This window comes from Mobula birostris, chromosome 7 (assembly GCF_030028105.1).
Source record: "Mobula birostris isolate sMobBir1 chromosome 7, sMobBir1.hap1, whole genome shotgun sequence".
NCBI classification, from domain to species: domain Eukaryota; kingdom Metazoa; phylum Chordata; class Chondrichthyes; order Myliobatiformes; family Myliobatidae; genus Mobula; species Mobula birostris.
Window position 1 is genome coordinate 104,241,160 of NC_092376.1, and position 72,089 is coordinate 104,313,248.

At 40.3% G+C, this 72,089-nt stretch overlaps 1 protein-coding gene across 1 annotated transcript; it reads left to right on the plus strand.

Moving 5' to 3' along the window:
• Positions 1 to 2,561: 2,561 nt before the first annotated feature.
• On the plus strand, positions 2,562 to 58,517 carry LOC140200949 (transcription factor SOX-30-like). Its single transcript, XM_072264594.1, has 8 exons — positions 2,562 to 2,688; positions 8,105 to 8,217; positions 9,686 to 9,940; positions 20,724 to 21,138; positions 37,148 to 37,387; positions 44,593 to 44,781; positions 51,775 to 52,273; positions 58,142 to 58,517. Exons 1-8 carry the CDS (start codon positions 2,562 to 2,564, stop codon positions 58,515 to 58,517), a joined length of 2,214 nt encoding a protein of 737 aa, XP_072120695.1.
• Positions 58,518 to 72,089: the final 13,572 nt, after the last annotated feature.

Sequence of the window (72,089 nt, forward strand, 5' to 3'; positions counted from 1 at the left end):
ACCCTTAGGAATGTAAGTTAAGTCTACGATACATTTATTTGACATTTGACATTTCCCGTGCTAACATGGAAGACAATTAATATTTATAATGTATAGGTAATATTGAAACTACAGCATTAGGTCAAACTACGGCGTCAGAAGCATGTGGTATTCACATCTTTTTAGGAAGCCCATTGTCAAATAGAAGTCTGGGTGGCCAAAGTCATTTAAGTGTAAACAAATCATCCACCCAAAAAAACTCACTCTAACATGGAGTGTTCAGAAATCTGATCGAGGAGAAAAAATTGCTTTTAAAACATTAAGCATAGGTCTTCAGGCTCCTATAACTCTTCCTCAAAGGTACTAACTCAAAGAGAAAATGTTGCAGATGATGGAGTTTAACATTGCATGTCGCCTTCTTGAGGTACTGCCTCTTGAGGATGTGCTTGATAGCAGGGAAGATTCTGCTGTGATGGATCTGGCTGAGTCGACAACCCTCTGTAGCCTCTCGCAATCCTGTACATTAAAGGCTCCATACCAGGTTGTGCTGCAACCAGTCAGAATGCTCTCCACTGTACAGTACATCTGCTAGCATCAATACCTGGTATAGAGACTGCAAGGTGCAGGATCAAAAGAGGCCACAGAGGGTTGTAGACTTGGCCTGCTCCATGGGCACAACCTTCCCCACCCATCTAGGACAGGGGAGTGGTAGGGGAGCAGAAACAAAATTGTAGCACCCCAACAGGATCTGGCCTGGCCAAACCACTTGTGTTACTGCTGTGGCAGGGGCTCACGTACACCAGACCAATGCAGGCTTTAAAGTTGAAACTTGAAGAAAATGCAACAAAATAGGACATAGAAAGAGCATGGTGGGCAGACAAAAATAAATGGACGATGCAGTAAAGTGAAAAAGATAAAAGGTCAAGTTGCAATTTCAAAAAGCTGATATAACTGCATGCTGTTGATGAAAAATCTGAAAATGATAAGAGTGACACAGGAATGAGTAGCCTTGAGATTTACAGTGTGAAAATTAATGAGACAAGAGATATGGCTTAAATCAGAAGTGAACAGCAAATTAATTAAGATGGAGTTGGACATTGGTTTGGCTGTTTCAGTCATTCCACAAAATGAGTTTGAATGAAATTTCAAAGATACTGAACTGAAACCTGCAGATATCCAACTAACTGCTTACACTTGAGAAAGGATAACTCCTGGTGGAATTGATACTTGTATCAGTGAAAGACAACAACCAACATGTATGTCGTAACAACAGGAGGACCAGCATTGTGAGGACGCAATTGGCTGAGGCAACTACAGCCTGATTGCAGATCCATTCCCCAATTGCATGCCGCATCCCCTGCAATACAGTCAACTAATAGCAAATTAAGAAAGGTACTGGATGATGCCACGGTAGTGTTCAAGGATGGCTTTGGAAAATTCAAATTATATCAAGGCTAAAAGTGTTAAATAAAAATACAACACACAAGTTTTGCAAAGCCCATCCAGTTCCTTACATGTCTATGACAAAATAGCTAGTAAACTAGACTACAGGGGGGCTGAAGGAATTCTTTCCAAGGTTTAGTGGAGCCCATGGGCAAGTCCAGTGGTCCTAGTAGCCAATAAAAATGGGTCTGTCAGGATCTATGATTTAAGGTCGCCATCAACCCAGTACAGAAAGTAGATCAATATCCTCTGCCCAGGATAGCTAGGCAGGGAGGAGTGTTGTGTATTTAATATTTCAGTTTCACGTTTTTCTTTCAATTAGTTTTATGTTTTTGGAGTTACAAAACATGACAGAATCGATTAAGGTTTTGAAAGAAAAGTAGATGTGCACTAAGGGAAGCAACTTTCAGACCTACTGGAAAAGGGAATGAACGAACTGCTGAACAAATAATGGGCTAAGTTCGAGTTTAATTATCATTCAACCATACATGAATACAGCAAAATGAAACAGTGTTACTTTGGGGCCAAGGTGCAAAACACATTACCACCAGTCATACACAGCACAAGGCACATATAGCACATATAATAATAATAATGGCTCTGTCTGTCTAAGTAGACAATGGATGCGCCCGGTTTAGGACTTATTTGGGTGTGGAACAGCGTCGGCTGTGGCTGAATAAGCCGATTCTTGAGCGGCAGTCCTTGGCACGGCTGCTGCACGCGAAGGCTGATGGCTGTGGCTGGGGAGTCACTGCCGCAGCTTTCCTTCTCTCTCTTCTGTCCGACCACAGTCGAGTTGGTTTTTCCTCTGCATTGGTAATGCCCGTACGTACAGCCTGTCGCCAGGTGCAGTGATCTGCAGCTGTCTCTTCCCAAGTGTCCACCCTGATGTCAGCAGACTTCAGGTCGTGTTTACAAACGTCCCTGTAATGCAGCCGTGGGCGCCCTACGGGCCGGGACCCTGCGGTGAGTTCTCCGTATAGGATGTCCTTGGGGATGTGGCCATCCTGCATGCGGTGGACGTGGCCAAGTCAGCGCAGTCGTCGCTGTGTGAGAAGGACATACATGCTTAGCATGCTGGCCGGGTCCAGGACGTCCTTGTTTGGCACGCGGTCTTTCCAGGAAATGCCCAGGATCCGATGCAGGCACCGCAGTTGGAAGCTGTTGAGGCGGTGCTCTTGGCGTGCGCAGGTTGTCCAACTCCCGCTGCCGTAGAGAAGAGTATTCAGTACGCAGGCTCTGAACACTGCAATCTTGGTGGCTGTGGTGAGCTTCTTGTTTTTCCACACTCTCTGACAGCTTGGCCATAGCAGCAGCGGCTTTCCCTATTCACCTGTTGAGCTCTAAATCAAGGGACAGGTTGCTGGAGACTGTCGATCTTAGGTAGGTGAATTCATCTACCGTTTGCAGGGTGTGGTTGCCGATGCTGATGCTGGGGGCTTCGCTGATGTCCTGGCCCATGATCTCTGTCTTTTTCAGACTGATGGTGAGGCCAAACTCTTGGCAAGCATGTGCCAGGGAACTGACTAGCCTCTGGAGACCAGACTGTGTGTGTGACGTCAGGGCGGTATCATCAGCGAAGAGTATCTCTCGGATCAGGACCTAATGCACTTTGGTCTTTGCTCTGAGGTGTGCAAGGTTGAAGAGCTTGCCGTCGGACCTAGCATGTATGTACACCCCGTCATCAGATGTCCTAAAAGCGTACAATAGTACGAGGGAGAAGAAGATCCCGAAGAGCGTCGGGGCAAGGACACAACCCTGCTTCACTTCGCTTTGGATGGAGAAGGGTTCTGAGGATTACTCATGGAATTGTACTGTCCCCTGCATGCCGTCATGGAAAGAGGCGATGAGATTCAGCAGCTTTGAAGGGCATCCGATCTTCTTCAGGAGTACGAGGAGGCCTCTTCTGCTAACCAGGTCGAAAGCACATATAAGATAACAGTAAAATACAGTCACACAAAAAAGTATAAAGTCCCTGAGTCCATGGATGTTGCAGTAGACTGTAATGGAACACTGTAGCTTGTCTTCTGCTGAGCGCACAATGGAAATCAGCACCACACCTCGCTCCTGGACAACTGCAAACAGATGACATTGTGGCTTGAGGCCTAATTCTCACTACGAATGAGGCCATGCAGCTCCCCTGCTGCCTGCACAATACAAGGCACACATAGAACATATAAGATAGCAGCAAAACAGAATCACACGCAAAAAAAATCCAAGTCCCCAAGTCCATGAATGTTGCAGCAGTCTGCAGTCAAATTAAGCTTGTCTAATGCGAATGAATGCTGGAGGCAGCACCTACACCTCTGGCACCGATTCCGATGCTTCTCCGTTGGATGGTTGCAAACAGGCAACACTAGCTTGAGGCCTAGACTTTGCTATGACTGAGGCCACGCAGGTTCCCCGCCATCTGCACCCACCATTCGCCAATAAACCAGCAACAGGACTTGTAATGTTCCATATTACCAATGACCAACAGGGTCCTGCGATCAAAAGAAACGCAACTAAGACAAGTCACTCGCTATTAGTCCACATACTGTCTTTGTGCACCAACTCTAATGCCTGTGTAGAGGGAGCAGCACAGTCTGCACTAAGTCCAGCTCCACATTTTTTGTTCCACAAGCTTCCATTATTTATAAGTCATTATGGTACTTTATCAATTGGCTTTTGAATGTTCATACAGTGCATGAAGAAAATTTTGTGCTTAAGCAAGCTCACTGCCTCTTGGCTTAATGTGCGTTTGCAACTGTATTTTCTGGATGTGTCAATTGACATTTATATTTGAACTGATGTCCACAAGAAGTTAAGTTTCATCCTTCTGCTGACTCAGCGAAAGTTTGCCAATTTCTGTTACTGCTCTATAGAAATAATTTGTAGTTTTGTAAAGTATTCAGTTCCACTTTCCAGGTTCTATAATTTTAACATAGAAGCAGAATTCCTTCTAAGTTATTACATTATTAAAATGTCATTGTAATGATCATTCAACAATGTTTAAGTCAAACAAATTTTTCAAGTGTTGTAGAGCATATTTACCACAATAAAGTAAATATATACTTAAGCAATTTGTTGGACAATTACAAAGACGGAGAACATTTACCAAGAAAATCATTCCCAGTGGATGATGCTAAAGAAGTTATATAATGTCACCAGCATGCTGTAACTATACAGCTATTCATTTCATTCACCAAAGTAATTAGTAGAATACTGAAGATGTTTTATATTCAGATGGTTGAGTCCAAGAACATATTGATTGAAAGAGTGTGCCCATTCTCTCGCAGACCCCATTATTGATATCTACCAAGAAAAATAGTTTCTTCACCTTCTCCCATCACAAATTTATAACCTCAATTAAGCATCCCTCAGCCTACACTTAACAATATTTGTCTATCCTGTCTTTCCTAACTGCTAAAATCTTCTCATCCTTGCAACATCTTTGTAACGTTTTTCTTACCTTTTCTAAAGTTAGTTCCTCCCAATAGCCAAACTAGAATACTTTGCTGTGCTTTATCTGTCCTTTAGACAATTCAGACCAGTATCAGGTTTATTATCACTGATGTATGTCATGAAATTTGTTGTTTTGTTGCAGCATTACAGTGCAAGTCATAAAATTAATAGATAGAGTCATTCATTCATTATGTGCTGTGTCATATGACAAGGGAGATCATGGTCTTGGCAAATTGTACAGAAGGGGCCTTCTTCTGGGGAATGCCTTTATAAGATGGGTGAACCCTGGCCATTAACAATACTCTTCAGAGATTGTCTGCATAACCATGACTTGTGATATGCACCAGTTGCTCATACGACCATTCTCCACCTGCTCCCATAGCTTCATGTAACCCTGGTCACGGGGCTAAGCTGTGCTGCACCTTTGACCAAGGGTGACCTGCAGGCTAGCGGAGGGAAAGGGTGCCTTACACCTCTTTTGGTAGAGCTGTATCTCCAGACTGCCACCCTGGATGGATAGATAGAGCACAAGAGGGATAGCGAGGTAGTGTTCATGGACTATTCAAATACCTGATGGCAGAAGTGAAGATGTTGTTCCTAAAACATGAATGTAGATCAATTGTAATGGGATATTATTGAATGATGAGGTATCTATGAAAAGCTTTATCAAAATTTTATCGCACATTAAGGTAAAAAATCTGAATAAGGTGCTAAGTTAAAATGGTAAGCCATTTGCAACTTGTGGCTAAGCTTGCACACTAAATACTCAACAAAATGACTGCCTATATGCTTAGTTTCTCTGGTGCATAAGAAATTGCATTGTAATCAGGAAATTCACACATCTAAGTTGAAAAAAAGATAATTTTTTTCAACTGGAAACCTTTTTTAAAATCATGCATTGTGGGAAAGAAAGGACAGATAAAAAATCTTAATTTGTAGAAACTAGAAGGAATATTAGGAAGTGTTAATGTGAAGCTGATATCCATAATCATCCTCAACAGAAGATTGTAAGGTGAAGATATCGTACTGGCTGAACAGTTGAAGACAATGGTGCCTACACACCTAACTGGTTGGACATTTGAAGACAATGCATACATATATGAAATATACAAACTCTTTTGGCTTAGGAAGTATAAAATCAGCAATCCTGACAATAATGGGGAGGGGCAGCGATTCATCGGGTGGGTATGTCACTACTTTCGCAGGCATGTGGGAATTGTCTTTTAAACATGATAGTGACTCATCTGGATTGAATTCATGATAAAGGAGCAATTGACTAATCATAGCAATTAATTTCTATTAGCTTATCCACAAGATACTGAGAAATAAAATGAGGAAAACCCCTGTTATGGAGAGTTTGGAGAACCATGTCAAAAGTCTTTTAATTTCCAAGTGTGTTACACTTAACATAGCATGTCTTAAATTATTCATTACTAATTTATTCCAAAATGTTAATTTCTGCAGGAAACCCATATTATTTGCATTTTCCATGTATAAACTTAGATTTAGTTTATTAAACTAGTAATGATTTGGATGTCATCAGTTGTTTCAAGATGTTTAAATAAAACTTCTTGGAGCAATTATGTGAGCTGGTGCTATGCTCCACCACATTCTTTGTTTTTCAAAGACCTCTAAGTTTGTGTGTCACATCTGTATCATAAATCATGTTATTTATGAAATCCTACAGTTTGTCTTTTGCAAAGGCGGTAACACAGTGTTGTTTTTAGGATTTGTGCATCTGTACTCCAATCTGTTTTCTGCTTTACTTCTTTTAACCTCTTATTACATTCTTATTAAATACATAGTATGTGGCTTTCAGTTATTCCCACTAAATGTGACACTTGTCTATATTGAAATTGATTTGCACATCTGCATTGATGTAATTTACCTCATTTATTTTATGCAGCATGTATTGTCATCTGCAATTTTTTTTAAGTCTGTAGCTCCAAATCATTAATGTAAATTTGTCTATATAAAACAGCATTTCCCATCAATTATTGGTCTAATTAAGTACATTAAGTTTTTTGTTCTGTAATGAATTTGCATTAACGTTATGCATCCAGCAGTTTTGTTAATGCCACTAACTCCAATGTTGAGCCTTTTGATGCATTAACTTGTTTCAGCAATGCCAGTTGGAGATTTAACATAGCTGATATTGCAAATTATGAAAATATGTGCTGCTTTTTTCTAATGTACACATTGCTGTCTATTTTGCAAATTAATAAAATGTCTCATTGCAACCTCAGCAAATTAGCTCCCATTAGTTTAAGGGTAAGGGTTGTATTCAATTAGGTTTGGTAATGTTACAGCTTCTATGACATTATCTGGCATATACACTTATAGACAATAGGTGCAGGAGTAGGCCATTCAGCCCTTTGAGCCAGCACTGCCATTCACTGTGATCATGGCTGATCATCTACAATCAGTACCCTTTTCCTGCCTTCTCCCCATATTCCTTGACTCCGCTATCTTTAAGAGCTCTATCTAACTCTTTATTAAAAAAATCCAGAGAATTGGCCTCCACTGCCTTCTGAGGCAGAGCATTCCACAGAACCATAACACTCTGTGTGAAAAAGTTTTTCCTCAACTCCGTTCTAAATAGTCTACCCCCTATTCTTAAACTGTGGCCTCTGGTTCTGGACTCCCTCAACAATGGGAACATGTTTCCTGCCTCTAGCATGTCCAATCCCTTCATAATCTTACATGTTTCAATCAGATCCCCTCTCATCCTTCTAAATTCCAGTGTATACAAGCCCAGTTGCTCCAATCTTTCAACATATGACAGTCCCGCCATCCCGGGAAATAACCTCGTGAACCTACGCTGCGCTCCCTCAATAGCTAGAAAGTCCTTCCTCAAATTTGGAGACCAAAACTGTTATACTTATAGTTACAAAAATCTAATTTTTGCTATCCACTCTGCTAATACTGGCAGAGGAATTTACTCAACCAACACACATCAAAGTTGCTGGTGAACGCAGCAGGCCAGGCAGCATCTCTAGGAAGAGGTGCATTCGACATTTCAGGCTGAGACCCTTCGTCAGGACGGAGGAATTTACTGCCTAGATTTTATACATATGATCCAATGAATTCTTTGTACATTGTTACAGTATTATATTTTTCTGAATACATTTTTAATTACAGAAAAATAGTACAATGTATTGTGTTGAAAAAGCATGTTTTATTCTCTTAGGTATATTCTAAAATACCATTAAATGTGAATACTTATGTACGTTTGTAGTATTACTAAAGGATCAAAGAGAAAAACCTGTAATCACACATCCTATAAGTAATCTCTGGATTGAAAGCAAGTATGACATGGACATCAGGAAAAAGATGGAAGGAAACGGGAACGTACAGCTCAAGATGGCGCTGATAAGTGACTCTGCATGTAGCTCCGAATGGAAGCATCAAATATTCCTGTTTAGGACTGCTACAGCAGAAATCCACAGTCATGGGTACTTCAGTAAGCAGCATAATTTTAAGACACAAAAAAATCTATCAATTCTCAAAATTAGCAGATGCTGGAGGACTGCAGATTCGGGTCACGACTGTAAGTTCCCTTTAAGAAAAAGGAAATGAGGAAAATGTGCTGGTCTGCAAGTATAATTAAAATGCAGAGCCCTTAGACCGCCACTCCTGCTGGCGAATGTGCAGTCTCTGGAAGATCAAATTGAAGACCTCAGAGCAAGATTGGAGTACCAGAAGGTCAACAGGGACCACTGTGTACTTTGCTTCATGCGAACATGGTAACATGATACCTCCTCTCTCCATTTTAGATGCCAAGTTGCAGACCGAGGTTGTCCCCATCCACAGCTGAGTCTTTTAAAGGTAGAAGAGACAGAGTATGTTTCATGACTAACTCTTCGAGGTGCACAGATGAGGACTGTATCAGTCCTGTTACTTTACATGGAACATCCAGCAGCAAATGTCATCCAGTTCATCTGTCAGGGAATTTTCCGTTGTCATCCTGGTAGTGATGCACATTCTTGCCTGGTGAATGTCAGGCAGGCACTGGAGGAACTGCGCACCATGATCAACAGTCATGAAACAGCACACTCTGGTTCCTTCCCTATCATTGCGCGGGTTTCAACCAGACCAGCTTGAAGAAGTCTCTGACCAACTACCACCAACATATTCCCTGTGGAACCAGAGAAGCCAACACGCTTGACTTCTCCATTATCAAGAACCATTATCAAGAACACTTATTGTGCTATACCATGCCCACAATTTGAAAAGTCTGATCACCTGGTTGTGTTTCTACTCCAGGTGTATAGGCAGCATCAGTAGCGAGGACCAAGGTATGGTCAAGGGAGGCAGAGGAGCACTTACAGAACAACTTTAAGTCGATGGGCTGGACAGTATTTAGTGGTTAGTATTTATTCAAATCGAATAAATATGCTACAGTTGGCACTAAACTTACCCAAACCCAAAGCTGTGGATTCACAGCCTGCTGAGGATAGATTTGTGGCGTTCAGGTCTGATGATCCAGAACTATACGAGAAGTCCACATATGACCTGTGGAAGGTTATTCTAAGAGCAAGAAGAACAAAACTGATTGAAGTTAGTGAGAGAATCAGATGCATGCTTATTTGGGACAACTCTTAAAGAACAAAAAACAAACTGCGAAAATAGCCAAGATTTACTTTGCTTTATGCCGCTTAATTGGGGCAGGAGACGGGTTAGCCATGTGCATTTGTGTGGCTGGAGTGAACAGTTGCGTCATGTGCTTGTGTTATGTTATCCATTTGGGCCAATAGGTGCCAATTCAAAAAGAAGTTATGTTTGATAACTTTGATTTTGTAAAAATTTTGACTTTAAGAATTTTTGTGGGCACTTTGCCATGAAAAGATTTGATATTAGCCAAAAAGTTACCCTTCTGGACCAAATTAAAAACCATCTGCCTAACGCCACTCATCGTCAGCTGGCAGAGATAACTGGAGTGCTGAAATCTACATCTGCATGCTTGATACATCGGCAAGATAAACAAGAGAAGAATGGGCATTACGTCCCAAAACAAAAGCATGAAGGTAAGGATCCAGATGTTGAAGTGGCCCAGAATCAGTGGTTTTCCATTGTAACTGGATGAGGTGTACATGTCAGTGGACCAATGTTAAAAAACAAGTCAGAGGAGCTAGCTAAGAAGCTGGGTCATAAAGGTGTTAAAGCAACAGGTGGTTGCTTGTCTCAATGGAAATGTAGACACTACATTAAATTCAAGGAAGCATGCGGCAGGGAAGGTAGTACTGATTCCATAAGTGTAGAGACATGGAAATCTCCAAAACTCCCCGCGTTGCTTCAAAAATCTTGTGCGGATAATATCTACAATGCCAATGAAACAGACCTTTTTATTGTGCCATATTGTGTTTGCTACAAATCAGAATTCCATATTAGTGTGCAGTTCTTTCAAATGATCGAGATACACCATCAGATCTCCATATTGCAATTTTATTTTAAAAGTGACTAGTGAAGGCAATTGCGCTGCTGTAAAGTTTGAGTTTTCCAAGGAAAACGGTAATAGCCTCTTTGCATGATATGCGATTGTATCTTTTCCCTTGTAACTGTTCGTTTAATAAATTCAGTTTTTCAAATACAAACCCTTCTGATAAGGGTTAGATATGGAAAACCTGGCAACTTCTGACAGTCTTTCAGTTGGAATTAGATGCAGATGGTTCCCCATTAACATAATTATACTACAAAGTACAGTAATCATAATCACTAGCTGGTGGATCACAGTGCAGGGTATCCTGCTGGGTTACGCCCACCTGCTGACTGTATAATCAGTGACTTGTGATTTGTGGATGGATGTGGTATGGGTCTCAGCAGGCCATCCTGCAGGGTGTGGACTTTGTGGTCAAGCAGGAGCAGAGATAACAATTGACATGCCCCCCCCCCAACACACACACACACACACACACACACACACACACACACACACACACACACACACACACACACACACACGGCTAGGCTGTTTTGCTGCCTCATTTAAATCATCTAGCATGTTTTCCCATTCATTTCATTCAGAGTTCCAAATAAATTATATACATTCATTTCTTTTTTGTTTATCTATTTTAGTAATATTTCACTAAAATAGTAAACCTACCATGGCCCATTCAAAAAGTCCTGTGGCCCCCAGCTTCTTGTTTTTCACTTGTGGCCCCTACAAAATCTGACTCACTTTGAGACCCACTGCTATACAGCACACAAAACAGGCACCTTGGCCCAATTTGTTCATGCTCACCAAGTTGACCCACTGACTTAGTCCCATTAGCCTGCGTGAGGCTTCTATCATTTCCTCTGGCAGCTTGTTCCAGATATTCATCAGCGTCTTTGAGGAAGTTGCCCTTCAGGTTTCTTTTGAATCTTGATCATAATCTAAATCCTTAAATCTAAACCCCGACGAAGGGTCTTGGACTGAACCATTGACTGTTTATTCCTCTCCAAAGATTCTGCCTGATTTATTCAGTTTCTTAGGCATTTTGTGTGTCTTGCTCAAAATCTGCAGCATTTGCAGAATCCCTTGTGCTCTTTTAAATCTTTGACCTCTTACTTTAAGCCCATGCCTTTTACGTTTGGACTCCTTTAACCTTGGGAAAGTATTGTGACTTTCACCTTATTGATGTACCTCATGACTTTATAAGCCTCTGTCCAGTTACGCCTTAGCCTCTTACACTCCATGCAAATCTTTTTTGTAGTCTTCCCAGATTAGTGAGATTGTTCCTACAGCAAAACTGTGCAAAGTATACCAAATGCAACTTGGTCAATATTTGTAAAGGAATTTTTAAAAAACTGAAGTAAATGATTGATAGCAATGCAACTAGAATTGGCTAAGTGAATGGTTATAAGTTTTACATGGTTAAACAAGCAATCAAAAACAAGAAACATGAAATAAACCAGAAATTGGTTTCCATAGGAGACGTAAGATTAGTGGCACTTAGATTGGATTGATAATCATTTTATGCACACACCTAGTCAGTGTCAGATTGTTACGAATAGAAGACCTTCAAGTACTTGCAGGCATACATTGATTATTAAATTATTTAACTCTTTAGTCATTCACCAAACTTACTATTAGGATGTAGTGGGAATGTCATACTGTGTTCAAAGTTCAAAGTAAATTTATTATCAAAGTATATATATGACATAGATGAGATTCCTTTTTTTGAGGGCAATCACAGTAAATACTAGAAACACAATAGAATCAATAAAAGACAGGGTGGACAAACAACCAACGTGCAAAATATCAACAAACTGCAAATACAAAAAGTAAGAAAAAATGAATAATAATAATAATATATAATCAAGCAATAAGTTTTGAGAACATCAGATGTCGAGCCCTTGAAAGTGAATTCAATGGTTGTGGGAACAGTTCAGTGATGGAGCAAGTGAAGTTGAGTGAAGTCATTCCCTCTGGTTCAAGACCTTGATGGTTGAGCGGTAAAGTTGTTCCTGTCCTGGTGATCTGGCTCCTGAAGTTCCTGTGTCTTCTTCCTGATGACAACAGTGAGAAGAGAGCAGAGTCTGGATGGCGGGGGTCCTTGATGGTAGATGTAGCTCTTTTGTGATTCCGCTGCTTGTAGGTGTGCTCAATGGTTGGGAGGCCTTTTCCTGAAATGGACTAGGCTGTATCCACTACTTTTTGTAGGCTTTTCCGTATAAGGGCATTGGGGTTTCCATACCAGCCTGTGATGCAACCAGTCAATATACTTTCCACCACACATCTATCAAAGTTTGTCAAAGTTTAAGATGACATGCTGTATCTTTGCAAACTTCCAAGAAAGTAGAGGTACCCAGAACAGATCTTATGAAATCAAGGAATTTCTTCATTGATGCACTGGGAAGAATTCTAGGGAACAGAGCAGTAAAAATGATTGCAACACTTAGAACCTTTATAGCTGAATGAAGTGTGGCACTCAGAATGTTGGCAAATATACGTAGTCAGGCTATCTAACCTGGAACTAGAGTAGCAAGTGCAAAATTAAAGGAAAATAGTTTATCAAAAATTAAAGGATATGTGGAACAAATTTATAATTCAATTTGTTTATATTATAGTAATGAACTTCAAACCATGCTGGAATAATGCCTGGTCAGACCTAGGTTTGAAATGTGTAGATATGTGGACAGAATCATATTATCTAAAAGTTTCTCGATTGGTGTTGAAGGCCAGAGAGAGATGTGCAGAGCATTCCCTGAAGCAATTACGTGTGGAAAACCCATGATAGAACATTGCACAAGGCTTGTGGAAACAGCATTGATGGCCAGAAGGGCCTTTTTTCATTCCATACTTCTTTATTTACAGATTACATATGCACCCATCTGTGAACTTTTGGAGAAATCATCATTAGAGATACCCTCCATAGGATCATTGTCAGAATGAATGGCACAACAATCACAGTGCCAAAGGATGGTTCCCTACATTTCTCTGAAGGTAACCTTCAGCTGGCTATATTCAGATAGAAATATCATCTTGGCATGATATACAGGAGAACTGGTGGATTTGTTGCAAACAAAATTGTGGTTTTCTCCTGTCAATGCCTGTGGTTCGGTCTATGCGACATGGTTTCCCTGTTAACTACTTTGGTACATGGGAGCTATTCCATCCTGATTTTGGTCAGGCAGTGGAAAACAAATCACTTACTGATCATGTTTTTTCCTTCTGTGTCAATCCTATGGACAGTTACTCCATTCAAGTGGTTTTCTCTGCAGACTTGAGTTTGAACTGAAATATCAGCTACTTACTCGTTGCTTAGGTTTTGACTATCTACTTGGATATAACAATATCAGTTATTCCCACAAATCCTTCCCCCAGAACACAATAGAATCCTGTTACTGAAAATGAACAAGTATACAAATCATCCATGCAGTAAAGGAAATTTTGCTTAAGTCTGCTTAAATAGTTTTAGGAATTTGGATCAGCATGAACATTGAATCTATGAAAATATGGATTTTACATTTGCCTGTGTTTATGGGTTTAAATATTGGAATGGATATTGTGTAAGTGTGGCAGAAGTACTTGAATCAGAATCAGAATCAGGTTTATTATCACTGGCATATGTCGTGAAATTTGTTGTTATGTGGCAGCAGTAGATTGGAATATAAAATAATAAAAACTGAATTACAGTAAGAAAAATATATATGTATTAAAAAGTTATATTAAATAAGTAGTGCAAAGAAACTGGTGAGGTAGTCTTCATTGGTTCAATGTCCATTCAGAAATCGGATGGTAGAGGGGAAGAACTGTTCCTGCATCACTGAGTATGTGCCTTCAGGCTCCTGTGCTTCCTCCCTGATAGTAGCAATGAGAAGTGGACATGTCCTGGGTGATGGAGGTCATTAATAATGGATGCTGCCTTTTTGAGGCATGACTCCTTAAAGATATCCTGGATACTGGGAGGGCTACTGCCCATGATGGATTTGACTGAGTTTATTTCTGCAGCTCATTTTGATCCTGTGCAGTGAGACTGTGAAGAAATGGAACCCTGAATGTTAAAATGAACTCTACCAAATTATGTGAAGTTCCATAAAATTGAAATTATTTCTTTTATCATGTAAACATTCTTCCTTATACAGATCCATGGTAAACCTCCATAGATCAGTCTCACTATCACATAGAAAATATAATTGTAGAGATGATTTTCAACACTGGTAGAAATATTTGGGTGAGAGGGTACAACTGGGGTGGGGGGTGTTGGATCAAGATTCCTGGGCTATGTTTCTTATTAGCGAAACAGTGTACTAATAAACAATTTCACTAATTAAAGCCAATAACAAGAAAGAATAAAAGAGTGTTGTACACAAAAAGCTGGAGGAACTCAGCAGGTCCTGCTGAAGGGTCTTGGTCCGAAATGTTGACTGTACCTTTTCCATAGATGCTGACTGGCTTGCTTGTTTATAAAATAGCAGCATGCTCAGTTCAAATGACAGATTTAATATTTGTTCAGTAAATTAGAATAAAATTAGCATTTTGTATATCTTCCATCCATTACTGTAAAGAGTAAGACTATGAATGGATTTTTGTTGCTCTAGTATGGTTGAACAACAGATAGTCTTAAATGTTTCTAACTTGCAAAGAAACCACAAAAAGGTTGCTTTTGTCAGCTGTTACCTCAAACATCTTGATGGTAGAATTCAATGTGGATGCTCTCAGTTACTTGAATTGGGATATTTTTGTTGGGAGATAGAGAAAAGTTAAGTCAACGGAGTTGAGATTTAGATATAGTCTCAAAAATGATGCAACCTCAGAAGGCTTAATGCATATCTATCTATTGCTGTATTGAGCTAATTTATATTCTACCTTCTCAAACATAATTTTTCTAGATATAGACATACATCCTTTGAGCTGGTTCAGAATTGGTAGATAAATTCATTTTAATAGGATAAAATTAATTTTATCATCCCATGCATCTAGTGGATAACTGCTTTAAATATAAAGTTTAAGACTACATAGCTCACTTTTAATCAAGGTAAGTAGGATCAGAATGGTAAATTAAACTGGGTTATTGCTTCAAGTTCTTTAGTTGTACGTAATAGTCACATGACCATCTAAACCTTATATCATTAATGGGACAGAGCCAAAACTTTGAGACAGAAAACCAAACTGAAGTGTTGCATACTGCCAATGGCTCATTGATAATCACAAATACATAAAAAAGCTCCAAAAGTGGATCTGAAATGTAATAAGTCTGTAAGATACATAAGATATAGGAGCAGAATTAGGCCATTCAGCCTATAAACCCTTAACCATTTTACTAGTCAAGAACCTATCTTTTTCTGCCGTTAAATAGTAGTTGATATTTTTATCCCCTTTCTCCCACCTTCTCCCACAACTCTTAACCCTTTTACCAATCAAGAAGGTATCAATTTCTGCCTTAAATATATCTAATGGTTTGGCTCTCTGTGGCAATAAATTCCACAGATTCAACACCCTCTTGTGGAAGAAGTTAGTTATCAGAGGGAGATTCATTTAGTCTGAGGCTGTGCTCTCAGAACCTAGACTCTGTATTAATGGAAACATTACCTCTATCCAGGTATTCAGTAGATTTCAGTAAGATTCGCCCTCATTCTTCCGAACACCATTGAGTACAGGCCCAGAACCATCAAATACTTCTCATAGTTAAACCTTTCATTCCCTGTATCATGCTTGTAAACTTCCTCTGGATCTTCTCCAGGGCCAGCACATTTTTTTCTTCAATTAGTGGCCCAAAATTGCTCACAATATTCTAAATGCAGTCTGACCAATGCCTTATAAAATCTTAGTACTACATCCTTGCTTTTCTATTGTACTCATCAAAATAAATCTTAACATTGAATCTGCCGTTCTTACTACCAACTCAACCTGCAAGTTAACTTTGAGGGAATCCTGAGCAAAGTCCTGTCGCATCTCCCATTAACCATGCAAAATATCCCATGATAAATTTCTATTTGTCCTTTAATCATTCTCTAATAGTGGATCATCATGAAGTTTAGCATTCATTGCCATTCTTTCCTACTCTTCAGAAAGTGATATAAGTCATCTTGAATGTTGCATTTCACATGGTGAAGGTACTCCCACAATGTTCATAGATTTGGAATTAAAAAATTTGGTCCGATTAAGAGTGGAATGATGTAAACCCACATTTTGGTGGTGTGTTACTTGACACCAAAGCTCAAGATAATGGGTATGCCATGCATTTAATTTGTTTTTTGGATGTTAAATTTTATCATTTTGAAGGCCCTTAAAGAAGCTTTGGTAATTGTAGCTATACCTGACAAGCGATGGAAAGATTTTATAGTTAAAAGCATTGCTAAGTGTCTACAGTATGTGCATGTCTATCGAAAATAATCGGCTTTAAGTGATTCTATTTGTCACACAGGACAGATGTAATAGTTACTGAACTACTAATTGTATTTTTACACATGCATTCTCCAATTACAATGCTTTCTGATGAAAAGTTATCAGGAACAGAATTTGGAACCAGATCCTTAACCACATTATTTTATTCGACAAATATCGTTGTAAGTTCCAAAACATAAAATAGGAATTCTGGTTAATTCCATAACTCCTCAAGTATAGTATTGATTATTGAATTCAGCCAATGCCCATGTGAGACTTTTTTTTGTGTACAAGAGGCAATACCATGCCGGCTTGTGAGCCCATGGTCATTCCAACAATGCACATGCAGTATGTACTACACTGGCCTGCCAGAACACTGAAACTTTTGGAGGTCATTCTAGAATGACCATATATGAACAATGAATAAAGAACGTTATAAATAGAAGTTAGAGGTGATACACCCTAGCCGTTAGTCTATCATCCAACATAGATTGTGGCTGATATCTTACACCAGTACCACTTTACTGCACTAGCCCCTTATTCCTTTATTATCTTAATATCCAAAAATCTACTGAGATCTACCCGAACATACGTTGCATATGACACTCCATAGCTCTTATAGACGGAGAGTTCTAAGACACAACATCCTCTGGGTCAAGAAATGTTTTTCTCATCTCTCTCCAGTATGGCCAACCCCTCATTTTGTGTTGTGACCCTTTGTTCTAGACATCCCTGCCTGTTTGAACATAATTTCTTCATGTGCCCTGTCAAGCCCAGAAGATTTTTGAATATTTCAGTGATATTATTATTCATTCTTCTCAACTAAAGATAGCGCAAGCCCTGTCCCTATAATCTTTGTTCCTAAGGTAAACGTTTCGTGCCAATGTTATGTTTTGTAACTGCAAAACATTAAACTAATCCAAAGGAAGACATGGGAATTGGGAATATGTGGTTAACTTCAGGTTTACTTTAAGCGAGGCGCCCATGTATCACATGGCAGTGTGATGATGTATGTAATCCATGTATTTATACATATAACCCGTAATGAATTATTTAAAGAACACGAATGCTTAATCAAACAATTTATTTACAATATTACTCAAATATTACTTAAATATTAAATACACAGGAGTCCTTCCTGCATAGCTATAAACTCCAACTCAATAGAATTGCATTATTATTATATAATGCAACTACTATATACAGCAATCCATAGTGTTGTATATTTTAAATTGTCCCATTCAGGCTGAAAGAGTTAATCGCTGTGGAGGCTTTCTTACTCTTGTGGAATAATACCTTTCCTAACAAGGGGCCACTCTGCTTGGCAGATGAGATTTGTGGTTGTGAAAACAATCTCGGCTTCTTCAGCCTCCTCCATGGTGGTTGTAGGAGTTGACTCTGAGACTGCAGAAAGTGGTTCTGACAGTGATAGCCAGCTTTCATCTTCTTCCTTCTTCTTCTAGTTTGTGGATCTTCACCTTGGGAAGGTGCATTTAGTTCACTGGAATATTCTCTTATTAACCCTTCTATTAGACCCAGCTGGTGGCATAGTGGCATCAGCGCCACACTTTGGGACGGAAAGTCCCGAGTTTGAATCCGGCCGGCTCCCCTGCACGCTTTCCATCCGTGCTGGGTTACGAGCTGGTGATCTCTTTGGAAACTCACCCGGCAGAAGGCAGTGGCAAACCACTGCTGTAACTTACCTCGTACGTGGTTTCCCACTACGTCAGAGAGGCGTGGAGGGAAATTATCCGCTAACCGGAGAAACTCCGGATGCCACGTACCTTTCCGATCCTTCTATTGCTCCCTTTACAATCTGATCTCTCCTCTTGGTTCCCTATTCGCAATGTCATCTGATGAATCCTCTATTTTTGCATCTTCATTGATTCCTTTATTTTTGCCTTCCGTTCATCCAGTTTGGCTTTGGTGTTTGCATCTACTTTTACAAGAAGCTTTTTGTATCCTACTTGAAGTTCATGCAATCACCTTAATGCATGCAGAGTAGATTCTGGTTCTCTATACTCACAAAAGCCAAGTACTTGCAACTTTCCTGAATCTCCTTGAACTCTCTTCTAGCTTAAAACCAAGCCATATTTCACAGGTAACTGCCTGATTAACATATCAGAAGCTTTCTCAGATATCTTGCCTACAAAAACTGATGTAGTCAGACCATTGCTTTCATCTATTCCAGAATTCCTCTGGTCAGCAGTACCCTTTCCTGGTCCAATATGCTTTCCAACCAGAGGCACAGAGGTTGGCACCAATGCCTGTTTGTTCTCTGTTGGGGAACAGTTCATGGTGTACAGCATGGAGACAGTTGTAGCATGCAAATAGTGGATGGATCTCCAATCAAGTTGTAGTTGCTTCAGCCACTCATGTCCCCACAACATTGGTCGTCCTGTTTTTACCACATAGAAGCCCAATGTGGCTTCTTGGTTGTTGTCTTTCATAGTGGCAAATCTCATTCCCACAGGAGTTATCTTTCCTCCAGTATAAGTTCTTAGTTGAATATCTGCAGGCATCAGTTTGGTATCAGTGAAATGCCATTCAAGCTCATTTTGTGGAATGACTGAAACAGCTGAACCAGTGCTAATTCCATTTTAATTAATTTGCCATTCACTTCTGGTGTGTAAACCATATTGCTTGTCTGTTGCTAGTTTTTATATTATAAATCTCAAGGCTACTCAGTCCTGTGTCACTCTCATTTATCAGATTTTTCATCAACAGCATGCAGATTAGTGTTCCTTCTGAAAGTGTTAGCTTTTTCTCTTCCCTGTGCAGTCCATTTATTTTTGTCAGCCCAACATGCTCTTTGTATGTGCCCTACTTTGTTGCATTTTCTGCAAGTTTCACAAGATCCAGGAATATGTGTTGAACCATGTTTACTTTAAGTGAGGTGCCCACGTATCATGTGGTCATGTGATAATGTATGCAATAATTTATATGTATAAACCGTAATGAATTATTTAAAGAACAGAAATACTTAATCAACCAATATATTTACAAAATAACTCAAATATTACTTAAATATTAACTACAGAACAGTGTCTTCCCCACCAAGGAGTCAAGCTGGTGAACCTTTGTTACTTCCTCCATTGGACCATATTCAGAAGCTCCAGATATGGTAAAGTTTATCACAAAAAATTGTATTGGCACTTAGCATATTAGCATTCCGAGAAATATCTCTGGGTATTCGTATTTATGATTATGTTGAACAATTGGGTGAATAAGCCCTGGAAATTAGGGTTAGAATTAGGATTTAGACATTTTGCTGCTGTTTTACCTTTTGCCTTTATTATGATTATATTATGCAAACTACCAGTGATGCTGCTGCAATTAAGTTTTCAGTGTTTCTGTGCACACATGTACAAATGCATATGACACCAAACTCGACTGCATATGAAATTCACATCTGTTAGCATCTTCTGGTTCTACTGCTATTGCATTGTTTCTATTATGAGGCTGATTGTTTTGGATGTCAACAATGAGGTACTTCCTGTTCCCCTCCATACTGTAGATGCTGTCAGACATGCTCAGTTCCTCCAGCATTTGTGTGTGTGTAGCTTCCTGTTCTATAATGTCTTGCAAAAAAGCAAAGCAAAGCTTTTGTGTCTCTTCCAATCCTGGTTGTTTCAGCTTTTACTGGTAAACAGTTGCATGAATATCCTGCATGTGCAAATTTCAGCTGTGAATCTTTGCAAACTTTTCAACTAACAGGGCACATCATAGCTGACTCTCATTGTGTTCTTTTCAAAACATCTGTACACATCCAATTTCTAACCAGAGCAACTATGGGGGAGAATTCTGACTGATTTTATTTTTCCCGGCTGTAAGCTGAAGATTTTGATATGAACCCCTTATTTATTCGCTGAGGGCTTAGCTCACACATTGCAGTCAAGGAATAGAATCTGGAAGCTCCTTATCTTTTCGGGGAAATCATTAATGTTCTCTATGCCACTGGAATGGTTTCAATCTGTGAAAGCATAAGATAGATTAAATATTAAAATAATTATAACAATTCTGACATGTTCCATTTATTTTTCAGAGTGAAAATAAGTTTGTTTCAGGGTTAAGCTCAAGAAAGGATTTTAGCAATCAAAATATTGCTGACCAACACGTGACTGAAAAGATAAAAATAGAAGATGAGCATTATAAACTTTCTAGTTCCAACAGGGGAACTCAGCAAGCTAAAGATTTATTATTCCTGAAGGATCTGAATGGAACAGATAGGTCACAACAAACGGATCTGAAACTTCCGATAACTTTACACTCACTTCCACCTGGAATCAAACTGCAGATTCAAGGTTCACCTTCAACATGTGAAGTGGTCAAATTCACCAAATTAACTGGACCAATAGCAACAAACAAAATAAGTGACATTAGATTACAGACACAAGTGGACCCATCCTTGAAGATCAACACTATAAATGTTCCTCTTACTGTGCCTCCTACTGAAGCAGGTACTTCTATCTATCTGTATTAATTAAATATAATGTATTGTTTACAAGCCTTATATGAATTCAGTGTAGTCCTGATGTTAATCATTTTACAAAGACAGCAGTTTGCTCAGCATCCTACTTTCAGCAATAAATATCCAGGAGCCCTGAACTTGTGGTTATTGTGTAGCAGTTTAAAGTCAAGCAGTGTAAGTGTGCTGGGTTCCTACCGTTCTCGTAAGAACATGGGCAATAATTGCACCAAGGGCCTTGTGAAAGGCATTTTAAAGATTTGTTTGGTGGTGATCTTCTGATATTTATTTAGATAATTATGAATATTTAAGAAACAGATTGTTTTATGAATAATATATTTAGATTAGATTAGATTCAACTTTATTGTCATTATGCTGAGTACAGATACAAAGCCAATGAAATGCAGTTAGCATCTAACCAGAAATGCAAAGAATAGTGTTGTTTACAAAATAATTGCAAATAAAAGGTAAGTGCTACAGCACACAAATGTAAAAATACTGAGACAGTACAATACGGATGCAATACTGCTTAGTGCTGTGATGTGAGGTTCAGCAGGGTCACAGTCTCAGGGAAGAAACTCTTCCTGAGCCTGCTGGTGCAGGAGCGGAGGCTCCTGTAGCGCCTACTGGATGGGAGGAGAGTAAAAAGTCCTTGGTTAGGGTGAGATGCATCCCTGATAATGCTTTTCACCCTGCCCAGGCAGCGTTTATGGTAAATGTTCTCAATGGTGGGCAATTGGGTGCCGATAATCTGCTGGGCAGTTTTCACCACACGCTGGAGTGCATTGTGGTCCGATACAGGACAATTGCCATACCACACTGAGATGCAGTTGGTGAGTATGCTCTCAATGGTACAATGGTAAAAGTCCATCAGTATCCTGGGACAGAGGTGAGCTTTCTTGATGCTCCGCAGGAAATAAAGGCGCTGTTTCGCCTTTTTTGATCAGGATGGAGGAGATCAGGGACCAGGTGAGATCCTTGAAAATGTGGGCAGAAATGAATTTGAAGCTTGATACATGCTCCTCTACAGCTCCATTGATGTAGGTGGGGTCATGAGCGTGGCTCCTAGCACGCCTGAAGTCCACAATGATCTCCTTGGTCTTCTGGTGTTAAGAACCAGGTTGTTGTCGGCACACCACGCGGCCAGGTGCTGGACCTCGTCCCTGTAGGCCACCTCGTCATCCCCTCTGATCAGACCAACCACTGTGGTGTCGTCTGTGAACTTGATTATGGAGTTAGAACCATGCACAGGAACGCAGTCATAGGTGAAAGGGGAGTACAGAAGAGGGCTCAGCACACAGCCTTGAGGCACGCCAGCGTTCAGGGTGAGAGTGGAGGAGGAGAGGTTGTCTAACTTAACTGATTGGGGTCTGTTAGTCAGAAAGTCCAAGGTCCAATTGCAAAGGGATGAGCTGATACCAAGCTGGCAAAGTTTGGCGATCATCTTGGAGGGGATCACAGTATTGAATGCTGAACTAAAGTCAGTGAACAGCATTCTGATGTAAGAGTTGTAGCTGTCCAGGTGGGTCAGGGCAGAGTGAAGTGCCATGGAGATGGCGTCCTCTGTTGACCTGTTGGTGCGATAGGCAAATTGACGGATTCTAAGGATGCTGGACAGAATGCAAGCCCAAGAACTGGTTCCAATAGCACCCATTTTTCATAAGCAAATGCACGTGGAAGCAATTTTGGCTGGGGAGATCACAGAACTGAATATTTCAAGGTGGCACCATGCCCATTGGGAACTTGGGCAGAGCACTTCTATGTATAGTTCAGCCACTTGTGCATGTTATTTTCTTGGCTTTATTTGCAAGCCTAATGGCATCACGTGTTTACATGCAATGATAACCTCTGTTGAACAGTTAGGAAAAATGAATATATCCCCCAAGATCACCAAATTAAAGGTGAATCTCTGTCCTTTCATGAACCACACTACCCTTGAGGATAGTCTGTTTAAATGACTCCTCGCTCTAATCAGAGGTCTAAGAAATTTGGCCTGTCCCCTAAAACCCTCACTAATTTTTATAGATGCACCGTAGAAAGCATTCTTCTAGGGTGCATCAGAACCTGGTGTGGAAGTTGTCCCGTCCAAGACCGGAAGAAGCTGCAGAAGATCTTGAACACGGCGCAGCACATCACACAAACCAGTCTTCCGTCTGAGGACTCACTTTGCACTGCACGCTGTTGGAGCAGTGCTGCCAGGATAATCAAGGACACGACCCAACCAGCCAACATAATTTTTGTGCCTCTTCCCTCCGGGAGAAGGCTCAGGAGCTTAAAGACTCATACGGCCTGATTTGGGAACAGCTTCTTTCCAACTGTGATAAGGCTTCTGAATGGATCCTGACCCAGATCTGGGCCGTACCCTCCAAATAGCCCAACCTGCCTCTCGGTTTTTTTGCACTACCTTACTTTCCATTTTTCTATTTTTTATTTATGATTTATAATTTAAATTTTTAATATTTACTATCGATTTGTAATCCAGGGAGTGGGAAGCACAGAATCAAGTATCACTGTGATGATTGTACGTTCTAATATCAATTGTTTGGCGACAATAAAGTTTTAAGTCTAAGTATAAATTCATAAGACGTGAGCAGAATTAGACCATTCAGCTCATCGGGTCTGCTCTGACATGAGAATTAGTTTACCACAACTCCATCCTCCTGCCATCTTTCCAAAACATTTGGAATATAATTTAAATACACCCAATGACTTGGCATCTAAGGCCATCTTTGGCAATGAATTGCACAGATTCACCACCCTATGGATAAAGAAATTCCTCCTCACCTCTGTTCTAAAGAGATTTCTTTTTATTCTGAGGCTGTGCCCCCTTGTTCTTGACTTTACCACTATGGGAAACATACTTTCCACGTCCACTCTATCTAAGCCTTTCGATATTAAGTAGTCTTCAATTAGATCCTCCACCCCCCGCTCCCAAACTCTAGCAAGTACAGGCTCAGAGCCATCAAGCACTCCTCATACATTATCTCTTTAATTCTTGGGATCATTTCCTGAATCTCCTGTGGACCCTCTCCAATGCCAGCACCTCCTTCCTTAGATAAGGGACCCAAACTGTTCACAGTGCATTCTGACAAATGCCTCGTAAAGTCTCAGCATTACATTCCTGCTTTTATATTCTAGTCCTCTTGAAATTAAGGCATTGCATTTGCCTTCTTTTCTAACAACTCAACCTGCAAGTTAAAATTTAGAGAATCCTACAATAGGACTCCCAAGTCTGGTTTCTGAAATTGTTCCATATTTACAAAATAATGTACGCATTTATTCCTTCCACCAAAGTGCAAGACCCTACATTCCCTGCACTGTGTTCCACCTGCCACTTCTTTGCGTATTTTCTGGTTCTGTCCAAGTCCTTCTGCAGACTCCCTGCTTCCTTAATACTACCTGTTCCTCCACCTATATCTGTATCATCCGCAAATTGAGCCACAAAGCCCCCAATTCCATTGTCCAGATCATTAACATATAATGTGAAAAGTAGTGGACCCAACAACAGCCCCTGCGGAACATCACTAGTCATCGACAGCCAACCTGAAAAGGCCCACTCTTTTGCGTTCTGCCATACAGCCAATCTTCTGTCCATGCTGGTATCATTACTGTAGTTCCATGGGCGCTTGTTTAACAGCCTCATATGCAGCACTTTGTCAAAGGCCTTCTGGAAGTCCAAGAAAACAACATCCACAAACTCCTTTGTCTATTCTGTCTGTTATTTCCTCAAGGAATTCTAACATATTTGTCAGTCAAAATATCCCCTTAAGGAAATAATACTGACTTCTGTCTGTTTTATTGTGTGGCTCCAAGTACCCCAAAACCTCATCCTTTAAGAAATGGACTCTTAACATCTTGCCACTGAAGTCAGGCTAACTGGCCTATAATTTACTGTCTTTTGCCTCTCTCTCTTCATAAAGAGTAAAGTGACAGTTGCAATTTTCCATTCTACAAGAACCATCCTAGCATCTAGTGATTCTTAAAAGATCATTACAAATGCCTCCACAATCTCTTCAGCCATCTCTTTCAGAACTCTAGGGTGAAGTCCTTCTAGTCTAGGTGACTTATCTCCCTTCAGACCATTCAGCTTCCCAAGCCACTCTTGCCTCTCTTTTACTCTCTATTTATCTGAAAAAACTTCCGGTGTCCTCTTTTATATTATTGGCTAGCTTACCTTCATATTTAATCTTTTCTCTCTTTGTTGAGTCTACGTGGAAACCACATTAGCTTTGCTATAAAGGAGCTTTCTCTGCCTACCTTTCAGTATTCAGCACCAGAGTGTGCTGCTTTACAGTACGCATTATATTTGGTCAAGGTGAAATAAAGGGAGAAACAATATGCAAGGCAGCAGTATACACATCAGCTCATCTGTGAAGAGTTAGCGGGAAAGAAAGAATTCAATAGCAAGTTCACTTAGTCCAGATTCTTAATAGCTTCCCAATATTCCTGTGATTGGATACCTGCATCTGCAGATCCTTTCACTGAAACTGGCAGCTCAGTCCTCATATCAGGAGGAATCTTTTCAACCATTTTCAAAGTATGAATGTTTCCACTCTCAGTGAAGTGGTAATGGTACTATGTATTTGTGCTTTTAAGTTTTTATTGATCTTTAAGTGCCTTATTCAGAGTATTTGTAATGAGTGTGAGCCAAACAAGAATGGCAAGACTCTTAACCAATGGGACTGGTGGATCTTCATTCAAGTGCTCAGAGTCTCAACCAGGAAGAGTAAATTACAATAAATCTTGACGAGGAAACTAAACCAACTTTTGAGGTAAAGGCCAGAATTAAGGGAGTAAGATAAAAAGTTAAGTAAAATTGGACGGTATGTCAAATGTGCGTATTATTTTAAATCTTTGACATTCATTAACTGAATCCAGACTTAGAGTGAAATTCTTTGTCCGTAATCATCACTTCTTATATTAAAATTCAATTTCCGTAAGATTTTCTGATATGTTTATTGGGGTAATAGTATTCTTACGTTGTATTCAGTATAACTGCTGTTTCAGTGAAGAAATATGACATACTTTACAGCAAGTTCTAGAATTCTGCATTTGACTGTAGATAAGTTTCTATTCAGTTTACTCCAAGTAAGTGGAGGACACAGTGGCTGATCCAGTAGAGCTGCTCTCCGTAGCTCCAGTAATTTGGCTTCAATCTTAACCTCAAGTGTTTGAATTTTCTCCCTGTTTACCACCTGGGTTTATAATAATGCTTCATTTTCCATTCCAAAGTTGTGACGATTGATAGAGTAGTCAATTCCTGTAAATTACCTCCAGTGTGTAGCTGAATGTTAGAATCTGAGGGGAAGTGAAGAGAATAAAAATAGAATGAATAAATAGAATGCTCTGTCTACCAGAGACAGCAGGATCTCCCAGTGGCCACACATTTTAATTTCACATCCCATTCCCATTCTGATATGTCTATCCATGGCCTCCTCTACTGTCAAGATGAAGCCACACTCAGGTTGGAGGAACAACACCTTATATTCCATCTGGGTAGCGTCCAACCTGATGGCATGAACACTGACTTCTCTAACTTCTGTTAATGCCCCTCTTCCCCCTTGTACCCCATCCGTTATTTATTTATTTTATACACCCACACACACACACACACACACACACACATATTCTTTTTCTCTCTCTCCTTTTTCTCCCTCTGTCCCTCTCACTATACTTCTTGCCCATCCTCTGGGCTTCCCCCCCCCCCTTTCTTTCTCCCTAGGCCTCCTGTCCCATGATCCTCTCATATCCCCTTTGCCAATCAACTGTCCAGCTCTTGGCTCCATCCCTCCCCCTCCTGTCTTCTCCCATCATTTTGGATCTCCCCCTCCCCCTCCCACTTTCAAATCTCTTACTAGCTCTTCTTTCAGTTAGACCCGACGAAGGGTCTCGGCCGCGAAACGTCGACTGTACCTCTTCCTAGAGATGCTGCCTGGCCTGCTGCATTCACCAGCAACTTTTATGTGTGTTGCTTGAAATTCCAGCATCTGCAGATTTCCTCGTGTTTGCATGAATAAATGGGTGCTTGATGGTCAGCATGAATTTGGTGGGCTGAAGGGCCAGTGCTCATGCTGAATGACGCTATGAAGTGGGTCTTGCCACTGATATTAAATCTAGATTTTTATTATGGATCCTTCTAAATTCAGCAGTATTTGAGGAATGTGTATAGATAATGCAAAGAAAGACCTTCATCTTTATAGAATATCTTTTTGCAAAGTTAACCTGTTACATCCCAATGTTTACTGTAATCAGACCCACATCATGGATTCTGTTTGTGATTCATTCTCCTAGGATTCGTAATTTAACACTTTAAACAATTGTTATGACTTAATTCTACTTTACTTGTAGGACAAAAACGCAACCCATTACTCAAGAAGGGAAATCACTATACCAGGCATTTTGCAAATCAGATTGCTTTTCACTAAAAGCTTTGAGCACTTTCAGAAATCCCTCATCTCTACAGCGATGATCTTATTTCATACTCTTGGTAATTAAGTGCCACATCATTTTCACTTCCTGTGATTCTTGCATTCATATGCAATGAAGTACATCACTTTTGTCCCATTGCAAGCATGTGCTTATATTTTGGTTAATTTCAAAGTTCAAAATGAATTTATCATCAAAGTACATACACTGTTTGTGACCATATACACTTTGAGATTCATTTTCATGCAAGCATTCTCAATAAATCCAATAACCATAATAGAATCAATGAAAGACTGAACCAAAAGCTCAGAAAACCAGGGTGCGAAAAACAATAAACTGCAAACACAAAAAGGAAGAATAAAAAGAAATAATAAATAAATGAGCAATAAATATTGAGAACATAAGATGAAAAGCCTTTGAAAGTGAGTTTATAGGTTGTGGGAACAGTTCAGTGAAGTTATCCCCTCTGGTTAAAGAACCTGATGGTTGAGGGGTAATAATTGCTCCTGAATTGGTGGTGTAAGTCCTGAGGCTCCTGTACCTTCTTCCTGATGGCAACAGTGAGAAGAGAGCATGACCTGAGTGGAGGGGGTCCCTGCTGCTTTTCTGAGACAGTGTTCCATGTAGATGTGGTCAGTAGTAGGGAGGGGTTTACCTGTGATGGACTAAGCCATATCCACTACTAGTAGGCTTTTCCACTGAAGGGCATTGGTGTTCCCACACCAGGCTATGATGCAGCCAGTCAATATACTCTCCACCACAAATCTGTAGAGGTTTTTGAAAATTTTAGATCTTATGCTGAATCATCGCCTATTTCTAAGGAAGTGGATGTACTGCCGTGCTTTCTTTGTAATTGCACTTAAGTGCTGGGCCCAGGACTGGCCCTTTGAAATGAAAACACTGATGAATTTAAAGTTGCTGACCCTCTCCAGCTCTGATCCCCCAATGAGGACTGGCTCATAGACTATGCTTTCCTCCTTCTGAAGTCAATAAATAGCTTCTTGGCCTTGCTGACATTGAGCAAGAGGTTGTTGTTATGACCTCACTCAGCCGGATTTTCAGTCTCCCTCCTATATGTCAATTTGTCACCATCTTTGATTCGGCCAATGACAGTGGTGACGTAAGCAAACTTGACTATGACATTGGAGCTGTACTTAGCCCCACAGTCATAATTGTAAAGCAAGTAGAACAGGGGGCTAAGCACACAGCTTTGTGGTGCACCTGTGCTGATGGAGATTGTGGAAATACTGTAGCCAATCCAAATTGACTGGGGTCTCCAAGTGAGAAAATCAAGGATCTAATTGCACAAGGAGGTATTGAGGCCAAGGTTTTGAGGTTTATTGATGAGGTCTGAGGGGATGATAGTATTCATTTTTTATGGATTAATGTTAATTTTATTCCAATTAAAATTGTTCATCTGAATTTGAAAGTGCTATGGTTCATAGTTAACGTTGGCTGCAGCATATTGTTTCTTAGAAGGCTTACTTTTTGAAAGATTTTAACAATCATGATTTTGTATTTCTTTGCATATTCTTCAAAAGTAGAAAAAACATTTGTTGGTAGATCAAGGGTTCCCAACCTGGGGTCCACAGACCCATGGTTAATGGTAAGGGTCCATAGCATAAAAAAGGTTGGGAACCCATGGTGAATGGTTACCTATGATAATTTGGAACAGAATTTGATATTCATTCTTACATTATTTTAAAACTTTTCATTGTATTTAGTTCAGCAAGAGGAGAGTCAGGAATAAATAGGGACAGAGATGCTGATCTGTATATAGCAGCATAACACATTCTATAGCCGGAACACTAAACAAAAGTTTTGTATGAATCTTTGTCAAGATTGCAAGATACCGATAAAATTAGAGGACATAGATTTTGGATAAAGATGAGTGATTAGATGAGATTTAAAAGTTCTTTTTCACCCCGATAGTGGTGAGTAATGGAATCAATTGCCTGAAGAAGTGGTGGAAATAGAGTCACTGACAGCATAGGTATTGTCTGGATAACCACTTTAATTGTTTAGGCAGAGAAGGCTACTGGCCAAGTGCTGGCAGTTGAGATTAATACAGATGGTTTCCTACTGGTAGGCTTGGTGTGGTGGGCTGAATGGCCTGTTTCTTTACTGCATGAGTCCCTAGTACAGAGGAGATGCCAGAAGACTGAAAATGATAAATATAATATGTTGTTCAAAAAGGAATACACTTGCAACACCTCTTATTATAGTTGTGGGGAAGCTTGTCCAACAATAATCAGGAAAAACAGTCATGGGCTGTTGGAAAAGTTTGAGCTGAAAAAAGAGAGCCTGCATGGATAATTTCGAAGGACATAATGTTTGACTAAATTGGTAGAAATTTCTGATCGGATAACAGAGAAAACTGATGAAGGGAATATGGTGGATGTGCACTCCTTGGCAGTCAAAAGGCTAGTGGGCGAAGCTGAGGCTCATTGAATTAAAGGGTCAGGAACAGCCTGGATAGAAAATGGACAAAAATGCAATGAGTGGTGATGCATGCTTGCTTTTCAGAATGAAAGAATGTATTTTGCACCACTTTCCATCAGTCAGTGTCGAGATAAGTGCCTTTTTTGATAACATGTTAATAACTTAAACATGTGCACACGGGGAAATTTACAAGTTTTCTAATGATATGAGATTTACAATCATGGTAGAAGAATGAGGATAATATGAATAGAAGGGCAGAAGGCATAGATGGCAAGGACAATTGGACATACCTGTGAAAGATGAGATATAACACAGAGATTTGTGACCATTTGGTATAAAGAACAGAGAAATAATATAAACTAATTTGCAGAGTTCAGAAGGCTGGGTAATAACTGTGGATCTGGGCATGTACTGCATCCATGGGCTCCTCTTCATTGCAGTGCAATGAAGCAAGTACCAGGGATGGAGGCTGTACTCAAATTCCCTTTATTGTAGTTGAATAACTAGCAGTAGTGGCGGGTATAACAATATCTCAAGATTCATACTGTCGCCATATTTTGTATCCTGGCAGTCAGTGCTTTACATCTGAATAAACTTTTTGACCAACAGACTACAAACAATAAGGATAGGCAACAGAACCTCCACCATGATTATTCTGAACACTGGTGTCCTCAATGTTGTGTCCTCAGCCCCATTCTCTACCTATAACTGTGTGATCCACCTACAAGTTTGCAGATAATACCGCCATAGTGAGCCACATCTCACCAGGTAACAATGAGACGGATCACAGGAAGGAGATAGAGCTTAGTGACGTGGTGTCATGAAAATAACCTCTCCCTTTATGTCAACAAAACAAAACAGAAAGGGTGGTGGTGCACATGCTTCGGTCTATATCAGTGGTGTTGAGGTTGAGAGGACTGAAAACTTTAAGTTCCCAGGTGTGAACGTCACTAATAACCTGTCCTGCTCCAACAACTTTGATGTTATAGCCAAGAAAGCTCACCAATGCCTCTACTTTGTTGGAGACAAAAGAAATGTGAGCTTGTCAACCCTACTAATTTTTATCTAGATGCATAACAGCATGCTCTGCATGTTACCACGAGAAACTGCAGAGAGTTGGGAACACAGTTCAGTACACTATGGGATCTAATCTCCCCTTTATGGGCTATATATATATTTCTCGCTGCCTTACCAAAGCAGCCAGCATTATCAAAGACCCTACCCACTCTGGACATTCTCTTTTCCCTTCTCCCATTGGACAGAAGATACAAAAGCCTGAAAGCATGTACCACCAGGCTCAAGGACAGCTTCTATCCCACTGTTAACACTGTTGAATGGACCACATGTATATTAAAATGGACTCTTGGACTCTGAGTCTCCCCTCAATGACCACATGTACACCTACTTGTTAATGCAATTATCTAATCAGCCAGTCACGTGGCAGCAATCCAATGCATAAAAGCATCCCAACATGGTCAAGAGGTTCTGTTATGGTTCAGACCAGCATCAGAATGGGGAAGAAATGTGACCCAAGTGACTTTAACTGTGGAATGATTGTTGGTGCTGGAAGGGGTGGCTAGGCATCTCAGAAACTGATGACCTCCTGGGATTTTTATGCATTGCAGTCTCTAGACTACAAAGAATGGTTCAAAAAGCAAAAAAAAAATCCAGTAGTTCTGTGGGCTTAAACACCTTGTTAATGAGCAAAGTCAGAGGAGAGTGGCCAGACTACTTCAAGCTAACAGGAAGGTGACAGTAACATCTTACAATAGTAGTTTGCAGAAGAGCATCTCAAACCTTGAAGTGAATGGGCTACAGCAGCAGAAGAGCTGGAATAAGCACTTGGTAGCCACTTTATTAGGAGAAGGAGGTACCAGACAAAGTGGCCACTGAGGGTACCTCCTTATGATTTTGCACTTTATCATTTCACTGCATGGAACTTTTTTTGGTAGCTTTAAAACTTTATTTCACACTGTTGTTGTTTTACATTATTGTGCCGCAATGCAGTGAGCAATGATTTGTTCTGTATGAACAGTATTCAAGACAAACTTTTCACTCTATATTTGGACTTGTGACAATAATACACCAAAACCAATACCAATGCCATACTGTGCACATACATATACACCCAATACTAACATTCTTTTCTCTTAAAAAACAAACCTATAACAACAATAATAATCTGTATTCTGTTTACTATTAAATCTTTCAGCCAATTATTTACATGTAAAATAAAAATACACAAACACAAATGTGTACAATGTATATGCACAATCAACTATAACAGAAATAAAAATCTGTTCACTTTCTAATGCTCTCAAGTACAGTACCACAATAATAACTCAACATGATAACAGAGTAATGACTGATAAATGCAGTGAATGACATCTCCAATAGACTTCAGTTATAACAGATCTCAGATACCATGCTGAAGTTTTACTTGAACAGTATGTGACAATAGGTATGTCACTTGCATCTCTAAACATCAATTTTAATCTCCACTAATTCAGCCATTAACCAACACAGTAATTACAATTATACATTGATTTCAAAATGCTTCCAAATATCACAGACCAATAATGAAAATATCTAATTTAATTTTTTTCTGTTTTCCATCTTTTTGCCTTCACACATGTTCTGACACATCACATCTTTTACTAGCTTCATGTGGCCTCTGGATTTTTTCTTTTTTCTGCTGATTTTTTTGAAGCTGGGAAATCATTATCTCTGACCTTCCACAACCTTATGGCTTCCAGTGAACACAACACAATCATTACAATGCTCAACCTTTCTTGCTGTGCTCGGTTACAACTTAGTGAGCAGGCAGATCAATGAGAGAATTCAACAAACTCGCAGGGCATGTTGAGAAATTGATTAGTAAAGCATATGGGATTCTAGAAATAGAGCTATTGAGAACTATAACAGGAAGTTTTGTTGAATCTGTATGAAAGACTGGTTCAACACACTGGAGTATTGCATAAAAATGTGCTCAGCATGCTTATGGAAAGAAACAATTGTCCTAAAGACTGCACAAAAAAAATCAATTGAATGACTTCAGAGATGAGAGATTTCAGCTATAAAGTTAGATACGAAAAGTTAATGATGTTCTCCATCGAACAAAGAAGGTTGATGGAAGATCTCATAGATACAGTCTATACCATTAAATAAAGTAAAGCTATTCTACAGATGGCTTTAAATATAAACATATATTTAAAATTCAGAGCAAAAGGTGTAAAGTTGAGGAAAACCATTTTTCCTCAAGGTGTAAATGACTTTGAATTGGTTGGAAACAAAATTAATCAACAGCAAAAAAAAATTGGGTCAGCATTTGAAAGGAAATAATTTTCAGAACTATGTGGAAAACTCAGGGGAATTGGTGGAATTGCTTCACAAGGAGCTGCAAGGACCTGATTTTCTGAGTAGCTTCTGTCTGAATCTATAACATTTTAAGTATATATTTACTTAAAGTCACAAAATATTTTGACATAGAGGCACATAATTTCCTGCATTGATAATACCAGAGGTCTATTATAAATGTTTTTATTTGCATAGTGAATTTTTATTGCTGACTTACTCTGGAACTTCATGGTTTTCTAATTGCAGCAGCAGGAAAGTCAGTGAGCATTTACTTCCCATCGATTTCTCCTTCCAGTAAACAAATCCCCCTCCCCTTCATTTAATCCCCACTCTGAACTTTTACTTCTTCTCACCTTACTTCCCCCGGGTCACTTCCTCCTTTCCTTTCTATTATAGTATACTCTTCTCTCCGATCATATTCCTTCTCCTCCAGCCCTTGACCCTTCCCACCAACCTGGCTTCTGCTATCACCTTCCAGCTAGCCTCTTTCCCCTCCTCCATTGGAAAAAGAACCAACATTGTCATTACCAAAATGGACATAGAAGTGCAACAAACTTAATCTTTAAACCATAACGTTGATCCATTAAGGTATACTATATAAACCCACCAAGAAAGAGGACACAATAACATCCACATTCTATTTTTGTGGTATGTTGTTGGCATCACACAATAGGAAAAGGTTTCCAATACATGTGTAGTTACCAAGCTTTGCAGTATTCATCAAGCAAGGAAGGCTTTTCTGACTTTGGCATGTGCACAGGATGAAAGTTCGGCACATCTTTGAGAATCTAATAATAAAGGAATAGCCTGAGCCAAAGCACTAGTAGAGTAACCAAACTTCCATTGTAAGGATGTTAATACAAGTGGCATAAAAGCTTACAATATTAATTATGACAAGAAGATAAAGGAATTTGGCATTTCCCTGTTGACCCTCACTAGCTTTTATAGATACACCACAGAAAGCATCTTATCTGAATGCTTCACAACTTGATATGTCAGCTACTCGGATCAGGACCGCAAGGAATTGCAGCTCAGTCCATCAGGCAAACCGGTCTCGCCTCCACGGGCTATCTATTCTTCTTGCTTCCTCGGTAAAGCAGCCAGCATAATCAAATACCCCGCCCCACCCCACCCCCAGTATTCTCTCACTGATACAGAACCTTAAAATCTGCACCACCATACTGAAGGGGCATCTCTATCCCACTGGTATAATGCTTCAATGGACCCCTTGTACATTTTAGATGAACCCTTTTCTTTACCATTGACCTCATCGTGGACCTTATGTATTATAGTCTGCTTGCACTGTCTTTGTAACTGTAACACTATGTTCTGCATTCTGTTATTCCTTTACCCTTTGTACTACCTCAGAGCACTTATGTTTTGAAGTGACCTGTCTGGATGGCTTGAAAAACTAATTTTTCGTTGTAGCTCGGTACACATGACAGTAATAAAACAAAACTCTGCATCTGATACAGGGCTCATGTACTTAAGATAAGAGGGGGTAAGTTCAAAGGAGATGTGAGTGGCAAGATTTTACTCACAGAGTGGGAATGCCTGGAATGTGCTGACAGAGGTGGGTTTTTTTTTGCAGATATGACAGATGTGTTTAAGAGACTTGTAGATAGGCACGTGAACGTGCAGAGGGTGGAGGGATTCTGTCGGTAGAAGGGATTAGTTTATTTAGGTATTTCATTACTAGTTAGTTTGCTAGGAACAGCATTGTGGTCTGAAATGCTTGTTCCTATCTTGTACTTTCTATGTTTAATCTTTTATGGACAGCAGAGTGGCACACGAGTTAGTGTAGGGTGTCACAGAGTTCCACGAATCAAAGTTCAGTTCTACATGGGGTGCACATTGTTCCAGTGAAAACATCATTTTTCTGTGAGTGTTCTGTTCTCTTTCCCATCCAAACATAATCGGGTTAATATGCCCTGGCACCCTAAGGGTAAGTGTGTGGCAGGACAATCATATGGAGTTGATGATAGATCACAGGGAATGAAAGACTGGGACATGCTGAGAACTACCACAGATTTAGTGGACCAAATGGCTTTCCTCTTTGCCAATTCAGTGTTAGACATCTTCATATTTGTTGCACACAGTTTTCTGCCAGGCTTCCCAATCCACCAACCTTTTAAGAACGTACAGTACAGAACTTTATCTGTAGCTTAGCTCATTGTAACATCATGCAATCTTTTTGGATATGATGTGTTGATCATAGGTGTGAGTGTGAGGCTTTCAACAATACTGAGGGCAAGGTAAAGTTTGTACATTTCCACATAATAGAACTTTCAGTAACTAAGTTCTTTCTGTTTCAAATGAGTTGATTTTACCTTCCTGTATCCTGTTGAAGAAGTTGTCATTTAGAGAACATAATCTTTCCAAAAGCTGCCTGAAACTAACAAACGTATTTGATGCATCTCACCTTTGATGAGAATGTTGATCATATTTGTTTCTAGTGGGTTTTGGAAAGAGATACCTAAATCAGTGCCCTCCTTACTTTTCATCAGTATCTCGTTAGAAATTACACCATCTCTTTGGATTTTTTTTAGATTATGAGGACACTCAGTCCTCGTTTATTGTCATTTAGAAATGCATGCATTAAAAAATGATACAACGTTCCTCCAGAATGATATCACAAGAAACACAGGACAAACCAAGACTAAAACTGACAAAACCACATAATTATAACATAGTTACAACAGTGCAAAGCAATACAGTAATTTGATAAGAGCAGATCATGGGCACGATAAAAAAAATGTCTCAAAGTCCTCATCATCTCACACAGGCGGCAGAAGGGAGAAACTCTCCCTGCCATGAATCCCCAAGTGCTGCAAACTTGCCGATGCAGCACCATTGGAAGCACGCGACCGCAGCGGAGTGAGTCTGTCCGAAAACTTTGAGCCTCCGACCAGCCCGTCTGAGCACCATCCTCTGCCGAGCGCTTTGACCCCGCCCCAGCCACCGAGCAACAAGCAAAGCCGAGGACTTGGGGCCTTCTCCTCCGGAGATTCTGGACCACACAGTAACAGCAGCAGCGAAGCAGGCGTTTCAGAAGTTTCACCAGATGTTCCTCTGTGCTCTCACATCCGTCTCCATCAAATCAAGATTGTGCACAGCACCCTACTTGACAAATAACAGACATCACCACTGGAGTGGCTGCTGCGAGCTGCATCGTCCCGCAATCTTCTCCTCCCTCCAGGAAGGATATTGCAAGAAAATAGCATTATCTTGGACTTTGTTGAGTTCATTGTTCCAACAATAAATTAATGTTCATTGTTTAAGAATTTGATTTTTATTTGATGATGATATGTTTGGGCAAGATATTGCAGCCAGTCTATGCATCTGGATTCTTACAGGAATTTGATAAACGGAGACAGGAACATTTGGGAGAGAACCATTGTTTATAAAGCACAATATTGCACAAAGGTTATATTTATCCATTCACATTTGGCTGAGAGCCAAAGACAGATTTCATCACAAGCTATTTATAATCACCATAATAACTTAAAATGGAAGAGTTTTCAAATATTGTGCATTTATTTTATGTCAATACCATGGATCTGCTGGGATATTTGCCCATACTTTCCACTTCTATTTCAATGTAATCGTTTCAAAACCTAAAGTTAGATTTTATCTCAATTTCGCATTTTCAATCTGTAGAACCTTTCATTGCTCTTCAATATATTGCATTTTATAAAAATAAATAGCTACCATTTTATTCAATCTTCTTTACCATTACATATTCACCCAATTTTCTTCTTTTGTTGTGATTTTAGAAATCAACGATATGCCTCCTTCCAAAGACAGAAGTGGGCACATAAAACGCCCAATGAATGCTTTTATGGTTTGGGCACGGATTCACAGACCATCGTTAGCCAAGGCAAACCCAAATGCTAATAATGCAGAAATTAGTGTCCAGCTTGGCCTGGAGTGGAATAAGTTGAGTGAAGAACAGAAGAAACCTTATTATGATGAGGCTCAAAAGATAAAAGAAAAGCATAGGGAAGAATTTCCTGGTAAGTTAGATGCTTTTAAGGACGACAATCAATTAGCTTTCCTTAATATCAAGAACCTAAAGTAGAAGTCTAGAAGTATTCATCATAAAAATAACTTCTGCAAATATTTATATAAAATATAACTGGAAATGAATTTGTTTAGTTTCTGAAGTTCTATTCAATAAAGAATCAACATGTTGGATTTCAATCTTCCAATCTGCAAGCTGTCATAACCCCTTGGAAATTTCTGTACATGGTTTATGTTCTACGATCTGACTTAATATAACCTCTAACAATAATGATTTAAAAAATAAATGTAGTGGTTTCTGTTCTCTTGCTTGCACCATTACCTCCAGTGAGTCCCAGGATTTCTCCTTTGCTCTTCCAATATCTCATTCATACATTCATACTCAGCCATCTGAGACCGTTTTGTCAGTTTTCACATGAATGGACTCTATTTTGTACTAACTAGCTTGACTCCCCTATTATTTCTTGGGCGGACATATTTCAGTAATATTTGAGTAATATTGCAAATATATTATTTAATTAAGCATTCTTGTTCATTTAAATGAATCGTTACAGGTTATCTGTAAAAATACATGAATGACATACGTCATGACGCCACCACATCATACCTACATTGCTCACTAAAGTAAAGGACAAACCAAGACATGCCCTCCAGGACTCCCATCTTTTCCTTTCAATTAGTTTTATGTTTTGAAGTTACAAAACACAACAGTGGTGACAAGAACATTTTAAACAAACCCGGGAGAACGAGGTTGGAGGCAACATTGGATATACGAGAACTCTGGCAGGGTTTGCAAGACATTACTTCCTACAAAACAAAACCCAATAGCGTGAATGGCAGCGATGCTTCACTACCAGATGAACTCAACGCCTTCTATGCCTGCTTTGAAAGGGAGAATATAACTACAGCTGTGAAGATCCCTGCTGCACCTGATGACCCTGTGCTCTCCGTCTCAGAGGCCAATGTTAGGCTGTCTTTAAAGAGAGTGAACCCTCTCAAGGTGGAACATCCCAATGGAGTACCTGGTGGGTTCTGAAAAAAGTGTCAACCAACTGGCGGGAGCATTCAAGGACATTTTCAACCTCTCATTGCTATGGGCAGAAGTTCCCACTTACTTCAAAAAGGCAACAAATATGCCCTTTATCCCATCTAGTCCATTTAATACTGCCTGCTTTCATCAGTCTGCACCAGGACCATAGCCTTCCATATCCCTACCATCCATGTACCTATCCAAACTTTTGTTTAATGTTGAAATCGAGCTCACATGCACCACTTGTGCTGGCAGCTTGTTCTACACACTCATGACCCGCTGAGTGATAGTGTCCCTTCATGTTCCCCTTGAACTTTTCACCTTTATCCCAAACCCATGACCTCCAGTTTAGTCCCACCAAACCTCAGTGTAAAAATCCTGCTTGCATTTCCCCTACCTATAGCCCTCAATTTTGTATACCTCTATCAAGTCTCTCAATCTTGTACATTCCAAGGTATAAAGTCCTAACCTATCCAATCTTTCGTTTTAACTCAGGTCCTTCAGACCTAGCAACATCCTTGTAAATTTGCTCTGTACTCTTTCAACCTTATTTGCATCTTTCCCGTAGTAGGTGACCAAAACTGCACACAATACCTCAAATTAGGCTTCACCAATATCTTTTACAACTTCCTCATAACATCCCAACTCCTGTACTCAATACTTTGATTTATGAAAGCCAATACGCCAAAAGCTTTCTTCACAACCATATCTACCTATGACACCACTTTCAAATGAATTAAAGACCTGTATTCCAAGAACCCTTTGATCTACCACACTCCTCAGTGTCCTACTGTTCACTGTGTAAGACCTACCCTGGTTGGTGCAACACCTCATACTTGTCTGCATTAAATGCCACTTTTCAGCCCATTTTTCCAGCTGGTCCAGATCCTGCTGCAAGCCATGATAGCCTTCCTCGCTGTTCCACTAAACCCCCAGTCTTGGTGTCATCCTCAGATTTGCTGATCCAGTTAACCACATTGTCATCCAGATCACTGATATAGAGGAGAAACAACAACGGACTCCGCGCTGATCCCAGCGGCATCCCGCTAGTCACAAGCCTGTGGTCAGAGAGGCAACCATCTATTACTATTCTTTAACTTATCTCAAAAAGCCAACGTCTGATGCAATTTACTACCTCATGTTGTATACCGAGTAACTAAACCTTCTTGACCAATCTCCCATGTGGGATCTTGTCAAATGCCTTACTAAAGTCCATGTAGACACCATCTACTGCTTTGCCTTCATCAACTTTCTGGTAACTTTCTCAAAAAACTCTATAAGATTTGTTAGACATGACCTACCATGCACAAAGCCATGCTGACTATCCTTAATTAGTCCATGTTTATACAAATACTTATATAGTCCATCCCTTAGGATACCATCCAATAACCTTCCCACTACTGATGTCAGGCTCACCAGCCTATAATTTCCTGGTTTATTTTTAGAGCCTTTCCTAAAAAGCAGAACATTATTAGTTATCTTCCAATACTCTGGTATCTCACCTTTCGCTAAGGATGATTTAAATATCTCTTCTAGGATGCCTGCAATTTCTGCACTGGCCTCCCACAGTGTCTGAGGGAACACCTTGTCAGGCCCTGGGGAATTATCCATTCTAATTTGCCTCAGGACAGGAAACACCCCCTCCTCTGTCATCTGTACAGGGTTCACTTGCCTCACTTCTAAAGACTCCAGTGTCCATTTCTTGAGTAAATATAGATGCAAAAAACTTATTTAAGATCTCCCCTATCTCTTTTGGCTCCATACACGGATTACCATTCTGATCATCCAGGGAACCAATTTTGTCCCTTTGCTCTTAATATATCTGTAGAATCCCTTAGGATTCTCCTTCACCTTGTCTGCTAGAGCAAACTCATGCCTTCTTTAAGCTCTCCCGATATCTTTCTTAGGTGCTCTCTTACATTTTTTAAGCTTTATAAGCACCTCATTTTTCCCTACCTGTGTTTACCTGCAACACACCTCCTTTTTCACTTAACCAGTGCCTCAATATCTCCTGAAAACCAAAGTTCCTTACACTTATAATCTTAACCTTTTATTCTGACAGGCATATACAAGCGTTGTACTCTCAAAATTTTACTTTTGAAGGCCTCCCACTTACCAAGTGCACCTTTACCAGAAAACAGCCTGTCCCAATCCACATGTGCCAGATCCTTTCTGATACCATCAAAGCTGGCCATTCTCTACTTTAGAATCTTATCCCATGGACCAGAACTATTCTTTTGCATATTTACTTTGAAAGTAATGGCATTGTGATCACTAGATACAAAGTGTTTCCCTACACAAACTTCTGTCACATACCCTATCTCATTCCCTAATAACAGATCTAGCATCTGAGAAAGCTTCTGATATGTTAATCAGGCAGTTAGCTGCAAAATGTGGCTTGGGTTTTAAGCTGGAAGAGAGTTCAAGGAGCTTCAGGAAAGTTGCAAGCATTCAGCTTTTGTGAGTACAAAGAACCAGAATCTACTCTGCGTGCATTAAGGTTATTGCATGAACTTCAAGTGGGAGAGAAAAAGCTGCTTGGAAAAGTAGATGCAAAGACCAAAGTCCAGCTGGAGGAATGCAAGGTCGAAAGGAAGGGAGTCAATGGAGATATGAAAACAGACGATTTGTGAGATGATTATGTGGATGAGGAAACCAAGAGGAGAAATTGGATTGTAGAGAGAGCGATAGAAGGATATAAGAGAATACTCCAGTGAACTAAATGCAGCTTCCCAGGATCGAGATGCACAGACTAGAAAGAAGTAAAAGGAAAAGAAAGAGGATGATAACTTTAGTGCTATGGAAATGGAAGAGGATAAAGGAGACCTAATTTCTCGATAAATCTGCAAATTCAGGGAAACTAGAAGAAAAAGGAAGGTGAAGAAAAGAAAGCCAAGCAGTTGAAAAGGAGAGAAACAAGGACCAAAGTAGATCCAGAGAGAAAAGCCAGAGGAAAAAAGAAAAGTGGCTACTGCTGTCAGAACCACTTTCTGCAGTCTCAGAGTCAACTCCTACAACCCCACGGAGTAAATCCCAGGACCTGAGATTGCCTTCACAACCACAGAGCCGAGTGACCTGCCTTGTCAGGAAAAATATCATCCCACAAGAGTAAGAAAACCTCCACGGCAATTAAATCTTCAGGCCAGAATGGGACAATTTAACATTTACTGTGCTGTGGTATCTGTATAATAATTGTATTATATAGTATACTGTGTTTGCATGTTTGATTAAGTGTTTATATATTTGATATATTGTTTGATTAAGTGTTCTTGCTTACTTAGATAATTCATTACAGGTTACATGAATTGCTTACGTCATGATGCTACCACATGATACGTGCACATCTCACTAAAGTAAAGAGCAAACTAACACCGTTCTCCTGGGCTCCTGTCTTTTTCTTGCAATTAGTTTTGTTTTGGACTTACAAAACATAACAACGTACAGTCAAAAACATTTCCGCAACTGAATACTAACAAGATTGAAGATGGCCTCCGTAACAATCTGTTTTCTAATTACTGACTCCACCCCTTGCTCTGGCAAAATTCTGAAGCAGAACCAAGTTGCTCGTAGCTTTGGTGTCAGGTCTAAATCAAGATTCAGAACATATATTTGTGCAGCGTTTAAGAATCTCCCCAGACATTGTTGACTGCTTTTGCGTTTACTCATCTGCTCCTCAAAACCTTGTTACAACAGGATCTGAATTCTGCACTCAGAATCAGGTTTATTATCACCGGCATGTGATAACTTATTAACTTAGCAGCAGCCATTCAACGCAATACATTATATAAAAGGAGAACAAAACAAATAAAATAATAATAATAATAAATAAATAAGTTAATCAATTACAGTGTATCTCTATTGAATAGACTAAAATACATGCAAAAACAGAAATACTGTATATTTAAAAAGTGAGGTAGTGTTCAAGGGTTCAATGTCCATTTAGGAATCGGATGGCAGAGGGGAAGAAGCTGTTCCTGAATCGCTGAGTGTGTGCCTTCAGGCCTCTGTCCCTCCTACCTCCTAACAGTGACAAAAGGGCATGCCCTAGGTGCTGGAAGTCCTTACTAATGGACACTGCTTTTCTGAGACACCGGTCCCTGAAACTGTCCTGGGTACTTTATAGGCTAGTACCCAAGATGAAAATGCCTAGATTTACAACCTTCTGCAGCTTCTTTCCGTCTTGTGCAGTAGCCCCTCAGACAGTGATGCAGCCTGTCAGAATGCTCTCCACAGTACATCTAGAGAGGTTTTTGAGTGTATTTGTTGACATGCCAAATCTCTTCAAACTCCTAATGAGGTATAACTGTTGTCCTACTTTCTTTATGACTACATCAATATGATAGGACCAGGTTAGATCCTCAGAGATCTTGACACCCAGGAACTTGAAACTGCTCACTCTCTCCACTTCTGATCCCTCTATGAAGATTGGTATGTATGTGTTCCTTCGTCTTACCCTTCCTGAAGTCCACAATCAGCTCTTTCGTCTTACTGACGTTGAGTGCCAGGTTGTTGCTGTGGCATCACTCTACTATCTGGTGTATCTCACTCCTGTACGTCCTCTCTTCACCATCTGAGATTCTACCAACAATGGTTGTATCCTCAGCAAATTTATAGATGGTATTTGAACTCTGCCTAGCCACACAGTCAGGGTTATATAGAGAGTAGAGCAGTGGTCTAAATGCATACCCCTAGAGTGCCCCCAGTGTTGATCGTCAGCGAGGAGGATACGTTATCACCAGTCTGCACAGATTGTGTTCTTCCGGTAAGGAAGTCGAGGATCCAATTGTAGAGGGAGGTACAGAGGCCCAGGTTCTGCAACTTCTCAATCAGGATTGTGGAAATGATGGTATTAAATGCTGAGCTATAGTCGATGAACAGCATCCTGGCATAGGTGTTTGTGTTGTCCAGCTGCAGGGATCACTCTTTTTTGATATTTTGATGCATTAAAGCTGCCAGTAAAAGGAAGATTTTTGTATATTATCCATCCTCAAATCAAAGTGTGTTCTTCTTATCAAGTCTGCAGCTCAGTGTTCACTAGGTTCTGCCTGGTTCAGTCACTTAGGGTCACTTTACTGCATTATGGATGCTTAATAAGTACAAGTAATTGCTAATATTGTAGATGCCATTCAGACAAACTATTAAAGTGAGTCTTTTCCCAAACAAAAATTAAAATATATAACAGCAATATGGTTCACAATTACTCTTAAGTGCCAAAATAGAAAGTTCCAGGTTGGAACAAATTCATTACATTGGACTGCATTGTGCTTGATCCATTCACTTCCTGGCTTGTTTCTTACCCTATTCTGGGAGCCACACTTACCACCTGCAGCCCAGTGTATTCAATTTTCTTTGAAACCTTACTGCTCTGCCCTTAAATAAGTACTATAGCCTTTTGATAGTTCACAGTTGTCATTGGCTTTTGAATTGTTTTATGTATTGTTAATGAGGATTGAAATTAATTTTAAAACAAAAAACAAGAAGTTATAAATTTATCTAAAACAGATCTATATTAAATAAATTAATTAAAATTAAAGGACCCAGTCCACTTATCTACATTTACTTTTTCATTTAATTTGGATTACACTATATAGGTCATTCCCAGCTCACTCCTAAGCTCCATGTTGCAGCTCCAAGTGAGGTTATCTCTCTCACTCTGATTCATTAATGATGCATTGCTTTGCACATTGGCTTAATTTCTTTTAATGTAATTTTTATGTTACTGGGCTGATTATGTGGTTCTCCTGTTGCTGGTTCCATAGGAAACCACTAGATGGCAGTATAGTGCAGCTCAAGCCATTTCTGAATTCTGCAACTGAGTTGGTGTTCTAACGGGACTGTCAGCTGGAGAGCAGTACACAATAACATTAAACATTATTAAAAAGAAGTGTTGCCAATGTATAAAATAAACCAAGAATGTTTAACGGAAAATTAAAAGAGAAGCTCACCTGGTTTGCTCCAGACAGCTGCGTGAGTCAGAGCGGAACTTTATTTCTGGTAAGAGTGAGGGCCCTTGCGATAGTTTGCCAAATAGTCCACACATTTCTGCTACTTGCTTAGGTTGGCATTTAATTTTACCTAGTTTTAATGATGAAGCAACTTTTTTAAGGTTTGAATTAGTGGAAGTTTGACAGTGAATCATCACTTAACAATGTTAATTTGGTTCCGTAGGTTGGGTGTACCAGCCACGACCAGGGAAAAAAAAACGATTTGCATTGGGTGTTCCTTCAAATGTCTTTCCTGGTAGTGGTCAAAACATTGTTTCTACAACTCCAGCAACAATTTATCCTTATCGACCAGCCACCTACTCAGTAGTAATTCCAAATTTACAGGCAAATGTTAATCGGCCATCAGTTATTGGTAAGTTTTAAAATTCATGATGGAGTGTTAAAAAATATACTTCAACAGATCTAATATATAAGAGTACTCCCTAGTTTCTGTTAACTAGTTCCACACCAGCGAAAGGTATTCTAAATGCAATGCAGCAAATTCAGATCACCTTGTGTTACATAGCACCTTCTACAAGACCTGCAAAACATGGTATAGGGACCTCAGTAAAGCCACAGTTGAGGAAACATAGATACATTAGCCATATTTTTGTTAAACAGAACAGGAAAACTATTTTAATTGGAGGATAAGCACACAAAAAAAATGAATCTCTTCTTCTGGACTCTCACCTGTATGTTTACCAATAGAACCGTTCTACAACAGATGTCATAGGATCTGTCATGCACCTGGCCCAGACACACCTAGAAAACAAGGATACTTATGTCAGCATGCTGTTTCTGGATTTCAGATCAGCATTCAACACTATTGTCCCACACACCTTGATGAACAAATTCCTACTTCTCAGTCTAAATCCGAGGGGTGATTGATAAGTTCGAGGCCTAAGGTAGAAGGTGTCAACTTTAGAAAACCTAGCAAATTTATTTTTCAACATAGTCCCCTCCTACATTTACACACTTAGTCCAGCAATCATGGAGTGTACGGATCCCTTCTTTGTAGAAGTCGGCGTCTTGGACCTCCAGAAAGTGGTCCACAGCAGGGGTGATTGATAAGTTTGTGGCCTAAAGTAGAAGGTGATGAGTTATAACCTTCAAACTTTCTGCATTATCACTCATAGAGTTGAACTGCACGTGCATGTAACAAGAGCGTCTTGGACCTCCAGGTGGTCCACAGCAGGGGTGATTGGAGATGAGTTATACAGCTCTTGTTACATGTACGTGCAGTTCAACTCTTTGCGCGAAAATGCAGAAAGATTGAAGTTAATAACTCATCTCCTTCTACCTTAGGCCACAAACTTATCAATCACCCCTGCTGTGGACCACTTTCTGGAGGTCCAAGGCACCGACTTCTACAAAGGAGGGATCCGTATGCTCCACGACCGCTGGACTGTGTGTAAATGTAGGAAAAATAAATGTGCTAGGTTTTCTAAAATTGACTCCTTCTACCTTAGGCCACGAACCTATCAATCACCCTCGTACATGACTGTGCAACGGAGTGTTAGACTTCCTAATGAACAGACTTAAGATAACGAGCATTCACAGCCACTCCACCCTCCCCATCATCTTCAACATGGGTGATACCCATAGTGTGCTGAGCCCATTGCTACACATGACTTCACAGCCAAACACCTGAGCAATCACATTGTCAAGTTCACCAATGACATGACAGTGACAGGGCTCATCACCAACACTGGTGAGACAGCCTACAGAGAGGAAGTGGAAGAGTTTGAGGCCTGGAGTCAGGCAATTAACAGTAATGGCAACAAGACAAAGGAGGTGGTTATTGACTTAAGGAGAACTCGCACCACACTCCCCTCTTTACATTAGTGGCATAGCGGTGGAAAATGCAAGCAGTTGCAAATTCCTGGGAGTGAACATCACACACAACCTCTCATGGTCCCAGAACAGATCCTACACAGTCAAGAAAGCTCACCAATGCCTCTGCTTTCTGAGGAGACTGAAGAGAGCTGGACTTTGCACATCCATGCTCACGTCATTCTACAGACGCACCATAGAGGCATCCTAACCAGCTGTATCATTGCTGGTACAGAAACTGCACTGCAGCTGACAGGAAGGCTCTACAACCGGTAGTCAAAACTGCCCAAAATGTCATTGGCACCAGCCGACCCATCATCACAGACATGCAGATATATACAGAAAGGTGCTGGAAAAGGGTAAGAAACATCTTGAAGGATCCCACGTACCTTGCTCATGGACTGTTTGTCTCACTCCCATCTGGGAGGAGGTTATGTAGCATCCACACCAGGAACACCAGACTCAAAAATGGTTACTTTCTCCTAGCAGTAAGGCTGATCAATACATCCACCCACTAACTCCACCACTACTTTAATATTTCCCGTCAGTCACCTTATGTAAAGCCTAGTGCCACTTTATGGACATAAAATCGATGTATATAAGCATTCTTATGTATTTTTATTTATTGTGTGCTCTTATTATTATTGTGTTCTTTGTCTTTTGTAATTTTTTTGGTGCTGCATCAGACCTGGAGTAACAATTATTTCTCCTTACACCTGTGTACAGGAAATGACATTAAACAATCTTGAATCTTGAATTACCAATAAATTAGCCACTAAGTAACTGTGACAGTGAATCAAAATTCACCACTCCAGTTCCAAATCTTCACCTATATCCTGCCAGATTTCCCTCGAACCCTCCTTTCATCCCTTCCTTTTTCTCCTATTCCCAGTGCAGCAGATCACCACTAACCTATAAAAAACAATCTTTTGACTTGAGGCCAAAGTAGCCATTCTCTGCAGATGGGGAAAAAAGCCTGGCAACTCCAGTTTATCCCTTCCCCTCTTGCCCACTTTCCTTATCTCCTGCCTAAATTATATTTTGTCATATTTTGTTCTGTGCTTTTGTTAATTATTTTACAAGATGAAGGAGTCACAGGTCAGGCCAGCAGTTATTGCCCATCCATGTATGCCCCTTGAAATGGTGATGAGCTGTTTTGTGAAACAACTGCATTCATATGGGAAGAGAATTCCAGGATGTAGCCACAGCAGTGATGAAGCAATGACAATATGTTTCCAAGTCAGGAACCTGCAAGTTTCCTATGCTGCCTTTGACCTGTTAGGCCATTGAGCTTGCAAGTTTAAGAGGCACTGTTGAAGTAATTTTAGCCATTCTTATGGTTAATACATATTTTTCCATGCATTCCATTTTGGAAGTGACTAGCTTTAAGTTTAGGGTTCCTCACATCTAGATTTATCTTTTCTCTTATCAACACATCAAACTCTTCCACAATCTTCAGGATCCCAATGTCCACTTTGAGAGAAATTCCTCAGCGTGTTCACTCCTGCCTGATGTAACCTCTCAATGCTGATACCACTTCGGTATTATCAAAATGTATCCAAAAGCTTTATAAATCAGTTATTGATGAGAGAGATAATTTTGTGGAGGAAGTTGCAATATTTCAAAGAATATTTTGTCACATGGAAATTTGGTGTAAATATATTAATATTCTGCCTCAACAATGAGAATTGTGTTCATATAAAGTCAGTACCTCTTTTGTAGCTATTACAGAATATCCACACAGAAGTAAACAAAGATGATTAAGGGTGTGGAATAATAGGCGTCCAGGCTGTCAATAATCATTCCGTAGTTTCAGCACATACGTGCTCACCTATGTACTGTATATGTCGCTTTCCTTTTGCTAGGATTCGGAATCTAGGCAAGGTCACCAGTTACTGTACATCCTTAATTTCCCTTGAACTGTGTGAAAGATTTTCCAAAGTTCAGTTGGATAGGGAATTCCAGGATTCGGAAGTGCTAACAATAAAGGAAACACTCCTCCTTCTCTGTGGTAGAGAATAAGAACTTGGAACGTGCTGTTGGAGCAGTCAAAATGGGTGACTGACATTGCTATTGAATGTCAAGTGTAGGTATGAGACTCACCGTTGTTAGAGATGGTTATTCCATGCTACAACTGATGTTTATCAGTCCTCACCCGAATATGGTCCAGGCCATGCTTCATGCATGTATTGACTGCTTCATTATTTGAGGAGTTTTACGTTGTGCACAGACAATCAGACACCCCCAGTTCAGACCTTATGACAGAAGGAAGCCTATTCATAAAGAAGCTGAAGATGGCTGAGAACTCTCGTAACCTTCTGCACCTGGGGAGGTGGACCAAGCATGGTGAAGTACGGCACTGACCGTCGGAATGTTTATCTATTGACCTCAGTTTCGTCAGCGCTCCTTTATCCCACACTCAGTCAGACTGTCATGGACAGTCACTCTCATCTCATCTCTGGAATTCATCTCTTTGATTCATGTTTAACCTTGTTATTTCTTCAAGGTTTGGCGTTAGTAGGTTCATAGACAGCTTGATATTTTCCATCATTTTCCATGGTTAATGTTTGTCAGTAGACTAACTGGGTGGTGATAGCTAGATTGGATTTGTTCTGGTATTTCTTTTTGTGACAGGGACTACCTAGCGTTTTTCACAAAGTTTGGTAGATGCTGGTGCAGCAGTTAAACTGGAATAGCTTGGCTAAGAGCTGTGGCTAGTTCTGGAGCACAGCTCTGTGTACCACAGCCAGGATGTTGACTGGTCCCACATTTGCCATATCCTGCACAACCAGCCTTTTTTTTCGTATCTTAAGGTGTAACTCAAGTTGGCTGAAGGCTAGCATCTTCAAATCAGCTGTTCTGGCTAAGCAAAGGTACGAATGGACTCACATACTGGGCTCCTCTGCCACTGAGGATCAGGATGGAGAGGTTCTTGAAGTCTCCTCCTTCCTTTAATTCTACATCCCTGTTCATGAATGGATGGAACACAAAAGCCGAGGATTGAGCTGATGCATTGGTTGTGAGATTATTTGGCTTGGTCTATTGAAAGCTGTTTTTTGCTGTTTCGTGATCGTACAGTCCTGTATTGCAGTTCCACTGGGTTGATGCCTCATTTTTAGGTGTACATTTTGCTGTATCTGTCAACCCTCTCTGCAGACTTAATCAAACCAAGGTTCGTCATCTGGATTAAATATAACGATAACCTATTGTAAGTGCCACTTTAGGTTATCAGTGATGTGCTGCTGCTGATTGTACCTCATGGATGTCCAGTTTTGAGCTGTCAGATTGAGCTCTCTGGTGTAGCACAGCTGTATTAGATTAGATTAGATTATTGCCATAAAACGCAATGCAGGGTGTCCATGGGCATGAAGACGCAAGACTTCGTCCACACACAGGTGCTGCGGTGACCATCATGAGCTCGTGCTGTGGGTAAACTGGTGAGAACAAGGTCGAGTAGTTATACTTTATGTTGTGTTACTCACTCTGTCACAAACACAATCAGCCAACTATTTTAAACTGCCCTTGGTGATAAGCATTGAAGTCCCCACCTAGAGAACATTATGTGCTTCTTGCACATGTTATTCGACACAGATTTGTCTGTTGAGGGAGGACAGTGGTCAATAGGAGATTTCTCTGCCAATAATTGGCCTGATGTCATGAAACCTCATGGATATGGAGTCAACACTGAGTGCTATTCCTTCCCATAATGTCAGGGCGTAGCTCCCACTGAAAGAATTCACAGGAGATAACGTACACAGACAGGGCCTGTGAGGGAGAAGCCTGACACGTTGCCAGTAAGATGTCATTTAGTGACTATGACCGTGACTGAGCATTGCTTGAACTGCTTATGTGCCAGCTTTTTAATCTTGGACACCAAGCCTGAGTATTTGTGAGGACATCTTTGCAATATCAGTTGGGAAGGAGCAACTTTGTCATTGCCCGAATTTGGTGCCAAAATTGACTCCATTTTTTCCTTTCTCTGTTTCAATATAGCGATAGTCTTGCTTGGTCATTTGTCAGTTATTCAAAATGATAAGTCTAGTGTTATATATAGGTTACGGTAGTGTATTAGTGAGCTTGGTCTATTTTTGTGTTAGTTCAGTAGTTTTGTGGTTGATACTAATGACATTTTATAAAAATTCCAACTATTCACTGAATCTATATTCGAGCGTTTCAAATTTGGCATTTGAGCATGGTTCTGTAGATATTTTTATACAGGGCATTGGTATTGTATCTCAGAACCACCAGCATATGTAATTGGTGTTAATTATGCATCTCCAATTATGGTCAAAGTAAAATTTCTGCAGTAAATCAAAATTTAAAAAAAACTGCAGATGCTGCAAATCTGAAATAAAATTAAATGCTGAAAACTGCCAGGCAATCAGGTAGCATCTGTGGAAGAAGGTACAAAATAATTTTCAAATTCGAGAATTATTGTTAGAACATTTCCTGCACGTGCCCATTCATGGTTTAAGGCAAATATAGTTTCCAAGCACTGTCCTTCCTAAGGGCTGCGTGAAATTCCAAGATATCATTTGCTGTGATTAAATTAAAAGTCACAAATGGTAAGAGTTTGAAATACATTTTTTAAAAAGGTTTAGATTTTACTATAGCTTGGTTAGCACCTTAAGGAGAAAAGCCAAATTAAATTTAATTTTCCATCCTTTATTTAAGTGCCATATTGAAGTCTCTCACTGAGCAAACACATTAAATTGTATTCAAATTTGCAAACTAATTTCAAGTACTGTGAAGCTGTTTTTCTGCCACTGATTCTGCAGTTTGGTGGAATATTTACTTTTAGCACATTTACAGATTTGTTGGATATTCATGTGAATGGATGAAAACAGCAAGCAGGTATTCAGGAGGGGACCAGTGAGATATGTGTAAATGGGTCATTTTATGCACATGCATATATGGGTATAATAGACTTTAAGACCATAAGACATAGGAGCAGAAATAGGCCATTTGGCCCATCAAGTCTGCTCTGCCATTCAATCATAGCTGCTAAATGGGAGGGTTTGTGGATGTTTTGCTAGAGTATAATGAAGTGTTGGCTTTGCAGTAAGGTTTATGACATGGTGATGAGTGCTCTGTTGTTACCTATGACTTATGCATTTTGTTTTTGACTGTACCAATGTAATATTGGGATGTTTTATGATCAGATTGGCTAGCCCACTTCCTTTTAATATAAACTTGGATTTTAGAAGGGGCTTTGGTCAACAGTCCAGCCAATCAGTGGAGGTGATCCATAAATTTAACTTATGATGTAACTTGAATGGAACAAATATAAAAATTCCCCCAAAATAAAACTTCAAAATCCTTTTTACCAGAAACACACAGAATGAAGGAATGACTGAATGAAATGGCATGGTACGGAGAAGTGAAAATATTCAGGCCAAGAAATTATTTATGCAAATTGTTTCAAAATATTTCATATCATTGTTGATTAAAAATATTGCTTAATATTATTTAGAACTTAATGTGACTTAATAATGCATTCTCCTATAATAGTGATATCCTGGTTTTCCAGCAGGTCAAAACCAGTCTCTGCGCATGCCTGTTACTCAAGGTCCTCGTCCCAATTCAATCATAATTTATCCGCAAACAAGTCCTGTCCAGGTTGGTCTGCCTGCACAGAATATTTCCAGCCACTCTGCTGTGCCAGTCAGTTGTGCTCCAGGACACAGTAGGAGTGAGGTGCATCACAAGGTACCTAGTCCAAGCACAGTATCTAATTGTACAGAGCAAAGGATATCTACAATATCAATGAGTGTTAGCAAACGAAATTCTTCCAGTGAAACTAATAACACCCACAACAGAGGTGCAATTCCTGAAGTCCCAACACAAAAGGAGATGCCAGCTGTGAACAACTGCCCCAGAAATCCACCACCACTACCTTCGGCAACTCTCCCACATCCTCATGCTTACCAACACCCACCAATGGGACACGCTGCTAATCTGTTCGGAGCTGCTGCTCGATTTCCTTTCCACCATCCATACTTTTTGCCTGGACCGCCCTACTTTCCTTCAAGGTACGTAGGATCAGATCTAAAGCCTTATTTGTACTCAGAATATAACTTACAGCCCTTTTGCACAGTGAAGTCCGAAATATTTGTTTAATTTTGTTGTCAGCAATAATGGTCCCAGATTGTTTGAAATAAGTATGCATAATGCTGGAAGTACTCAGCGTATCATGCAACATACGTGGAGAAGGAAGCAGTGTTAACGTTTCAGGTTAATTAACTTTCATTCTGAAATATCAACCCCATTATTCTTTCAGCAGATGCTCCCTGGCCAGCTGAGTATTGCCAGTATTTTCTGTTTTTATTTAAGATTTCTATCTTCTGCTGTTTTTATTGCTTTCAGTTATTGCCAAGATATAGGTATGTATCTTTTACTCTAAATGTGCCGATGGAACTTATATATTTGAGTTGTTCTTCTCACAATGTTTACTGATTCCACAATTTCTAAGGTACACTTGGAGCCAAGTTGTACCTGGGTTTTTACTGCTTGTTTCCAACATGTGCTTCAAAGGAAACCTTCAACCAGAAGGCAGTGCTATATGCCAGTAGAACCCCTGCTGTACTCAGGGCTACCTGTACTGCAAAGTTTGAGGTCCCAGGCCTTCTGACATTTGTCACAGCTCCTTATTCGTCACATATCACTTACTTCTGGTGCAGGCTTTATAAACTCTGAACCATGAAAATCTAGCAGCAGGAGGCAACATTTCAGTGCACAGTTAGCAATAAAGGTGCAAGTGGGTTAGAGGGAAGAGGGTAAAGGTTAGAAGGGAGTGGGTCATTTATTCAAGATTCTATTCCATTGACTGCCATGATGCTGGAGGAAGTGGTAGGGAATGGAGAGGCAGTGAATAGTAGAGGGGCTGACCATTTTTCAGTTCAAAACCATGTTAGCCTTTCTAATATAAGACTATTGATTATCATGACAGGAACTCTGTAGGTCTACAACTAGATGCTGTTGACAAGATTTTGCTAGGGAGATCTCTCTGAGCCTATACAGACAATGTCGGATTGCTTGAATTTTAGTAAAGCCTACAGTACAAGCACGTGCTCTAACTTCTCCTGTCAGATGAAGGGAAGATAGGTGAAGTCTGTTCTGGTGCAGGTGAATGCCAGTGACCACCCCTATTTTACCGAACCCTGAGATATGGTTTGTATCAGCAGATGGGAGCTGAAATGCTGTGAGACCAGGACATTGAGATGAGAACGAGCTGGATTCAGTGGGTGTCTTAGAGTTGTGGTTTGTGCCTTCATGCCATCCAGGAACAAATGAGTAAGATAGACCACTTTGCAGCACATAATTGGAAATTCTAGGAAGGGTGAGCAGTATTCAGGGTAAGCTGGGACTGTGTAGAGAATTGATTGTGAGTGCAGGTATGGTATGATTGGCTGTTTTGAGATATTCATTTTGAGTCTTTGGAATTAGTACTAACTGATTCTTCTGTGGGTGAACAAGGCCAACCTGGCTAAAAATCTCACTGGAGACTAATTTTATGTATTGTATGACTGCTGATTGGACACAAGAAAACATACATGGGAACAAACAAGAATATTAAAAAGTCTTGCACCTCCAGCTAAATGCTTCTAGTATCATTGTATAAATAGTTAATACAGCTTTACATGATTTTTAGTTTCATAATAGCACTTATTACAGTATTCTATAGATGAATTTTGAGATTATATCTTCGAAAGTGTTTTTGATATGGAACTAGGTTGCATGGCAATTCTGCCCTACCACAGTTAAGATCGAGGAGCTGAACTTTCAGATTTTTAAAGACAGACAGTGCCCTTTTAACAACTACTTGATGATTCCACCTCATATTCCTGGTTCTCCCCCAGTGCATGATGAACTACCCACATTCCCCAAATATTTAAATTTCATCACCTCACGTGAAGGAGCTGTAGAAGTTTGCAGAATGAATAGAGCCAGTACTCTGTGCATATTACCAACCCATTGCTCAAAACTAGCTGTAAGAGAACTGGTAACACAATAGGCTGTTCTATAACTTGAATTGAAAATAACTGTTGAGCTTTCCGTGAAATAAGTTCAGGCTAGTTGATTAGTTTCAAAACAGATGGTTCTATAAGATGCCACATGCAATTATAAACATACATTACAATGTTGGTGGCCATCCTTAATCATTTTAAGGGGAACAGTAAAGGAAGATTTTTTTTCAGTTAGCCACATTGGACTCATAGTTTCAGTGCCCAGAATGGAGAATGCAACATTGAATTTACATGAAAATCTTCTGCAATTGGTAGAACCATGGGAGAACTGTCGCAAAGGTGAGTAAATATTGCAAACAAGTTAATACAAGCAGTTTAAAAGCCTGACTTGTAAATGTAGTCACTTACATGTTTGAGATGGCAAATAGAGCTCCCATCTATAGAAAGAAAAAAAAAATCAGTATTTGGATGCCAAAGGGGGCCACGCCCAGGAATTCACTCTGCTGACGGCCTCCTTCTGTGCAATAAATAGACTGTCAACTACAAATAGTTGCCCTCAGCAGCCCACAGATTGGTCTCTCATTATTGGTTTTAGAAGCTAACCATTCTTAAATTATACACTGACATAAAAAGTTGGCAAGTCATTAATGGTTCTCCATAGTTTTTCTGCACAGTAGTGTTTGTTCATATTGTTATTTTTAGATAAGGTTTTTGAATATTTTGGTGAACTATTTGTAATTGTAATGGGAATCCATTTGCGACTGTGAACTTCTAAAAAATGTTTTTATTCATGTTACTGCAAATATTATCTTAATCATTCTACTTACACTTTGGATGTTCAACTATCTTATTAGTATAAATGTTCTCCCACCTTTTCCCACATTTTCTTCATTATGCATAACTGTTAGCCAATGTTTTGAAGGAACAGCTCAGAGGATGACCAACGATTAGGTTATTCTTGCTTCTTGATTCTAGTATATTGTTAAGTCTTCCTGAAAACTTTCTTTCCCTTCCGATAATGTTATATTACAGTGGTTATAGGGGAGAGGGAACTTAAGTCCCTGTTGAATAACTTTTAAACAACATGTTAAGTGCCAAGACTTCTAGAAAGTAAGGTGAGTCCTTTCAAAGTTCCTCCTTCTGCTATCTGTAGAAGGCACTGATTACGTTCCTAATTTAAAAAGAGATGTAAATTTAAATTGATGGAAAATACTGGGACACAAACCTGCTGCAGCTTCACCACAGGGCCTTCTAGAACTCTAGAAGAAAACAGGTATGCATCGTAATAACATGATAGTGCTGTTCAATGAAGCCATACGCCCTTTCTCATTGGTTCCTTATAAAAAAGTCAAATGTTGTATTGTCAAACTTAAATATAGTAAGCACTGTAAAATCAAATAGACTTTCCATCATGGAGGCCACTAAATTGAACATTAGAAATAGGAGCAGAAGTCAGCCATGCAGCCCGTTGAGTCTGCTCCACTATTAAAAAGGATCATGACTGACCTGGCAGTGGATTCAGCTCTACCTACCCCAAGAACCCCAGGATTTTCTCTATAACCCTGAATTCCCTTGATAGGCAAAAATCTATTTAACTGTGTCTCAAGTATATAGGATGAGGCAGTCTCTACTGCTACCCTGGGCAGAGAATTCGCAGATTCACTACTCTCTGGGAAAAGCAGAGGGTAGCAGCTCCCGGCTTCCTGTTCTGCAGATAGTAACCAGTACTCACTTATGGGGTCCTCAATTTGTGTGTTGTTATTGTACCTTGCTTTGAAGATTTTAAACAAAAAAAAAAAATTGGAGCCCAGATGTTGCTGGCAAGACCAGGTTTCTCACTCATCTCTAATTGTCCTTGAGAAGGTGGTGGTGATTTACTTTCTTCAATAGCTGATGAAAATGTTGCCACTGTGCTGCTGGTGAGGATTTTCTTGGTTTTAAACACAGTGATGACAAAGGGCTGGTGATATATTTCCAGATCAAGACAGCGTGCAACTGGAAGGGGAACTAAAGCTGATGGTGTTCCAGTGCACCAACTGCCCTTGTCCTTGGTGGTACTGTGAGATTGCAAGTTTGAAAGGTGCTGTTTGAGTAGTCTGGGTAAATAAATATCTGCAGTGCATTTCATAGAAAATGCACATTGCAGCCACTTTGTACTGGAAGATGAATGTTTAAGATGGTTGGTGGGATAGCAATCACTGGGCTATTTTGTCTTGTTGGCACCATACTCATCTAGATGAGTAGAAAGTACAGTTGAAGGATAGAACTTAGGCTGCAGATGGTTTGGTAAAATGGTCTGAAAAATGACATGGAGTTTAATCTGAATAAATGTGAGGTGATGCATGTTGGGTGCACCAGTGAGGCTAGGACGTATACCATGAATGGCGTGATATTAGGGAGCATTAAGAAGCAGAGGAAGCTCAGAGTACAAGTCCATTCATCTTTGAGGTAGCAACAAATGTCAACAGGTGGTTTGGAAGGCATATGGGGTAAGTCTTCATTAGTCAGGGTGCTAAATGCAGAAGTAAGAAGGTTTTGCTCCAACTATATAAAACCTTGGTGAAACATCAGCTGAATACTGTGTGTATTCCTCATTCCCAATCATAGGAAGGTTGTGCCAATACTGGAGAGTATACAGAGGAGATTTATCAGGATGTTGCCTGGGATGCAGCACTTATAAGGAGATAACCTCCTAGCGTGGAGGAGGTTAAAAAGGGACATGCATAATGTACGTAATATTATGAGGGTATAGGGTAGACTGCAGAAACTGCTCTCTATATCATAGATCGATAAGAGAAAAGCACATAGATTTAGGGTAAAGAGGATGAGATTCAAAGGTCTGAGGGGAACCTTCTTCATCCAGAGATCAGTTGGGACCTGAAATACACTGATGAAAGAGTGAAGCTGGATTGCTAACAGCATTGAAGTGTCTGGATGAATACTTGAATCACCTAGGCATAGAGGGCGATGGAATTAACACAGAAGAGTGTCCACTGGTTGGCATGGACAGGTTGAGACCATTAGACCGTAAGACACAGGTGTAGAATTAAGTCATCTAGCCCATTGAGTCTGCTCCACCATTCAATCAGGGTTGATCTATTATCTCTCTCAACCCCAATCCGTTGTCTTCTCCCTATAACCTTTGAAATCCTGACTAATCAGGAACCAAAATATACCCAAAACGGCCTGCACTGCTATCGGTAGCAGTGAATACCGTAGATTCTCTTCCCTCTGGCTAAAGGAATCCCTCCTGATCTCCGTTACAATATTAAAGTCCAGTTCCATGGCTAATTTAATGTCACTTACACTTGCCCTCATACTCTACTGCGGCCACACTTCCCCTTTGTAATGTTTAAAGACTGATTGTCTTGAATATCTCGGTATCATGGCCAATCTCAGTAAATGGACCAAGTCATAAATGGTGACTAGGTAGCAGATCCTGAAGCCCACGCTGGAAAGTTCACTGCTGTTACCACCCGTCAAAAGCCTTTCAACAATTTATAAATACTTCTGATAATCAGAAGCATTTAAAAATATTTCAAATATATTTAAATAATCGTATGCGGTTCACTGACCCACTGGCTTCATTGAACTGCGTGAAGCCAGCTGCATCCCTTTCAACTCTGTTTTAGGAGTCATATCAGACAGAAACCAGGGAGTATTAAGCTGGGTCATGAGCAGAGCAGAGCAACATAGAGAAGTCTCATCTGTACTGCAAATGCAAGAACAGTCTGTCAAAAGATCTAGAAGGGCCTTTTAGCCTAAATAGATGGATGATACAATGTATTTGATGCTACTAAGGTTCCCCTTGTTATTTTGTAATGTACTTAAAACTCCATTGATCTTTGAACTCCAGTGATTGTCGTCTGGTACTCAGTTTCCTCAAATTATGAGCAATTACTGAACTTGATTCTGTTTCTTATTTCACAACAGTACTTGTCCTTATAGCAGACCACCCTATGGCTATGGTGATTTTGCAAACAGCATATCCGAATGCTTAGGCTACTATGAGGACCGATACCAGAAGCATGAAGCTATGTTCTCAGCACTGAATAGAGACTACCCTTTCAGGGAGTACCCAGATGACTGTCAAGGCAGTGCAGACTCCAGGAGCAATAGCAGCATTGAGGAAGGGCCCCACTCTAACAGCATGGGAGGAGAAGAGTACCTGAGCTCCATGCCACAGCTGGATGTGGGAGCATTGGAGAATGTGTTCACAACTCCGATGTCTGCTCCCTCACAGCCTCAGAGAGTGGAGGTGGTCCATAGTGATGATGAACAAGAAGGAAAAATTTTAAAAAGCCTGTAGCTATAAACAAACCTGTTCAATTTTGTTTAAAACATACCATCGTAAGAATTATCTCTGTGGAATAATAATTCTTTTATTTATAATAAACCAAACTGAGAATTCACAGTTTTGTCTCCACATGGGAGCATTTGATATTTATAACATCTATGCATGAAAATATCAGTTGTGAAAAATATAACTTTCACACACAAAAAATATAAAATGGAAAAAAATGTTGGTGTTATCTGTTGTTATTGACTCATTTTAAAATGCGTTTAGTAACCATCTGATTTAGTTTCAAAATTCACTTCAAACACACCTAACCGCTAGTTAGTGCTCTTGATTCTAGTCTTCATCCATCAACTTCTGTGTTGTTCATATTGTTATAGTTTCTTTCTGAGTTGTGTTTTAATAAACTAACATTAAACCTATATTTTTTAAAACAATTGTTTTTCTTAATTGCTCCCTTGTCGTATATGATAAATTTGCAGTTCATTATGGCTTATTTTAAAAATTGAATTTAAATATACTTTAAAAACACCATCATACTTTTGCCTATGAGACTGTTGTGTCAATACCACAAAATAGCTTGACTGTATGGGATAGCGACCCACAATTTCCATGTGTGGCCACTTTTAAATCAAAGGCATTGCTGGCATGGGAGGTCTGAAGCCAGTCTGTCCCGAACCCCAGGCAACAAGTTGGAGAGTAGAAGTGGTGCAGTGCGATGAACCCATATTCATTGGGCCTGGAGATTGGTAGCTGGCAGACGAACCCAAAGGAGGTAGCAAATTTTTCAAAGGAGAATTTTAATCTCTGTATTTATTTAGTCCCAGCAATTCTCAATGTTGCATGATTTATTATAAGCCATCAAGGACTGTTTAGCCTTCAAATTCCTGTATTTTTAATTATAGGGAGCTTTCTTGATTCAACATATTGCATGGAAGTTTAATGAATCTTTTTAAAACAGTAGTGGTAATTCAGAACATTCCTGAATTGATAATAATTAAGGGGAAGGAAATAATTTGCCATCCCTAACTTGTAACATTATCACATATTCATATATATTGTTATAATAAATATTTATATTTATTGCTGTCCATTTCTGGTGTCCTTTTTATTGCTTGAATAAAGATGATATGCAATTCTAAGTAGTTGGCTAGTTTTCTCTGTACTTCACCATAAAACTGTTCTCTTTCCGGGTGCTGACTGATCTCCCATAGAGTTCTGCAATTACGTTTTTTACTCCCTCCCTAACTTACAGCTTTCTCTTTGTGTTTGAATTTGACACCACTGTTTTCAAACAGTTTATATATTTTAGACTCTGCCTTTACTTTTATTCTCAAACTAACATTTTCACTGTCTTAAAGCTTTTTGAAAAACCCATTTGCCAGTCTGAAGAATTAAATGCCCTCCTGTAAGTTGTACTTAATCATTTCGGAGCTTGGGCAAAAGCTCGGCAACTAACCATGAAACAAATAATGGGTAGTGAAGTCTGCCTGTGTGTTTTCCTCAGGCATGCACCTCACATTGAGGGAGCCTCACTTTTAGCCCTCTCTGACATTATGGTATTTCTATTTATTGAGTCATTGAAAAGTACAGCTCAGAAACAGACCCTTCGGTCCATCTAGTCCATGCTGAACCATTTAAACTGCCTTTTCTCATTGATCTGCACCAGCTCCATAGCCCTCCATACTCCTACTATCCATGTACCTATCCGAATTTCTCTTAAATGTGGAAATTGAGTTTACATGCACCGCTTGCACTGGCAGCTAGTTCCACATTCTCACTACCCTCAGAGTGAAGTTGTTTCTCCTCATATTCCTCTAATTAAACTTTTCACCTTTCACCCTTAACCTATGATCTCTGGTTGTAGTCTCACCCAACCTCAATGGAAAAAGACTAGTTGCACTTACCCTATCTATACCCCTCATAATTTTGTATACCTCCATTAAATTCCCTCTCAATCTTCTACGATCCAAGGAATAAAGGCCTAACCTATTCAATCTTTTCTTGCAGCTTAAGTCCTCCAGACCCAGTTAACACCCTTGTAAATTTTCTCTGTACTCTTTCAAACTTATTTACATCTGTCACATGACCGGCAACAATGAGTATATAAATGAGTCAGGTTTTATAAACAAACGAACATTTATTAAACTCTGCTCAATATTTAAAAAAATAAACAAATGAAAAATCTCAACCGGAAGTAAACTGCTATGCGGCCATTTAACAAACCGCCACTTAATACTAGTTCTTAAAGCGGTAAATGTGAAAACAGTCTTAAAGTGGTAAATTCAAACACAGTTCTTCCAATGGTAAATTTTAAAGTCCAAGAGATTTACGCAGTTAATTAGGAGGGACTTTCCTGAAGTAAAGAATTCCTCGAAGACTCGATGTTACTGTCGATCCCAGCTGGAACCTGCCTTGTCCGCAGGATTCACGACAACGGAAATAAAATGGTTTAAAGGCACTGACCTTTTTCCTCTGTAGGATAGACCAGATACTGCCCAACCTCTTCTGCTGCTTTTAGCGGAGGTTATCTCATGCAGATCACTCTTACTTGAACGAATTCAATAATGGTCAATCCTCTCCAAAACAGCCAAACGATTCCTTCAGGTTCCTGTCTTCACTCTCCAATATTACTGAAAAGGTACATCAACAAATCTGGCAGCTATTGGTGAAATTGCCAGCCCAACCCTTCTGTACCTTACAATAGAAAGTAAAACTCGGTTTTTAAAACTATACTGCGTCATGAGATTAATAAGCAGCATAGCGGAGTATTTGATTGACGATCTAACTGAAAACTAACTGCGTCACCAGGGGTTTACACTTATATACCTGGTGAGAACAGGTCATCACGTGACCTCACATTGGCAGGAAAATTATATCATGTGACCTCCGCAAGACCATTACATCATCTTCATAAGACAGCCACAAGATATCCATGAAGTATGTAACACATCCTTCCTGTAGCAGGTGACCAAAACTGCACACAATATTCCAAACTAGCCCTCACCACCATTTGTGCCACAATCCGTAATAGGACAACACACGCTAGTCAGTGAGGAGGTGAAAATTAACGCAGTTCTGCTCTGTACAAGTTAAAATCAAAATCAATATTCTGATTGTTAATGGCCAGTGACATAAATCAGTGTCTGTCCTACTCAGGTTCTCAAGTTCTCAAGATCGTTAAATGCCATTTCCTGTACACAAATGTAGGGGAGAATGAAATAATCCAATGCGACATAAAACACACACACAAGATAAAGAACACAATAATATTTTTTAAACAGTAAATATAAATACTGTACATAAGATAGCTTATGCTGTACCTAGATTGATTGTACAGTATATCCATAAAGTGACACTAAGCTGCACGTAGGATGACTGACAGGAAATAATAAAGTATTGGTGGAGTTAGTGGGTGGAGGTGTTGATCAGCCTTACTGCTTGGAGAAAGTAACTTTTTGAGTCTGATGGTCCTGGCATGGATGTTAAGTAGCCTCCTCCTGATGGGAGTGGGACAAACAGTTCATGACCAGGGTGCGTGGGATTTTTCACAATGCGATTTTCAGCTCTGCACAGCCAGTCTCCCCCCAGCTAACAGGAGTCATCTGCCACATGTTCCTAACTCATCACCTGCAGCCTATTTAAACCAGCTTTCATCCACAGTTCTTGTTCACTCATTGAACCCGCCAGCCTCAACCAGTTGCTCCTAGCATTCAGTTACCTTTTTGCCTGTGGTGTTTAGTACCTGATCCCTCTTGTTCTGTGGCTCCTTGTGGCTTATTGTTTTGCAGTTTATTATTAAAGTTATTGTTCACCATTACATTGTCTCTGGTGCTGTGCTTTTGGGTTAAGTGTCCTCTACATTTCCTGACATGAGTGAACCCATGATCGACACAGCTTGCCTAAAGGAACTTGTCCATTGACATGAGCACACATTCTAGAAGCAGTAGAAGCATTGACCATCTGCTCACCTCTCTTAACCAACTCTCCGTTTCGATACAGTAACCCCGTGCAGGACAGCCTCTCCCTCGGAACCCCAGATACCAGTGCCTGAGAAAACCCCAATGCCACAACTTCCTGTGTCAGTGCTTCTTGCACTCTGAGCTTCTGCCATCTGTGTATGTTACAGACTGAGCCAAGATTACCTTCATCATCTCTCTCTTGACTGGGTGAGCACTGACCTGGACCGCTGCTGTGACAATAAAACTCCCATTTACAACAGAAATGAGGATTTCACTGCTGAGATGCATCACGTTTTCACCCACCTGGGGAGTGTAAGTGAGGCAGTGGATCAGATACTTCAGCTGTGTCAAGGTTCACGCTTGGTGCTGGATTACACCATGGAATTCAGAACCCTCGTGGCAGAATGCGGCTAGAATGTGGAAGCACTGCCGACTAATTACCATCACGGCCTCTCAGAGTGTTTAAATGATGAGCTATCTACCCAGGAGATGAAAGCTTCAATCTTCTGACCCTCGGTATTGAAAAGTGTCTGATGGAACAACCCTACAGATCATCAGCCAGAACTCTAGTTCTGTTCCCAGAACTATTTCATCCTGCAGAAATTTCCACAACCATGTTTCCAGAACCCATGCAGTTAGGGGATGCTCCTTTAACACCCCCTCCCCCATGAGTGTGAGCACTGGGGGAGAAGCAACTGTGTGCTTACTGTTGAGGGGTCTAATCTGGTAATCTCCCACTGGCCCCTCGTTCCAGCACCATAGCCCGACTCTCTCTCCCTGTCCTCCTCCAGACCCTGACAGCTCTATGCGCACAGGAGGTTCTGGTGGATTTTAGCACAGCATGCAACTTTCTGGACTCTGCGTATGCAGCTTGGACTCCCTGCCTAACCTATCTCTCACCCCTTCTGCATCATGGCTAGTGTGGGACATCCCTTGGGGTGTGGGATGGTCAGAGCACACACATGGCTTGTGCACATCAGCATTGGAGAGCACCTCGTCCACTCAATTCCTCCTGCTGAACTCACCCAACACACCTCTCATCTTGGGTTACCCCAGCTCTCCACTCATGACCCTCACTTCGCCTGGTCATCTACTTCACTGCTGAGTTGGGCATCCAGTTGTCGGACCACCTGCCTGCAACTGGAGATGGAGGAAACCCTCGACATCACAAAACTCCCACGATAGTAGCACGACCTTGCCATTGCCTTCAGTAAGGGAAAAGCCACCTGACAGACAACACAACTGCGCTATTAACCTCCTCACAGAGGTTGTCTGTTATCCCTCTCCCCTCTTGAGGCCAAATCCACGAATGACTACATCGCCAAAGCACTACAGCACAGCTTCATTGAACTTTCCTGGTCCCCAGTCAGTGTAGAATTCTTGTCAAAAAAACTGAGGGTCTATTGACTACTGTGGACTTAACAAAATCACCATTAAGAACCGTTACTCTTTCCCTTTGATGGATAGCACATTGGAAACACTCTGCAGGGCCCAAATCTACACCAAACTGGATCTTTGGAGCATGTACAACCTGATCCTCACCTGCCTGGAGGAAGAGTGGAAGACAATGTTCCTAACACTCACTGACCTTTGCAAATATATGGTGATGCCTTTCAGACTTTACAACAGTCCAGCTGCTTCGCAAGCCTTCCTTAACAAAATCCTCCAAGACATACGACACAGGTTTGTGTTTGTCCACCTGGACGACATCCTCATCTTCTTCAAGTGCTTCCAAGACCATGTCCGTTATGCCCATATTGTTGTTCAGTGTCTTCTCGATAACTAACTGTATTGCAAGTTAGAAACATGCCAGTTCCATGCCACAGTTGTTTCCTACCTGGGTAATGTGGACCCAGAGAAAGTGTGTGCTGACATTGAATAACCCTGACTGTGCTCCCTCAAACAACTATAGCTCTTCCTGTGATTCTTCAACTTCTGCTGCCATTTCAGCAGCAACTACAGCCAAATTGCCACTCCTCTCACCTCCCTCACCAAGTTACCTACCTTACAGATAGCCTGGAACGCTGCTACAGGCCACGCTTTGGAGGATCTCAAGAAACGCTCCATTATTGCGCCCATTCTCTGCTATTTGGCCCATCGAGTCTGCTCCACCATTTCATCATGGCTGATCCATATCCCTTTCAATCCCATTCTCCTGCCTTCTCCCCATAGCCCTTCACGCTCAGACTAATCAAGAATATATCAACCTCTGCTTTAAATTCATTGAATGACCGAGTGTCCACAGCTGCCTGTGGCAATGAATTCCACAGGTTCTCACCCCTCTGGCTGATGAAATTCCTGCTCATACCTGGTCTAAAAGGATGGCTCTCTATTCTGAGGCTGTGCACCCTGGTCCAAGACTCTCCCACCAGATCCACTCTATCAAGGCCTTTCAACATTTGATGGGTTTCAATGAAATCCCCTCTCATTATTCTTTTTTTAAATTTTTATTTTTATTGAAGGAATGACACAATACAGAATATATAATGGATTACATTTTCCTCTATTTTGCTTTTATATCGTACCCCCAAACAAACCTCCCCCCACCCACCCTCCCCAATCATATCATGGCAGCTAATATATTTACAACACAACAATTCACAAATGCAAGTATGGACATTTCACAACCAAACCCCCACACGACTTCAATACGACGGCTCACGCACATCTGCAACATGTCAGATGATCCAAAATACACTCATATTTACAATTCATCGATCACCCTGTGAGGTAAATTATAAACGTGTTAAATGGGAGGCAACTTCCTAAGTACAATCAAATGCCCTCAACTAGTAGGTAATTCCTTAAGACTCCCAAAATATGATAAGAAAGGTCATCATTTCGAATGGAACTTTTTCACAGACCCCCTCAAAGTGAATTTAATCTTTTCTAATTTCAGAAAAAATATTACATCTTCTAACCAAGCAGCAGCAGTTGGGGGAGTGGCAGATTTCCAAACCAGCAAAATTCTCCTACGGACCAATAGCGATGTAAATGCAATGATATCCTTTCTGGCTTGCATTTAAACCCAAATCATCATCTGCCACACCAAATACAGCTATAAGCGGGCAAGGTCTCAGTGTCACCCCCAAAACCTCACTGATAATTTTAAAAACCTGTGCCCAATAGTCATCAAGCCAAGGGCAAGACCAAAATGCATGTACTAAACCAGCTGGAGAGAAGGAACGCCTGTCACAGCCAGCATCTGTCCCAGGGTATATGTCTGCAAGTCTGGCTTTACTTAAATGTACCCTGTGTAAAACTTTAAATTGTATGAGCCCCGGTCTAGCACATGATGATGAGAAATGAACCCTATTCAATACTTTTGCCCAATATTCCTCCACCAGATCCATACCGAGGTCATCCTCCCACCTACTCTTAGTTTTGTTTAGATCTTGAACTCCCAAAGACATCAGCTGAGAGTATAGTTCAGAGATCAGCCCTTTATTGTTAAAGCTAAGAGCGAGTTTTTCCCATAACATAGCAGGTGGTAGATCAGGAAACGAGGGAAATTTTTCCTTGATGAAGTGGCGAATCTGCAGGTATTTAAAAAAATGATTATGCGGAAGGCCATACTTACCGCGCAGGTTATCAAAGCTATCAAATATGTTATCAGTATACAAATCCTTAATGCGCATAAGACCGTTCAAACCCCATTGTCTGAAAGCTGAATCGAATGTGGAGGGAGGAAATAAATGGTTTTTATGAATGGGGCCCAAAACTGAAGCTGATGTGAACTTATAGTGGCAGCGAAATTGATTAAAAATTTTGAGGGTGGAGAGCACGACCGGGTTAGATGTGAATTGAGAGGATTTCAATGGTAAGGAAGAATAAACCAAAGCTGGGAGAGACGAGGAGTGGCAAAACCGTGATTCAAGCAGGCACCAGATTACATCTGGCTGGTGGAGCCAAAATAATACTTCTTGAATGTTCGATGCCCAGTAATAATGAATAAAGCTGGGAAGACCCATTCCACCTACGTCACGACCTCTTTGGAGAGTACGCTTATTAACCTTGGGACCTTATTTTCCTAAATAAAAGAGGTTATAGCTTGGTCAAGTGATTTAAAAAATAACTTAGATAAGAAAACTGGCAAACACTGAAACAAATAAAGAAATCTAGGAAGTATAGTCATTTTCACTGATTGAATTCTCCCAGCTATAGTAAGGGGTAAACTGCGCCACTTCTCGAAATCAGCCTTCATTTGGCTAACCTGAGGCCTGTAGTTAGCTTAAAACAGAGATGTAAAAGAGTGAGTAATATGTCTTCCTAGGTATACAAAACCATCTTGAGATAAAGGAAAAGGCAAAGATTGCTGTCGGATCTGTAGGGCCAAGTTATTAATGGGAAAGCATTTGCTTTTTTGAAAGTTCAGTTTATAGCCAGAAAAGGCTCCAAATTGACCTAATAATGACACAATAACAGCACTACTACCTACAGGGTTGCTGACATAAAGTAAGAGGTCATCAGCATATAGGGATACACAGTGTTCCATGTCCCCTTTTCTAACACCTTGAAATAATGTAGTTGACTTAAGTGCAATAGGAAGAGGCTCAATTGCAATTGCAAAAAGAAGAGGGGACAGTGGGCAGCCTTGGTGAGTGCCATGTGTTAATGGGAAATAGTCAGATCAAAAATAATTTGTCTGTATACACGCTAAAGGCAAGTGATATAATAGCTTAACCCAAGCTACAAATATTCTGCCAAATCTAAATTTCTCCAAAACACTAAACAAGTACCCACTCCACTCTATCAAACGCCTTCTCCGCGTGCAAGGACATAACAACCTCCGGACTTGGAGAATCACTGGGTGAATAAACCACATCAGGCAGTCGATGGATATTAAAAAAAGAATAGCGATTTTTAATAAAACCTGTTCGATCATCTGAAATTATCTTGGGAAGGGGACGTACTAAATGGCATGCAAGCACTTTAGCCAAAATTTTCACGTCTACATTCAAAAGTGAGATGGGGTGATATGATCCACATTGAGTCGGGTCCTTGTCCTTTTGAAGAAGTAGTGAAATGGCTGCCTGTGAAAGAGAAGGGGGTAAGGAGCCATTCTCCAAAGATTCCTGAAACACTTCTGGAAGGACCGGTATGAGCTCATTCTTAAATTTCTTATAAAATTCTACTGGATAACCATCAGGACCTGGGGACTTACTACTCTGCATAGCCATAATGGCATTATTAATCTCTTCCTGCCCAACAGCCCGATCTAGGTTCTCCACCTCCTCTGGTTCAAGAGTTGGTATTTCCAAATTATCTTAAAAAATGTTCCATATTTGTTTTATCTGAGGGGAACTCTGAGGCATACAGAGAGGAATAAAAAGTTGCAAAGATGTTATTAATCTCTTTTGGATTGCTTGTCAAGTTTTGGTGCGTGTCTCTTATCTGGGGAATAAGTCATGATGCAGCTTGACGTTTCAACTGATGAGCCATAAGCCAGCTCGCCTTGTCACCATATTCATAATAGAGGCCGCGTGTCTTGAGAATTAACTGTTCTGATAGGTTTGTAGATAGAAGATTAAACTTCACTTGTAAATCAACCCAGCTTTTATATAATTCCACAGTGGGTGCCTCAGAGTATTTTCTATCCAGGTCCGAAATAGATTGCAATAACACTTGCAGTTCCTTCCTACGCTCTTTATTGGCATGTGAAGTATAAGATATTATTTGACCCCTCAAGTAAGCTTTTAAAGTTTCCCAAAGTAAAGAGTACGATACCAACTCAGTTTTGTTAGTCTCGAAGAATGTGTCAATGTTAGCCGATATATAACTACAAAATTTCTCATTAGAAAGCAAGAGGGGGTTGTCTCCACAGAGGCCATTCTCTAACGTTTAAAGGAAAACGGGCGAGTGATCAGATATAACTATAGCAGTGTATTAAATTTGTCTAATTATTGGTATCAAGGAGTTATCTATAAAGAAATAGTCTAGCCTGGAATAGGAGTGGTGAACATGAGAAAAGAAAGAGAATTGCCTAACTGATGGATTCAAAACTCTCTAGGGATCCATATAACCATTTTGTTGCATAAACATCGAGAAGGCCTTTGCCATACCAGAAAATGTTCCCCTAGGGCAAGACCTATCAAGCAGTGGGTCAATAGCACAGTTCAAATCTCTGGAAAAGATTAACTTATGTGTATTCAGGTTAAGTATTAATGACAAAACCTTATTTGCAAATTGGACATTGTCCCAATTAGGGGCATAAACATTTACCAAAATAATAGGTATCTGAAAGAGAGAGCCAGAGACTATAATAAAGTGACCATTAGGGTCACTGATTACATCAGATGGTGTGAACTGCATTCTTTTGGTGATTAATATCACCACCCCCCCCCCCCCCCCCCCCCGGACCTACTATTAAATCTGGGATGAAAAACCTGACTAATCCATGCTTTACGAAGTCTATTATGGTCTTCCACTCTTAAATGTGTCTCTTGTAGAAATAGTATATCTGCTTTTAATTGTTTCAGATGAGAGAAAACTTTAGCTCTTTTAACCAGACCATTGAGCCCCTTTATATTCCAAGAAATAAACCTCACAGGGTGGCCTCCATCAGCAGCACTCACGTTAACCATTTCAAAAGACACACAGGGCCTACAATCCAAAACAGTGCAAGGGCATAAGTTGCACACAATAATGCACAATGAAAAGAAAGTCTGATCAATCCGTAACACACAAAAGAATAAACTGCCATGGTAATCCCCCAAAACACTCCCCCCACCCCTTTACACAAACAACAAAAAAACCCAATTAACCTCTGAAACCTAGATCTACCTCCCCAATTGAGGATGATCACAGGCAGTACCCAACAAAAAACTTCCAAGGCATTCTCCATACAGCCCAACTTTCAATCTAATCTAGGGTGGCTCCCCTCCTTAAAATTTATCCTATCACTTATACTACCTTTAATATAACATATAGGCTAAAGATGACACAGATCAAGCTAAGCATTAAAAACAAAAACACTAGGCAACTTAAATGCCTGAGATACAAATCCCAAATATTTACATTTTGCTGGTTGAAAGTTTTTGTTAATCCGTTTCAGCAGCATAGCAGTTCGACCCGATCGCATTCCACAAATTAAACTGGAAAAAATGAACAAAGAAGTGGATTGTGAAAATTAACAGTTTGCCTCGGCATGAGGCCCCTTCAATGCTGCATGAATAACCTAAAAAAAGGAGTCATTGCTCTTCTTGTTCTTCTTCTCCCCAGTGCGAATGGTGAAACTCTTTGGCCGCCTCTGGTGTATGGAAATAATGCTTTTCACCTTCATGTATGACCCGGAGCTGGGCAGGATACAAGAGGCCAAACCTGACCCCTTTCCCGTAAAGCAGGGATTTCACCTCCTTGAAAGCTGCTCGTTTTCTCCCCAGCTCCGCACTAAAATCTTCATAAAAAAACACGCAGTGTCCGCGGAAATACAGCTCCTGCTTCCGTCTATTGATGATGCGTTGCTTATCTTGAAAGGAGTGAAAGCAAACCAGGAATGTTCTTGGTCTTGTTTGCTTGGCTCCAGAGACACCGGATGGTTTACATCGACTCGGAGAGCACGCGAAAGTACGAGAGGCCTTGGGAAAAAATTTGTCCCCAGCACTTCGTCAAAAAACTCGGTCATAAATTTAACAGGGTCCGAACCTTCCAAATTTTCAGGAATGCCGACCACTCTCAAATTGGATCTCCACGACCGATTTTCGAGGTCATCTAGCTTTCCATTCAGAAATGCGTTTGCTCTGCAACGCTGCAATGGCGGCTTCGGCACTCACCGGTTGGTCACTGTAATCATTCAGGCCGTCTTCAACCTCACGAATGCGTTCGTCATGCGACTCGTAAGAAGACATAATTTGTTCCATGGTAGCATTCACTGATGATAAAGCATCTTCAAGTTCTCTTTTTAGGGCAGAACCGCTTGCGTCATGTCAGTAATAAGTACTAAACGAAGCCTCTCCAAGTCATCAGGTAGTACAGGTCCGGGTCCAGGCCCAGCAGCGTGCAACGGCGCCATTACTGTAATATCAGTCTGCTTGCTCGAGGCTTCACGATCCTTTTCCCCAGTTTTACTTCGAAGGTACATTCTACTTGCCATTTCAATGCCCAGCTATGTCCCGCGTTGTTCACAATAGTAAATATTCAGTTATCTCGCGCAAACAGCAAAGATAAACAGGTAGATTTCCAATAAAAATCGGGAGCCACACTCACACGCACCGACTCACGCCATACTCAACCCCGGAAGTCTCATTATTCTAAGTTGAAGTGAGCAAAGCCCCAAAGCCATCAATCACTCTCCATTCAATAAGCCTTTCATTCCTGGAATTATTCTTGTGAACCTACTTTGAAGCTTCTCCAATGTCAGCATATCATTTCTTAGATATGGGGCTCAAAGCATGTCCACAATAATTCAAGTGAGGTTTCACCAGTGCATTATAAGAGCCTCAGGGTTACAGCCTTCCTTTTATATCCTAGTCCTCTCAAAATGAATACTAACATTGCATTTGCCATCCTCACCACTGTCTCAACCTGCAAATTAACCTTTAGGAACTCCTGCACAAGGAATCCCAAATCCCTTTGCACCTCAGATTTTTTAATTTTCTCCCCCTTTAGAAAATAGTCTATGCTTTTATTTCTTCTGCTAAAGTTCATGACCATACACTTCCTGACATTGTATTCCATTTGTCACTCCTTTGCTTATTCTCCTAATCTGTCCAAGTCCTTTTGCAGCTTCACGTATTCCTCAACACGACCTGCACCTCCACTTATCTTCATATCATCTGCAAACTTGGTTACAAAGCCATCAATTCTGTCATCCAATTCATTGACATACAACATAAAAAGAAGCGGCCCCATCAATGATCCCTGTAAAATACCATTAGACACTGGCAGCCAACCAGGAAAGGTTCCATTTACTTCAACTCTCTGCTTCACGCCAATCAGCCAATGGCATCTATACTAGCATCTTTCCTATAATACCTTGGACTCTTATCTTGTTAAGCGGCTTCATGTGCAGCACCCTGTCAAAGGCCTTCTGAAAATCCAAGTACACAACTTGAGTTTCCTTTGTCTATCCTGCTTGTTATTTCCTCAAGGAATTCTAACAGATTTGTCAGGCAAGATTTTCCTTTAAGGAAGCCATGCTGACTTTTGCCTATTTTACCATATGCCTACAAGTACCCCAAAGCTATATCCTTAACAATCAACTCCAAGATCTTCCCAACTACTGAGGTCAGGCTAACTGATCTATGTTTTCTTTTCTTCTGCCTTCCTCTTGTCTTGAAGTGTGGAGTGATATTTACAATTTTCCAGTCCTCTAGGACCATTCTAGAATCTAGTGATTTTTGAAAGATCATTACTAATGCCTCCACTATCTCTTCAGCTACCTTTTTCAGAACTCACGGGTGTAGTCCAGTTGGTCCAGGTGAATTATCTACCTTCAGACCTTTCAGTTTCCCAAGCACCTTCTCTCTAGTAATAACTACACTCACTTCTGCCCCCGACCCTCTCGAACTCCTGACTTACTTCTACTGCCTTCTACAGTGAAGATTGATGCAAAATACTTATTCAGTTCATCCACTATTTCCTTGTCCCCCATGACTACCTCTCCAGTGGCATTTTCCAGCAT

Bases quoted from the DNA above. Each gene is read 5' to 3' on its own strand.
- LOC140200949 (XM_072264594.1), top strand. From the start codon at position 2,562: ATGCAGGCACCGCAGTTGGAAGCTGTTGAGGCGGTGCTCTTGGCGTGC. The intron at 21,139-37,147 runs GTACTTCTATCT...TTGTGATTTTAG, and splicing joins TGTGCCTCCTACTGAAGCAG to AAATCAACGATATGCCTCCT. The intron at 44,782-51,774 runs GTAAGTTTTAAA...GTTTTCCAGCAG, and splicing joins TAATCGGCCATCAGTTATTG to GTCAAAACCAGTCTCTGCGC.